Source organism: Chenopodium quinoa, unplaced genomic scaffold (genome assembly GCF_001683475.1).
Source record: "Chenopodium quinoa cultivar QQ74 unplaced genomic scaffold, ASM168347v1, whole genome shotgun sequence".
NCBI classification, from domain to species: domain Eukaryota; kingdom Viridiplantae; phylum Streptophyta; class Magnoliopsida; order Caryophyllales; family Amaranthaceae; genus Chenopodium; species Chenopodium quinoa.
The window spans coordinates 302,693-374,781 of record NW_018742607.1 but is presented as its reverse complement, the minus strand read 5'-3'; the positions used below and the strand labels follow the sequence as shown (position 1 = coordinate 374,781).

The 72,089-nt window shown below is 38.5% G+C and overlaps 1 protein-coding gene across 1 annotated transcript; it reads left to right on the top strand.

Moving 5' to 3' along the window:
• Positions 1–21,422: 21,422 nt before the first annotated feature.
• On the top strand, positions 21,423–22,889 carry LOC110721224. The gene is made up of 4 exons (XM_021900372.1): positions 21,423–21,531; positions 22,092–22,270; positions 22,354–22,626; positions 22,728–22,889. Exons 1-4 carry the CDS (start codon positions 21,423–21,425, stop codon positions 22,887–22,889), a joined length of 723 nt encoding a protein of 240 aa, XP_021756064.1.
• The last annotated feature ends 49,200 nt before the right edge of the window (positions 22,890–72,089 follow it).

Here is a 72,089-nt window from a genome sequence, read left to right as displayed (position 1 = left end):
TCATCCCCGAACTTCCAATTTCCAGACCTATTGGAGTTAACAATCTCCTGGATCATTAAGGGGTGTAACCTTCACCCTGTGAACGGTTTACAAGTTCCTAAAACTTGTTGGCGACTCTTTTGCTCTAGCTTCCTTCCCTTTGGACGCCACCATGCTTTAGTGTATGATCACAGTGGGGTTCAAGTTTGGGGTAATTCTTGAAATATTCCCTACAGATCCCGCACTAGTAGAAAAATAGCAATAGGCAGCCCCCAAATGGCACTGGTTCAGGCTAAACCGGTGGCCGAAACTGGTCTAGAAATGGGCGGGATTTTAGAACAAGAGAAATGGCACCGGTTTGGCCTGAACCGGTGCCATTTGGGGGCTGCCTATTCTCTTCTCCTTCCTCTCTTTCTCTTTCATTCCATTCTATCCCTTAGCTTCACTGTTTCATTAGAGCGAACTGAATAACCTCCCCCTTTTCCCTCCACCACAGCTGCCACCTTCACCGGCCACCAGAGGTGTTGAAAACCACCGCCCCTCTCTTTCAATCCTCCCTTGCCCTTATGTTTTCCATTTCTTTCTCTTTCAAAGCTGCTGCCTCCATCAGCATTGTTCGAAAACAACAGCCACTGCTGCTACCTCCACCACCGCTACAGATGGCAATGTATTGGATTTGGATCGGGTGGAGCTTCACCCGCATCCATCCATTATCCTAATTGCTCCATCCACATCCATCCGTCATCCGCTTCACCCATCATCCATATCCGTTCGTCCATCATCCGCGGATTAAACGGGTGGAGCGGATGATAAATGGATGAGTACTAAAATGAAAAAAAAAAACTCAGATAAACTTTAATTTTTGGTTATTTATATAATAATTTTTTTAATTTATTAATAAAAAAGAAACAATAACAACATATTGTTTGAAAAATTAATTTGCAACAAAAAAAAACCAAGTAATTTTCTTACACATTCTATATTTTATTAGTAAAATTCTTTGATTAAAAATTTAATATATGTTAAACGGATGAGTGGATGGTTAGCGGGTGAAAAAAATATCATCCACATCCGATCCGATCCATCATTCGCTTCATCCGTCACCCGCTTCTCATCCATTTAATTCGGGTTTTCGTCCATTTATTTTAAGCGGGTGGAGCGGGTTAGCGGATATCCACTTAATATTTCCATCTCTAACCACCGCGCACCGCCTCCACCACTCCACCGCAGCGCTGCCTCCACCATTGCGCACCACCGTTGCTTCCTCCACCAGCGAGGGTCGTCCTCAATCTCTCCTCCCCTTAGCTTCTTCCACCTCCAACTAGTTTAAGGTAAGTTTTTATTTTTTTTGTTAAAAAATTGAACAATTATTTTGAAATATGTAATTCTATTATTTTCAATAGCATTTTGAACAATTATTGTTAAGCAAATTAAAGTCAAGGAATGTATATAATTTTACCCTAATTTTTTTAATTTTTGAATTGGTTGTTTATTTAGAAATTTTGAATACATATTGTAGATTAGAGTAATTTTGCATTACATTGTTCCTTAGTTGAAAAATTTGTATGATTTAATGGGTTATTTTAAGGTTGATTTAATGAGTACTTTTGAATATAGTAGAGATTAGTAAAAATGTTACTTAATTAGTTGAATTTTGGTATGTTATTATGTGTAATTTTAGGTTGTTTTAATGGGTAATTGTGAATATATTAGAGAATTAGTGACCTTGTTAATAATTAGTTGTGAATAAATTAGAAAATTGTGAATAAGTTAGAGAATTGTGATTACATTAGAGAATTGTGAATAATTTAGAGAATTGTGATTAAATTAGAGAATTGTGCATAAATTAGAGAAATAGTGATATTGCCACTTAATTAGTTGTGAATAAATTAGAGAATTGTGAATACATTAGAGAATTGTGAATATATTAGAGAATTAGTGACGTTGCTAATTTTTGTTTTTTTTTAATATATAGATTCATATGTGAATTGAAGCACGAGTTTAGCTTGAGGACTACATATTGAGCTCAAGTGGGTAGTTGCTATATTGGTATGACTTATAAACTTTACTAAGCTATATTTATTTCAATTTATCAATTTAATAAAAGTTTATTCATGAAATTGCAACATGTGTATTGTTTAATTGCAAATAAATACAACGATATATAGAATACATGCATCATCATATGCCTAGATACCCGTTCAAGGCTTTCTCATTAGGAGAAAGTCTTGAATAGTCCCCGGTTGGGACTATTATTGAATGTGTACTCTCACTTAGGTGGTGAATGTATGTTTTCTTTTCGATTTTAAGGAACATCTTGGCTTACCATTTCCTCACTATGTTCTCTGGGTACATATGTGATTAATTAATTATCTACATCGTGTACTTGGAGAACTAGGGGGAAATGCTGCCGGATTTTCCTTAAAATTGGAAAGTTGACATACATTCACTAGTGAGAGTAGACATTCAAGGATGGGTTAGGTTGGAGTGATAAGGACCCTTTGAAAACATGCTTTTTTCACTATATGAATGGTACATTCACGTTTTGTACTTGAATTTGATTTACATAAAATATGTAGCAATTACACATCATTCATTATATGTTGCTATATATGTTTAGAGAAAATTTACTAAATGGAGAAGGATCGTGGTTGGATGTATGGTAGACGCGATACATTGGAATTTTGGAATGGGGTTCAAGATTTTTGCGAGAGGGCTTTAGTTTATCAACGTAAACAGGGTGGCAAAGGCCTTTATTGTCCTTGTGTTGATTGTAATAATGTGAATGTGGTCGATAGTGTTGAAATCATTAGAGATCATGTATTATGTCGTAGGTTTAGGAAATTATACCATGTGTGGATTTGGCACGGAGAAAGTGGAGAGTACAGTGGGGATCTTGATCGGAATGATGTGCGTGTTAGAAGCAATGAGATTCATGTGGACGAGGAATACGAGAATGATGAATATATTGTTGATAATGGTGAGGATGGAGCCGATGATGATTAGGCGGATGAGGTCGAGGATGAACAAGTGGATGAGATGTTGCATGGTGTTGAAGGTGGAGTATTTGAGTTATTATCGGAGGCTTCCAAAAAGCCTTTGTATCCCGGGTGCAAAAAATACTCAAAAATATCGGTCGTGCTAACACTTTTCAACATTAAGTCGAAGCATGGATGGACGGACATTAGTTTTACTTCTTTGTTGACCGCATTAAGTGATATGTTGCCTGATGGGAATGAAATTCCTAAGTCTTACTATTACGCAAAGAAGCTCATGTATCCCTTTGTTTTGGAGTATAAGAAGATACATTCATGTCCTAATGGTTGTATTCTGTATCGAAATGTGTATGAACAATTGCAGGAGTGTCCATGATGCAAGCGGTCGCGCTACAAGCGCATGAGTTGCAATCCTGGTACGGAGGGACCTCCTGCTAAGGTGTTGAGGTATCTTCCTATTATTCCAAGGTTTAAGCGTCTATTCTCAATACCAAAAGACGCTAAAAACTTGAGGTGGCATTGTAGGGAGTATTTCAAGCATTAATCCCCTAGCTTGAACCCCACTGTGATCATACACTAAAGTACGGTGGCCTCCAAAGGGAAAGAAGATAGAGCAAAAGAGTCGCCAACAAATTTTTAGGAACTTGTAAACCGTTCACGAGGTGAAGGTTACACCCCTTAACGATCCAAGAGATCGTCAACTCCATAAGGTCTTGAACCAAATAGGGTTCGGAGATGAAGGTACAAATCCAACCTAAAAGAGATTGAACCTGCCCTAATTATAGGCCTCTACTTTATTCAGATCATATTCATGTGCGCTTTCTGACTAACATGCAATCAATAGGTTTATCCTAAACCCTTTTATCTATGTTGGTTGAATATTAATGCACAAATAAACTATTATTGGCGATCACTTGAATTATAATCATATTAACCCTAACAAGATTATTAATTATCTTATTAAGCGTGATTACAAATACCAATTTCCTTTACGCATGCATTAAAGGCGTGATCAAGCAATAAAAATAAATTTATATATCAAGCAACATAATAATAATCATAAATTATAATCATAACAATTATAATAATCATAATCATAATAATAAACATGTTCATGTTAAAGTATAATAATAGCAAGATCCTAGGCATGATACTAACAAGATTAATAACAAACCCTAGCATGTCACTAAGCAATAAAAATCAAATCTTTAGCTCTAACATGATACTAATAGTCATAAATATTAGGAAGAACATAGAAAGCATCGTAGGAATCATAATAAGCATATTTGATATTAAAATTACCCTAAACATAATACTAGGAATATTATAATAACAATCTAAACATGATTTCTACATCATAACATCTACAAAACCATTAAAGTACTTACTTTGATGCCTCGTACCTCTTTCTAATAACAAAATACACACGTTAGTAACTTCAAGGAAAATAATAAAACAACAACAATTAAATTAAATAATTGAAAGAGAGATTTGGGACCAAACCCTCAGTAATTAAACCTTTCATGTCTAGGGCGAAGGAAACTTCCAATGTGGCTAGGTGTATCTAGTGCTAATGTATGCGGAATTTTGTATTTGAGAGAAGAAGCTAGTTTAGAAAAGAGAGAGAAAAAGTAAAATGGTAGATTGTAGATTAGAATTGGTAAAAATTGATTGTTAATGAATGAAAACGGAGTTTTTACGACGTTATTTATAAAGAAAATCAGCCAAAAAGATAAAGTATCAAAACAAAGTTCTGACGTAAATAAAATCTGATTAGCGCCAATGCTGGCTATTGGCGCCAGACGCCAACATTAGCGACAGGCGCCAAGCATAGCGCCAGGCGCTACAGCTGGCGTTTGGCGCTGATTCAGAAATTCACGCGTTTCCTTAAAATCAGATAGAAATTTCCATAGAGGAGAATAAAATCGTATCTTCCTCAAAAACGTTCTTTGATTTTAATTAAAGCTCTGAAAAGTCAATTTATCAATGCTAATTAAATTAGGAGTGAAAAGAACCTTCTAGAAGAATCTAGAAGACTAAAACCATTCCTAATTGCATTAGGAATGATAAATCCATATTAGGCCCTCCCCTAGATCATTGGGCCGCATATAAGGCTCAAACCGGGCCCAGTTCAGTAATTTGGCCATAATTTTCTCGTTATTCATCGGCATTGGGCTTATAATATATCGTTGGAAAGCTCTTTTCAACCCCTATCCAACTACACTACTATTGGACCCAAATCATGGACCAACAAAACTGGATTGGCTGTTTTCTTAAAATAAGTTTTCAAAAACAGAGAGAAGAGAAAAGAAATTAAAACTTTCCGCAACACTAAACTCTCACACTTTCACTTCATTTGATTATGATTCGACGTGAAAGGTACTCATCACTAGATTTGGTTTTGGGGAGACACAAATGGGTGTCTATAGACGCGTATCTTGCACCGTCGAGCACACGTCTCTGAAGGTAACCGATTTGTTGCCGCATTTTTTATGACCTCCTGCCAAGAGAATGCCATCCCGCTTGAAAACCGCTACGCTTGTAACTGCTTTCAATATTGAAGATTGCTTCGCTTGAAACGATCCTCCTCCACTTTGATAATATTCCACGTCCAAGGGAATACCATCGAAGATTGCTTCGCTTGAAACAATCCTCCTCCACTTTGATAATATTCCACGTCCAAGGGAATACTATCGAAGATTACTTCGCTTGAAACAATCCTCTTCTGTTTTGATAATATTCCGCGTCCAAGGGAATACTATTGAAGATTGTTTCACTTGAAACAATCTTTTTCCGCTTTATGACAACCTTCCACGTCTAAGGGAACATGATCGAAGACAACTTCGCTTGAAATCAACTTCAGCTGTTTGCGACAACTCTCCACAATCTATGGAATGCCATCCTGCTGTTTTGATGTTCACTCATCTCTGAACAAAGAGCTTCTTTTTGGATATGTTCACGCGCCTCTGAACAATAGAGCTTGATAATAGGATGCCCACGCGTCTCTGAACAAAAGAGCTTTTGAATGATATGCACACGCGTCTCTGGAGAAAAAGAGCTTGATGATATGTCCACGTGTCTCTGAACAAAGAGCTTTTGAATAATATGCCCACGCGTCTCTGAACAAAAGAGCTATTGAATGATATGTCCACGCGTCTTTGAACAAAGAGCTTTTGAATAATATGCCCACGCGTCTCTGAACAAAGAGCTTGATAGGATTGTCCACGCGTCTCTGAACAAATGAGCTTGAAAGAAGTGTCCACGCGTCTCTGAACAAAAGAGCTTCGAATGATATGTCCACGCGTCTCTGAACAAAAGAGCTTTGATATGATTGTCCACGCGTCTCTGAACAAAAGAGCTTTTGAATGATATGTCCACGCATCTCTGAACAAAGAGCTTTTGATGATATGTCCACGCGTCTCTAAACAAAAGAGCTTTGATATGATTGTCCACGCGTCTCTGAACAAAAGAGCTTTTGAATGATATGCCCACGCGTCTCTGGACAAAAGAGCTTGAATGTTTGTTGCGATAATATTCCGAAGAAAAATTTCCGAAGACCAACGCTTGCCGATCTCTAAAGCTCGCTTGAACTTCGCTTCCGCTAAAACCAGTATGTCGGTGTCTCCGTGATGATCCAATTCTTAGGCGCTTTAAGCTAAGTGAGACGATCTTTCATCAGGTCGATCATTTATTGTGATTGTAATCAAACTGACTACTTAATCATGTCAAATTTCTTATAGGGGCTAACTGGCGTACCAAGGAACCCAAAATTGTTGTATGTAGTCGAAATCACCTTTTTGAGAGGCTTCGAGCTCTGTTGCTGCTGAAATATCTCTGGCGCCAAGAATTGACTCTAGCGCTATTGCCAGATGCTAGATGTTTTCGTTTGGCGCTGGAGTAGGGTCTTCCCTATTCTGCTGCACCTGTATTTATTTTTTACTATAGGACTTTGCCAATTTCTTTAATTATCTTAGGGTTGACCTAAGGTTTAATGTTGCTTGACTCATTGACTTGACACGACTCAAGGTATAAACTTGACTCGATATGATTGATTGACTCGAGGTTGACTCGACTAAAAGTGTTTGACACATGCGTTAAACTCAAATCAAGGTGATATGACACGACATGAATCAATGTGTACATGACTCGTGTGTGTATTGTAATGTGATCGTGCGACTCGAAAAATGCAAAAAAGGAAAAATTTTCCGTCATTTTTGTGGAGGGTACCGACTTTCTCCCGAAAAAGAAAGATGCGAAAAAAGAATCAAAGTTTGAAGGTGTATGTTGAATGAGCTTAGTCAAATGTCATTTGATTCTATCTCTCAAGGTGCAAGGATTAACTCATCCTAGGCTATCTCAATTGTTGACTCAATGATGAAAGCATTTGGGTAACTTAGGCACGGAGGCTAAGCACTTCATACTTCATGATGCAATGACAATTATGATTGATGAGTGATGTTGATATGACAAGGCATGCTTCAACGTTGTGTTAAGATTCCATGACAAAGGGTTCCTAAGGGAAGGTATATTTGGTCATGTATCTGTGATGTGTGTGAAAGTGACACTAAAGTTAGGCCGCAAGGGCTAAGTGTGTGGAAAAATATTATTTTAAGAAGAGTTAAATGATGGTGACTCTTTTGGATAGGTAAGCTAATGATGTAGGGATCAAGCCCCCAATTCTAGTTCTAAATGAAAAGGGATGAGCACAGGAGATCCCTTGATATGATCAATTGTGAATGTAAATATGAATGCATTTTTATTACGGCCGCACCTCGATGTGAGGTTGCCTACGTACCCGTTAGGAATCAGGCCGAACGTAGCTCTAGTCGAACCTCGCACAAGTATGTGTATACCTCAAAAAGGTCTTTTTAAGGGTTGTAACGTGGTTAGGCTAAAGGTTGAAGAAGAAGGGGATAAAAGGCTCAAGACCCTGGATAAGCCCCCAAGGTGTGCAACCTTGCTTTTGAATCTTTATTTTTATGCTCGAGTTTCTACTCTTTTTTTTAGCTTTTTATTTTGCTTTATTTATTTTTTTTTAATAAGTGTGGGCAATCCCGATCATGCGGTCTATCACTCACTTGGTATTCATGTTTCTCAGGCACGGTACCGAGCACTCGATAAGAGACGCAATCTGAGACGTGTTCATATCAAAGACATGTTCATGTTAAAGACATTGGAACACTTGCCCTTCTGTACACTTTTATTATTATTTTTTTTTTGCTTACTTTTTTGCTATTTTAATCTTTTGAAGTCATTCAAGCTTTTTATGATATTGAAAACTGTATAAGTTGCACACTATCCCATCCCAAAGTTAGGTAAATGTAGGTTGAAAAATGAAGGGACTATCGTTAGACGAGGCTCAAAGTGGTTTATCAAAAAAAGGATTGTATATTTGAAGGGTGAAAGGTGATATGATGTGGCTACAAGGGGTGCCTCAAATCATTGGTATACCTTGTGCTTAGTTTGACATGGATTTGTTTTTTTTAAATGAAATGATCATATGCAAGAAAATAAATACTCATTTTATTAAAAAAAAAGGGGGAAAAGAAAGAATCTACAAAATTAATCTAAAAGAAAAGAAAGGTGCCTACGCTAGACTTATTGGGGAAAGGAAAAAATGAAAAAGAAATAGAAAAAGAGATTATGAGATCTTTTCGTTAAAGCTCGCCTCTGTCTTGTGTTGTTTGATTTATCATCACTCGCTCTTCTTGTTAACTGCAGGTATGGGAAGCTTGTTATTATCAATCAAATGTTGGATAGCCTCCTTTAGCTTCCAACAGCTCTTAGTAGCATGACCCCTACCTTGATGGTACTTGTAGCGCACATTTGGATTCCAACTAGGCAATCTCTTCTCAAGTGGGGGATCTTTAAGAGGTCCAATAGGAGTAATGACTCCCTTGGCATGGAGTCGATCGAAAGCGTCATCGTAGCTAATTCCAATAGGGGTAAAGTCCTTTTTTGTTGCTTTCTAAATCCTCAATTATCCATGGCTAAGATCTCATTAAGGTTGAAAGTACCAACACTGTTACTAGAGTAGGTGTTTTTGGAAGAAGAAGGATAGTCGTTCTTCTTCCTTTTACAGCCACTGTTACTATCGTTACTAATCTTGGCCTTCTTGTCGCGCGGAGGAACATGAAGGAGATTTGAATCAATGAATTCTTGAGCACGATCCTTGAGAGCGAGACACTTTTCAGTAGTGTGATCGCGACCTCTATGGTATCGACAATAGGAATTTGGATCCCAATTAGGAAAACGTTTTTCAGATGGAGGGTCTTGATTGGAACCAATGGAGTGAATATGACCTTGATCATGAAGACAGTCAAAAGCTTCATTGTAAGTCTTTCTTATTGGTGTGTATTCTTCAATGGTCCGTTTTGCCCGTGGCTTAGGAGCATTGATTTCTTCATTAAACCCTTGGCGAGAATTTTGTTCGATGACCATCACCCGATTTGCTAGTCCTTCTACCACATTCAAGAGCATGGCAACGACATCTTGCAGTTTTCGAATGTCCTCTTTTAGACTTGACGAGTCTTCCTTGGTATTATCTAAGAAAGACTTTCATCCTCCTCAATTATGGCCACTTCATCGAGAGAGGTTATATAAGTTGTCTCGATCATGGGCTCACCTACAGGTGTGATAAGGAGTGATGGATCAAAGGATGTTTGATCTTCTTCGATGGCTAGAATCTCGGAAGTTTTATTTTTATCGATCATATCTTGAATAGCTTCTTTGAGTTTCCAACACTCCTCAGTATCGTGACCATTTCCTTGGTGATATTTGCAGTGCTTATTAGGGTCCCACTTGGGTGGCCTGACTTCTGGAACTGGATCTTTGATGGGCCCCATGGGCATGACTAGTCCTTTGTGATGTAGCTTCTCGAAAGCTGTTTCATAACTCATACCAAGTGGAGTGAACACTCTTTTCGACCTTTGGATTCATGGTTTAGAGGCGTTTGTAGCATGTACCTCATTAATGGGAGAGGAAGAAGAAGGATGGTCGTTCTTCTTTCCTCTCGCACTATTGTCTTTCAGAAGGTCATCTTCAATGTCAATGCCTATGTTATACACAGCCTTGAAAGTATTCAAGTTGTGTTGGTACTTTAAGTGCCTTGAATACTTCCCTTGGAGATTCTTGATAAGCATCCTCACAGATTCTTTTTCGATAGGAGCCTTGACCATGTTAGCGGAAGTTTCCCTCCATTTGTTGAAGAAAGAAGTGAACCCTTCGTTTTCTTTTTGTTTTAACATCTCAAGTTGTCTATGGTTTGTTTCGTCTTGGATGTTGCACTTATATCTATCTATGAAAGCGTTTGCTATGGACTCCCAAGTAGAGGTCTTTTCTTTCTCGAGAGAAAAGAACCATTGTTGGCAAACGGTCTCGAGAGATCGTGAGAACAGAGAGGGGAAAACCTTCTTATCGATACCCGTAATGCTCATTATAGTTTCAAAAGCTCTTAGATGAAAGTAAGGGTTATCTGTTGCCTTGAATTTAGGGATGTCAGTGGCGTTGAACTTATGCGGAAGAAGTTCCTTGTCCAGCGAGACCCCTTATGAACTAATGTCCTGAAATTTATAGTCACTAGATAGCTTGCTCAAACTTTCTTGCATAAGGTTCATTTGTTGTTGCTTCACAGGGTCATCAATTTTGAGGGTTAAAGCCTTTAACACCTCAGTCACGTCATTCAATTGATTCCTAAGTTCATTGACCTCTTCTTTTCTTGCCATTATCTTTTTAGCCTTCCACTTTTGACGAATTGGTTTATCAAAGAGTGAGACTTGAATAAAGAGGTTGTCCTTGATTAATCGCCCTTCTCTCCTCGACCAAGTACTGTGGAAAAGGAATTTGGGGATATTCATTGTTAATTGTTTGACTCAAACTTTATTCAACATGCAATGGATGGAGGAAGTGAAGAAAGATTGGAATAGAATGTGGAGAAAAAATGATGTAGATGGAGGGATGTGAAGAATTAGGAATATAATGTACCCCCAACTCAAATGACGGAAAAAAACCAACTCATGCATGAACCTAAGACATAGTCATGGTGATATGTACTCAAAGTGCGTGCTAAGAATAGCGAGTGTAGGTGAAATGTTAAGACTCGTGTCATGACCATGTGGCTAGACTATGTGACTAGACTCAATTAATGACTTAACAAGGCATTATTGACAATAAAATTTAACCAAATTAATTAGCAAACTGGTTAATTAGACACACAGTGATGACTCGACCAATAATCCGAACCGTCGTCAAAACGAAAAGACTGGCGCCACACTGTGTAGTGTAGCGCCAGACGACAGAGCTGTCGCCAGGCGCCAAACTCCACAGAGTGGCGCTATAGTTCAGACTTTGGCGCCAATGCTGGAGCTTCAATCTGGAACTGTTTTCGGTGTTATTAATCAACAGGGGATGCCTAAAGTCGTACTAGGTCAATTCTGATTAAAAATTAGACTTTATTTACTCAAATTAATTAGTTAATTAATTAATTAATTAGGCAAAGTTCTTTTAGTCATTAATTTATTAAATCTCAACAAAAGTCAAACAAACGGTTAAGAACAAATATTTATGCACAACAAATAATGCACAATTAGTCAAGTAGGCACAATATGATGCAATGAGTTTGCAACCTAATCATGGCTCTAGTTCTCTAAAATTCGGGATAAGGGTTAGTCAACAGAGGGTCCATGGTTAATTGTCCGGATGCACCGCGCGGAAGCCTATCCGTGAAGGGTTGGCGCGAGTGGATGGGACACCGCGAGTTTTAGAAAAAACTCGCTTCCATGGTTTGGTGAATTGAACATTCTCTGATGTACCCTTTGTTGCTCAGAGCGTTCAATCAGGTAGATGGAGCATTAATTCCTAGAAGGTTATGTCCATATGTAGAACACATATGGGTTTCAAAAACGTGAGAAAAACTCAATCAGGAAGTAGGATCGAGCAAACAATACGAAAAACTGGTCGAAATTAGAACACATATATCTAGCTCGGTATTGGAAGAATTTGGCGCCAAAAAACAGAGGTTGGCGCCAGGATTAAGATGTAGCGCCTGGAGACAGAGCTATCGTCTGGCGCTACAGTTAAATGTCTGGCGCCAGCTTCTGTTCGCTGACGCTAATTCCTACATTCCTCAGCAGTTTTCTGTGCTCGATAAAATTTTCCAGTTTTGCGCAGTGTTATTTCGGTCCTAGTTGTGAAAGATATTTATCAAATTTCCTACGTGTAAAATCCTATGTTTTTAACTCATTACGGATGGTCTTTCCAATGAGATCTTTTTTATGCATATGACAATAATGTTAATCAAAATTACGCACATGAAATACTTAGAACGTTTCGAGTCTCATCCACTCATTCTAAATCATAGCAAAAACAAATTCAGGAATTAAAATAGAATTCCTCCCCAGTGGAGTCGCCAAAAACTGTAGGGAATATTTCAAGCATTAATCCCCTAGCTTGAATCCACTGTAATCATACACTAAAGTACGGTGGCGTCCAAAAGGAAAGAAGATAGAGCAAAAGAGTCGCCAACAAGTTTTTAGGAACTTGTAAACCGTTCACGAGGTGAAGGTTACACCCCTTAACGATCCAAGAGATCGTCAACTCAATAAGGTCTTGAACCAAATAGGGTTCGGAGATGAAGGTACAAATCCAACCTAAAAGAGATTGAACCTGCCCTGATAATAGGCCTCTACTTTATTCAGATCGTATTCATGTGCGCTTTCTGACTAACATGCGATCAATAGGTTTACCATAAACCTGTTTATCTATGTTGGTTGAATATTAATGCACAAATAAACTATTATTGGCGATCACTTGAATTATAATCATATTAACCCTAACAAGATTATTAATTATCTAATTAAGCGTGATTACAAATACCAATTCCCTTTAAGCCATTAAAGGCGTGATCAAGCAATAAAAATAAATTTATATATCAAGCAACATAATAATAATCATAAATTATAATCATAACAATTATAATAATCATAATCATAATAATAAACATGTTCATGTTAAAGTATAATAATAGCAAGATCCTAGGCATAATACTAACAAGATTAATAACAAACCCTAGCATGTCACTAAGCAATAAAAATCAAATCTTTAGCTCTAACATGATACTAATAATCATAAATATTAGGAAGAACATAGGAAGCATCACAGGAATCATAATAAGCATATTTGATATTAAAATTACCCTAAACATAATACTAGGAATATCATAATAACAATCTAAACATGATTTCTACATCATAACATCAACAAAACCATTAAAGTACTTACTTTGATGCCTCGTACCTCTTTCTAATAACAAAATACACACGTTAGTAACTTCAAGGAAAATAATAAAACAACAATAATTAAATTAAATAATTGAAAAAGAGATTTGGGACCAAACCCTCAGAAATTAAACCTTTCACGTCTAGGGCGAAGGCAACTTTGAATGTGGCTAGATGTATCTAGTGCTAATGTATGCGGAATTTTGTATTTGAGAGAAGAAGCTAGTTTAGAAAAAAGAGAGAAAGAGTAAAATGGTAGATTGTAGATTAGAATTGGTAAAAATTGATTGTTGATGAATGAAAACGGAGTTTTTACGACGTTATTTATAAAGAAAATCAGCCAAAAAGATAAAATATCAAAACAGAGTTTTGACGTAAATAAAATTTGATTAGCACCAACGCTGGCTATTGGCGCCAGACGCCAACATTAGCGCCAATGCTAGCGCCAGGCGCTAAGCGTAGCGCCAGGCGCTAAGCGTAGCGCCAGGCGCTACAACTAACGTTTGGCTCTGATTCAGAAATTCACGCGTTTTCTTAAAATCAGATAGAAATTGCCGTACAGGAGGATAAAATCGTATCTTCCTCAAAAACGTTCTTCGATTTTAATTAAAACTCTGAAAAGTCAACAAAAGTCAATTTATCAATGCTAATTAAATTAGGAGTGAAAAGAACCATCTAGAAGAATCTAGAAGACTAAAACCATTCCTAATTGCATTAGGAATGATAAATCCATATTAGGCCCTCCCCTAGATCATTGGGCCGCATATAAGGCTCAAACCGGGCCCAGTTCAGTAATTTGGCCCATAACTGCCTCGTTATTCATCGAAATTGGGCTTATAATATATCGTTGGAAAACTCTTTCAAGCCCTATCCAACTATACTACTATTGGACCTATATCATGGACCAACCAAACTGGATTGGCTGTTTTCTTAAAATAAGTTTTCAAAAACAAAGAGAAGAGAAAATAAATTAAAACTTTTCGCAACACTAAACTTTCCACACTTTCACTTCATTCGATTATGATTCGACGTGAAAGGTACTCATCACTGGATTTGGTTTTGGGGAGACACAAATGGGTGTCTACAGGCATGCAGAGGGAAGAAAGAAAAACAGAATGCTGAAGCATCCAGTTGACTCTCCACGGTGGAAGAACATTGATTTGAAGTTTGAGGAATTTGGTGATGAATTCAGAAATTTAAGGCTTGGGTTGTGCACGGACGGGTTGAATCCATTTGGCACTCTTAGTACCGAACACAGCACATGGCCGGTACTTTTAGTGATTTATAATTTGCCTCCTTGGCTGTGCATGAAACGTAAGTATGTAATGCTTTCATTGCTAATAACTGGTCCTAAGCAACCTGGAAACGACATAGATGTTTACCTTGCGCCGCTTATTAACGACTTGAGAAAGATGTGGGACGAAGGGGTTTCCATTTTCGATGCTCATCAGAATGAGATGTTCACATTGCGTGCAGCCCTTATGTGGACCATGAATGACTTCCCTACGCATATGGCAACTTGTGTGGGTACAAGGTCAAAGAGAAAAAATCATGCCCCATAAGTATTGATGACACATCAAGCATATACCTTACTCATTCTCACAAAGATGTCTACCTACGGACTTGAAGGTTCCTTAGGCGTGATCACTCGTACCGTAGGCAGTAAAAAGGCTTTCGATGGAACAGTGGAAGAGGATACTGCGCTTAGACCATTGACTAGTGCTGAGATTTGTACTCGGGTGAAAGGGATACGAACGGTGTTTGGAAAATCAGAAAAAACTATGGTCTCAGTTGCTTTGTTTAAGAATCAATCTTTTGGAATCTTTCGTCCTGGAGAGAACATGGCGTTGGCATTGTCTTGATGTGATGCATATGGAGAAGAATGTGTGTGATGCTCTTTTGCACTAGTAGAAAAATAGCATTAGGCACCCCCCACATGGCACCGGTTCAGGCCAAACCGGTGCCAAAAATCGGCCCAAAATTGGGCCGGTTTTTAAACAAAGGCAAAAGGCACCGGTTCAACTCAAACCGGTGCCAAAAATAAAATAGGCACCGGTTTGAACCGGTGGCAATCAAACCGGGTCTTTTTCAAAAAATAAAAAACGCGGCCTTAGCTTCCTACTTCTTTCTTCTCCTTCCTCTCTTTATTTTTCATTCCTTTCTAGCCCGACATTAGAGACGAATTGAAGAACAACAAACCTCCTCCTTTTCCCTCCACCACAGCCACCTTCACCGGCCACCGGCCTCCAGCCACCAGCATTGTTCGAATTGAAACACCGCCCTTTATTCTCCCCTTCCCTTGTACGAATTGTCGAATTGAAACACCGCCCTTGTACGAGTTGAAACTCCACCAGCATTGTACGAATTGTTGAAAACCACCGCCCTTAATTCTCCCCTGCCCTTGTCTTTTCCCTTCCTGCCCTTCTCTGTCTTTCACCGGCCTCCAGCCACCAGCATTGTTCGAATAGAGCAGCAACGCACCGCCTCCGCCTCCGTGCTATTCCCTCCACCAGCGCGCACCGCCTCCACCTCTGCGCCGCCTCCACTAGTGCGCACCACCGCTGCTACCTCCACCAGCGCGAGGGTCGTCCTCAATCTCTCATCCCCTTAGCTTCTTCCACCTCCAACTAATTTAGGGTAAGTTTTTATTTTTTTTGTTAAAAATTGAACAATTATTTTGAAATATGTAATTATATTATTTTCAATAGCATTTTGAACAATTACTGTTAAGAAAATTAAAGTCAAGGAATGTATATATATAATTTTACCCTAATTTTTTAAATTTTTGCATTGGTTGTTTATTTAGAAATTTTGAATACATATTATACATTAGAGTTATTTTGTATGTTTAGAGTAATTTTGAATACATATTATAAATTAGAGTAATTTTGCAATACCTTGTTCCTTAGTTGAAAATTTTGTATATTTTAATGGGTTATTTTGAGGTTGATTTAATGAATAATTATGAACATAATAGAGATTAGTAAGAATGTTACTTAATTAGTTGAGTTTTTGTATGTTTTAATGTGTAATTTTAGGTTGTTTTAATGGGTAATTGTGAATATATTAAAGAATTAGTGACCTTGCTACTAATTAGTTGTGAATAAATTAGAAAATTGTGAATAAATTAGAGAATTGTGATTACATTAGAGATTTGTGAATAATTTAGAGAATTGTGATTAAATTAAAAAATTATGCATAAATTAGAGAAATAAATAGTGATATTGCCACTTAATTAGTTGTGAATAAATTAGAGAATTGTGAATACATTAGAGAATTGTGAATATATTAATTATAGAATTAGTGACGTTGCTAATTTTTGTTTTTTTAATATATAGATTAATATGTAAATTGAAGCACGAGTTTAATTAGCTTGAGGACTACATATTAAGCTCAAGTGGGTAGTTGCTATATTGGTATGACTTATAAACTTTACTTAGCTATATTTATTTCTATTTATCCATTTAATAGAAGTTTATTCATGAAATTGCAACTTGTGTATTGTTTAATTGCAAATAAATACAGCAATATATAGAATACTTGCATCATCATATGCCTAGATACCCGTTCAAGGCTTTCTCATTAGGAGAAAGTCTTGAATAGTCTCCGGTTGGGACTGTTCTTGAATGTGTACTCTCACTTAGGTGGTGAAAGTATGTTTTTTTTCGATTTTAAGGAACATCTTGGCTTACCATTTCCTCACTATGTTCTCTGGGTACATATGTGATTAATTAATTATCTACATCGTGTACTTGGAGAACTAAGGGGGAAATGCTGTCGGATTTTCCTTAAAATTGGAAAGTTGACATACATTCACTAGTGAGAGTAGACATTCAAGGATGGGTTAGGTTGGAGTGATAAGGACCCTTTGAAAACATGCATTTTTTCACTATATGAATGGTATATTCACGTTTTGTACTTGAATTTGATTTACATAAAATATGTAGCAATTACACATCATTCATTATATGTTGCTATATATGTTTAGAGACAATTTACTAAATGGAGAAGGATCGTGGTTGGATGTATGGTAGACGCGATACATTGGAATTTTGGAATGGGGTTCAAGATTTTTGCGAGAGGGCATTAGTTTATCAACGTAAACAGGGTGACAAAGGCCTTTATTGTCCTTGTGTTGATTGTAATAATGTGAATGTGGTCGATAGTGTTGAAATAATTAGAGATCATGTATTATGTCGTCGGTTTAGGAAATTATACCATGTGTGGATTTGGCACGGAGAAAGTGGAGAGTACAGTGGGGATCTTGATCGGAATGATGTGCGTGTTAGAACCAATGATATTCATGTGGACGAGGAATACGAGAATGATGACTATATTGTTGATAATGGTGAGGATGGAGCCGATGATGATTAGGCGGATGAGGTCGAGGATGAACAAGTGGATGAGATGTTGCATGGTGTTGAAGGTGGAGTGTTTGAGTTATTATCGGAGGCTTCCAAAAAGCCTTTGTATCCCGGGTGCAAAAAATACTCCAAAATATCGGTCGTGCTAACACTTTTCAACATTAAGTCGAAGCATGGATGGACGGACATTAGTTTTACTTCTTTGTTGACCGCATTAAGTGATATGTTGCCTGATGGGAATGAAATTCCTAAGTCTTACTATTACGCAAAGAAGCTCATGTATCCCTTTGTTTTGGAGTATAAGAAGATACATTCATGTCCTAATGGTTGTATTTTGTATCGAAATGTGTATGAACAATTGCAGGAGTGTCCATGATGCAAGCGGTCGCGCTACAAGCGCATGAGTTGCAATCCTGGTACGGAAGGACCTCCTGCTAAGGTGTTGAGGTATCTTCCTATTATTCCAAGGTTTAAGCGTCTGTTCTCAATACCAACAGGCGCTAAAAACTTGAGGTGGCATGCAGAGGGAAGAAAGAAAAACAGAATGCTGAAGCTTCCAGCTGACTCTCCACAGTGGAAAAACATTGATTTGAAGTTTGAGGAATTTGGTAATGAAGTCAGAAATTTAAGGCTTGGGTTGTGCACGGACGGGATGAATCCATATGGCACTCTTAGTACCCAACACAGCACATGGCCGGTACTTTTAGTGATTTATAATTTGCCTCCTTGTCTGTGCATGAAACGTAAGTATGTAGTGCTTTCATTGCTAATAATTGGTCCTAAGCAACCTGGAAACGACATAGATGTTTACCTTGCACCGCTTATTGACGACTTGAGAAAGATGTGGGACGAAGGGGTTTCCGTTTTCGATGCTCATCAGAACGAGATGTTCACATTGTGTGCAGCCCTTATGTGGACTATGAATGACTTCCCTGCATATGGAAACTTGTGTGGGTATAAGGTCAAAGGGAAAAAAGCATGCCCCATATGTATTGATGACACATCAAGCGTATACCTGACTTATTCTCACAAATATGTCTACCTACGGACTCGAAGGTTCCTTAGGCATGATCACCCGTACCGTAGGCAGAAAAAGGCTTTCGATGGAACCGTGGAAGAGGATATTGCGCCTAGACCATTGACTGGTGCTAAGATTAGTGCTCGGGTGAAAGGGATACGAACGGTTTTTGGAAAATCAGAAAAAAAACTGTGGTCTCAGCTGCTCTGTTTAAGAAAGAATTAATCTTTTGGAAGCTTCCGTACTGGAGAGAACATGACGTTAGGCATTGTCTTGATGTGATGCATATAGAAAAGAATGTGTGTGATGCTCTTTTGGGGGACGCTTATGAATATCCCAGGCAAAACAAAGGACGGAAAGGGTGCACGGTTAGATTTGAAAGAGATGGGGATTCGTCTAGAATTGTGGCCTCAAGAAAAGGTTAGAAAGGGGAAGGAGCCGAGAATAGAAGATGAAAATGTTTCGAAAAAAGGGAAGGAGAAGAGCAAGGGAAAGGGAAAGGCCAAAGATGCGTCAAAGAAGAAAGTTAAGGGTAAAGGGAAGGATGAAAAGAATTATTTACCCCCGGCTTGCTATACATTGTCAAGGGTAGAGAAACGTATGTTTTGTGCATGTATGTACAGCATTAAGGTTCCATCAGGGTACTCATCTAACATGAAAAGATTTGTAACCTTAAATGGAGAATTGAAGCTGACAAGTATGAAATCCCATGATTGTCTCATTATGATGCATGTATTCTTACCGATTGCAATCCGTAGTATTCTACCGAAACACGTGAGGGAAGCGATTACAAGCCTTTGTTCGTTTTTCAATACAATTTGTAGCAAAGTTCTTGATCCTTGTACACTAGATGCTTTGCAAGCAGATGTGGTTGTGACTTTGTGCAAATTTGAGATGTATTTCCCAACCTCATTTTTTGACATAATGGTTCATCTGGTTCTTCATTTGGTGCATGAGATTAAGTTGTGCGGTCCAGTGTTCATGAGGTGGTGCTACCCTTTTGAAAGACATATGGGTACATTACAAGATAAAGTACGGAACCGGGCTCACCCTGAAGGAAGTATGATGCAAGGGACCGTGGGTAAGGAGATAGGTAACTTTGTGGCGGACTACGTAGCCCTTGCTCAACCTATTGGTCTTCCTACTTCTTGACTTGAAGGTAGACTTGATGGTCATGGCACAATTGGGTCGAAACGAATGTCACCAGATCGAGATCAGTTCTTACAAGAACACCTTTATGTGTTGCACCATGTTTCAGATGTGCACCCATATTTAGACGAGCACATGGCTAGTTTGCGTGACGAATTTCCATCCAAAGGTGAAAGGGCACTTATGCAGTTGCATAATAAGAGGTTTGTTAATTGGTTTCGTGATCGAGTAATGAGTGGATCGAGTGATACTAATGTGACCGATACAGTACGGTGGCTTGCGTACGGTCCTAGGGATGATTGCCCCTTCATTTGAGGGATATGACATCAATGGGTACACTTTTTGGACCGAGGGTCCTGATTTGAAATCTTCCTCCACCCAAAACAGTGGTGTAACTCTTGTGGCATTGTTAAGGGAGTTTGCAAGTTCTAAGGATAAATCACCTGTCGATGCAAAGTTGTCATACTATGGTCGAATTCAAGAAATATGGGAGCTTGATTATTGTGACTTCACGGTTGTTCTTTTCAAGTGTAAGTGGATTGATAATATCAGGCATAACGTCAAATATGAGGATTTACTCTTGTATATCTTGGCCACTTGAATGATAGTGCGGAACCATTTATCCTTGCATCTCAAGCTAAGCAAGTGTTCTACGTAACTGACCCAATGGATTCAAAATGGTCTATAGTGCTAGCTGGCAAAAGAAGAATCCTAGGCATTGGAGATGTTGAGGATGAGGAAGAATATGATGCGTTTGATGATTCAGCACCTTTCACTGTTCCTAGACCTGTTCTACTAAATGACATAGACAACGAATCAGGTTATATGCGATCAGACCACAACGAAGGAATTTCATAATGAGGTAGTTTGATTAAAAGTTAGTAATGGTTTCATTGCAAACATAGTTTAGTTATCATGTATATAGGAGCATAAGTAGGCGAAAATGACATATTTTTAGTTTGAAATTGCCTAAGTGTACTCATTATCATGCATATACAAGGTTATAGGACCATAAGTAGGTGAAAATGGCTTAAATAGCTTCTACTTAACCCAATTCTTTTGTTTTGTGTATGAACTAAATTTTATTCATTCTAAAAACCTATATTCAATATATTAAACATGTTTGTAGTTTGAAATTTCCTAAGTGTACTCATTATCATGCATATACAAGGTTATAGGACCATAAGTAGGTGAAAATGGCTTAAATAGCTTCTACTTAACCCAACTCCTTTGTTTTGTGTATGAACTAACATTTATTCATTCTAACAACCTATATTCAATAAATTTAACATGTTTTTAGTTTGAAATTGCCTAAGTGTACTCATTATCATGCATATACAAGGTTATAGGACCATAAGTAGGTGAAAATGGCTTAAATAGCTTCTACTTAACCCAACTCCGTTGTTTTGTGTATTAACTAACATTTATTCATTCTAACAACCTATATTCATTATATTTAACATGTTTGTAGATTGAAATTGCAATTTTGTACTCATTATCATGCATATACAAGGTTATAAGACCATAATAAGAAGGTGAAAATGGCTGAAATAGCTTCTACTTAACCATTATAACTATCATGCATATACTTTACTATACACTAATATTGTTTTATGATTGTTTTGACAGGTTTTTATATCTCATGGCGCACGATCATGATCCTCATTGTGTAGCGGACATTGACGATGATGAGTATGAGGACGAGGACCATGATGATGTGCCTTATGATGTGAATAAGGAGGATGACTTGGGTGAGCCAGAGGATCAGGCTCAAGATGAGTTCGAGCGTAGGCTTGACGATTTTGAAATTTCAGCTGAACGTGCACCGCCTATTGTAAATACAGCATGTGAGATTGTTGGTGAGAACCCGACTCCTAAAAGTCAAGGCCAAGGACAAGATGAAAACAACACAGGTGGTGGAGGGGGGGGGGGGGAAAGGCACCGGCTCTAAGAAAAATAAGGGGTCCAACGAGAAGCTTTAAGAAACCGCACGGTCCCATGGTCTCGGAGTATGAAAACAACGGCCAACCCGGGCCCAAATGGCATCGACAATATGCTAATCAAGTTGGAATTTGTTTGCGGAAAATCCCCATTACACTTGTAATACGGAAAGTACCTCCGGGTTTGATTCAAACATTTTGGGATGATACAAGGGTAAGTGTGTTTTTGGCACATTTAGACAATTTAAGAAACCTTAACCTTATAATTGTTACTAAATAGAAACTAATAATCGATTTTAATTTGTGCTTGCAGAGGCTGTTTTCTATTCCTAATGATCCCGAGAAGAGAAGGGTGTTTGAATCTTTATTAGCGGAAAGATTCAGAGGCTTTAAGACCAAGTTAACTAATCGGTGGATCTACAAGAATAAGAAGAAATCAAAGAAGAAGAATTCTGATGAGGATGACCGTCTCCCGTGGCAAATATGGTCGACTGTGTTAAAAGATGATTGGGAAGAGTTCGTTACAATGAAGACTCAAAAGAAAGCCATTGTAAGTTTGTGCAAATCTGATCTCAATTGAATAATAGCTTGACACTTTTTGTAGCAATGAGACTAACATTTTTAGTTTTGTAGGAACTTCGAGAGCAAAATAAAAAGAATGCAGAAAAGAAGGAATACGTCCATCGTATGGGTCCTAAGACTTTTGGTGAAAAGAGACCTGAGTGGGTCGATTCGGGTTTATACCCTAAAGCGCTTCTAGTGGCATCAAAGGAACCCTCTAGTTCCACGATCACTACATTGGTGAGTCGTGCCGGTGATTTCTTTTGTTCTCTCCATACGTTTGATAAGGAAACCGGAAAATGGGTCATCAAGGGTCCGGAAGCCAAAAAACTGGCGGATAAGCTTGTAAGTTACCTATGAATTGTTGAAATTAAGTCACTTTTGCATCTAAATCACTGTACAAACCATTAAATGTTTTACTGACCTCATTTTTCCTTATGCTATAGCTTGAGCACACTCAAGAGATGGTGGAGGGAAAATTTGAACCAAGTGTGGAGAATGACCCTTTCACCATGGCTTTGGGACGGCCATACCATCCAGGACGAGTAGTAGGTTCCGGAGGGTCATTGCTTGGATGGAATAAGGTCCGAATACACAAAATCGGGTAGATCTCGAGCTAGTGTTAACTCGCCAGGGGAGTTGGATGCCAAGGTGACATCAATTAAGGAACAAGTACGCAACGAGTTAGTTGGTGAATTGAATGCTTGGGCGAAGCTGATGAACTTACCGACTTTTCCGTTCCTCACGAGTACCCCGGTCGACTCATGTTCTGAACCAAAAGGGCAAGGAGAAGGTGATAGACATGGAGGAGATGAGATACGTGGTGAAGATGTGCCACTTGAGGTAAAATCAATTGGGTTATTAAAAGTTTTAAAATACTGAGTTAATTGAGATTTGAGGTGCAATGATTGATGTACTGTTGCAGGTTCCTACTCCTACACATGCGGACTCGAGGGAGCTTGAAAATCCAACACCGCATGAATTTCCAGAGTTATAGGTGATTTGTAACCCTCTACCTTAATGAATTTTGTTATATTATCTATGCTGTTGTAAAATTCCTATTTAACTATCTTCTTTTTATATATATACTTGTGTAGGAAGACACCCGGTGTGCACTTCTAGCCCCGGGGCATGCAAATAGTACGGCGTGAGTTGGGTGGTAGTGTCCAACCTACGACGGGTGCTACGGCGGGGCCACATCATTACTCGGTTGAGATCGATTCAGTGGTTGCGGGGTTCGAAGACATCCCACTACCCGTACCGATATAGAAGAGGTTGAGATAACAACGCTTTGGCAAGCTGTAGGTAGCTTCGTTGATTGGCCACGTGCATGGGTGAAGTTGATTAATAAGGAGGTAAATTATTTAGTTCTCAATTTTTGTAAGTGTTAAACCGTTAGGCACTCTTAAAATAAAATCGCCAAATATTTTTTTTTTTACAATATGCAAGGTCTGCCAAGTTGATTTAAAATTACTCAAATTTTTTTTTAAAAAATATGCAAGTTCCGCCGCCCCGGGACACCCGAGGGAGCCGCCCCCGCTGCCGGAACAGCGAAGCCAGCCCGCGCCGAGGCCACAGCAGCCCCGGAAGCTGCATGCCAAGGCTGTAGCAGCCACGGCAGGTGGCTGCCATGTTTGCTGCAGCCTCGACACCAGCCTACCTGGGCTGCTGCAGCCTCGACAGGCGGCTGTCATGGCTGCTGCAGCCATGGAAGCCACCTGTCGAGGCAGCAGCAGACATGGCAGCCACCTGCCGTGGCTGCTACAGCCTTGGCATGCGGCTTTCGGGGCTGCTGTGGCCTCGGCGCGGGCTGCCTTTGCTGTTTCGGCAGCTGGGGCGGCTCCCTCGGTGTCCCGGGGCGGCGAAACTTGCATATTTTTTAAAAAAAAAAAATTTGAGCAATTTTAAAAATATAAAGCCATTTTGAGCCGAAATGGCTTCTCACTTGCCTATTTTCTTCATTTCTCAACTTATAAACTCCTTGCATCTCAAAACAACTTGTTTGGGGTAAAAATACCCTAAACACGTGGCCCAATGGCCTAGTGACACGTGGCATCCAGCCGTTGGTCAGCAGTGTTCCAATCCTCTGCTGACACGTGTCCTCTAAACCCTAAAAGGGAAACCATCCCTTCCCCACTATAAATAGTGGGAGGACCCTCATTAATGGGGGGCTGGAACATTTGTTGTTCACATTGAATACTCCTCAAAAAGAAAAACACTTACCCCGAGCAATATTAATTGCAGAATTCTCCCATTACGCGAGAAGTAACTTCCACATTACATGCATTCTACCTCCCGTATCTTTACTAACTTGATCGTCGGAGGCGGAGCTCCTACCCCCAGGAGTCTTCGTGATTTTGCAGGCACAGGCGTCGAAGGGCATTCTTGGAATTGTAACTCTCCCGCAGGACACATCAAAAAACCCCGAAACATTTGGCGCCGTCTGTGGGGAGAGTACTTCTAAGATGACTTCTGATACTGTGTCACCGAATCAGGGCAAACGGCCTGTGGTCGAGCCTGAGGTCCAGACGGACCATGAAAGTGGCGACGAAATTGAAACATATGTGGCCCCGGATGGGTTTTTCAGAACGAAGCACCCTCGTGCTAAAGATAGAAGAGAACGGGAAATCAGCCAAGCTGCTCCCAACAACCCAGCCGGGCAACCGGCTGGAATTGCCCAAACGGTGGAGGGCTCAGCCCCCGTTACAAGAAACGAACTCATGTCTTTCATGAATAGTTTCAAGGGTGAGATCAAGAGCCTCATCCGGTCAGCTACTCCAAAGAAGGGTCAGCCGGCCAAGAAGCCTTCTGGAAAGAAGGCGGTCAAAGAACGAGTTCCTACCCCTCATCCTAAGCCAAAGGAGGGGGAGGGCTTAAGGTTTGATCCAAGCAGACTCCGTTTTCCTCAAGGGGAGCTGCGAAAGGCCATCCGGCACGTACAGCCGGATGGCTCCAAGAAAACATTCTCAGACGCCCGCACATTTCTCCAAGAGAAGCGAGGTCAGGCGTCTGCGTCGGCCTCAACGTCGACCTTCCCGGACAGTTTCCATGACGTCTCACACAGGCGTACGGGAACGAACCTTAGGAGCCAGACGGGCGAAGCTTCTGCCCGGTCTGGACCCAAAGTGATCCAGCCTGGCCTATTCGGCACACCGAATGGGTTGGGTGGATCCCCTTTCATGTCACCGGGTCTTTTCGGTGGGCAAGCGCAGCAGCCGTTCCAACCCACGGACTGGAAGCTGCGCTTGCTAAATTTGGGGGAACAGCCAACGGCGTTCTCACCAGAGATAACCCAGGCGGCACAGCCGCCTAAGATCAAGAATGTTTTGGTGGGGGCCTATGATGGCACCACCAACCCAGAAGACCATCTAATGGCCTACTCTAACCTCATGTACCTCCAGGGGTTAGATGATGCCGTCTGGTGTCGATGCTTCCCGGCTACCCTCAAGGGCATAGCCCAGCGGTGGTTTGGTAACCTACCAGCCGGTTGCATCAACAGCTTTCGAACTTTGGCGTACTTGTTTACGTCAAATTTCTCAATGAATATTCCTGCCAAAAAGACTAGCCTCGACCTAGGGGCAATACAGCAGGGCGACCGGGAGGGCCTCCGGTCGTACGTCAGACGGTTCAATCTGATGAGAATTCAGATTCCAGGACTATCAGACGAAGTGGCCTATACAGACTTCTTTCGAGGTCTGAAGGATGGGTCGACCTTTAAGTTTGACCTCGTCCGGAAGAGGGTTGCTACCCTCCAAGAGGCGTTAATTGAAGCTGAAGCCTATATACAGGCGACGGAGCTTTGTGCTGTCAAGCAGCCGTCAGATTATAAAAAGTCTGACAAAAAAGAGAGCCGGCAACAGCATCAGCCGGCAAGAAAGGAAGAAAAGAGAAAAGGGGTGTGGGCAGCTGACCGATCAGGACAGCCGGCCCAGAAGATCAGGCGGAAGTCAGAACCATATGTCCCTAAATACGAGTTCACAAAAGATTGCTCCACCATCCTCCTGGAAATCAAAGACCGGATGTCTCTCGACAAACCGGCTGAAATGAAAAGCCCCGTGAATAAACGGGACAAGAGCAAGTATTGCCAATACCACGAGGATGTTGGCCACGACACCAATGGCTGCTATAGCCTCAGGCGGCTATTGGACCGTCTGGCAGATGAGGGGGCCCTAAAATCCTATCTACCCAAGGCTAAGGGTAATACCCAGGCCAAGAAAGGGCAGGCGGCAAAAACCGGCCCAGTAAACTCCGAGATGGATGAAGAGACCATCTTCACCATAGCAGGCGGTTTTGCCGGAGGGGGTCCCACCATCCGGGGCACCAAAGACAACATCAGGAAGCTAGTCAACTCAGGGGATGAGGGCCAGGCGTCGAAAGACATCTTCCCTGAGGTCCTTATTTCTGAAAAGGACCGGGGCAAGGTCAGGCGGCCTCATGATGACCCCATCGTCATCGAATGCAAGGTTGCCAACCAGAAGGTTGGCCGGATCCTAATAGACACCGGGAGCTCGTCTGACCTAATCAGTTATCAGTGCTTGACCAAGCTCAAGTACACATCCGGTAACATGCACCAGGCTCCTCACCCACTAGTCGGTTTTGGGGGTGGAGTAGTGCATCCGGTCGGAAGCATAGATCTTCCGATCCGGCTGGGTGAAAAGGGGCAAGGAGGCCACATGATAGTCAAGTTTTTAGTTGTGGAGGAGCTGTCCGCCTACAACATGATATTTGGCCGTCCTACCCTCAACGCATCTAAGGCTGTCATCATCCCGTCCCTCATGTTGGTCAAATTTCAAAAGGATGATGGTACAGTCGGTGCCCTAAGCGGGGACTAGAAGACGGCAAGAGAGTGCTATCTCTCTGACGTCAAGACAACTATGGGTGCAGCCGGCCAGGGCGAGCCCATAGATGTTGATAACTGCGACCCAGCAGTCCCGGCTCCAAGGGCAGCCGGTATGAAAAGAAAGGCGGACCAACTGGCACCCGTCAAAAAGGAGAAATAGCAATCACTAGCCGGGAAAAGGTCAGATGACCAACGACCTCAGCCGGCTGGTGACTGCCTTGATGTCATCCTAGATGACAGCCGTCCTGAAAGAACAGTCAAGGTCGGGACGGTAGCCTTCGAACGGTTGGGAGAAGGTTTGCTCCAGCTGCTGAAGGAATTCAAAGAAATCTTTGCCTTTGAAGTGGAAGAGATGCCAGGCGTCAGCCCGGATCTTGCTGTCCACAAGCTAGCCGTAGATCCCAAAAAGCAGCCGGTTAGGCAGAAAAAGAGGGATCATGGTGGAGAAAGATCTCAAGCGGCAGCGGCTGAGGTCAAAAAGTTGTTGGATGCTGGATTCATTAGGCAATGCTACTACCCGGATTGGGTGGCAAATGTCGTTCTAGTAAAGAAGCCGAACGGTACTTGGCGGATGTGTGTGGATTACACAGATCTGAACAAAGCATGCCCAAAAGATAGCTACCCGCTTCCAAAGATTGACAGCCTAGTCGACTCAACAGCCGGCCATGCGTTAATGAGATTTATGGATGCTTATTCCGGCTTCCATCAAATACCTCTCTGGAAGAAATATCAGGAGAAGACGGCTTTTGTCACTGATCAGGGGTTATTCTGCTATACGGTGATTCCGTTTGGGTTGAAGAATGCACCGGCTACATTCCAGCGCATGATAAACACCGTTTTTTATCAACCAGATTGGCAGGAATGTAGAGGCGTATATCGATGACATGATAGTCAAATCCAAGCTACAGACGGATCACCTAGCAGACCTGCGAGAAACCTTCACCACACTCAGGCGGCACCGGGTCATGCTTAACCCAAAGAAATGCGTATTTGGTGTTGAGTCTGGGAAGTTTCTCGGATTCTTGATTGACCAAAGAGGCATCGAAGCTAACCCGGAAAAAATACAGGCGGTAATTGACATGAAGTCTCCCCGCACTGTAAAAGAAGTCCAGAAGTTGACCGGTTGTCTGGCGGCATTGGGGAGGTTCCTCAGCCGGTCAGGTGACAAGTGCCTCTATTTCTTTCAGGCAATCAGGAAGAGGTCAAGGTTTGAATGGGGTGAAGAAGCAGAGGCGGCATTCCAGAGGCTTAAGCAGCACTTGCATTCTTTGCCAAGGCTAGTGAGCCCCCTACCCCGGGAGGTTCTGTACATGTACCTAGCCGTCTCTGATCACGCCCTTAGTGTCGTTCTCCTCGCTGAGAGAGACGGCATTCAGCTGCCGGTGTACTTCATCAGCCATGTCTTAAAAAATGCTGAGCTCCGGTACCCCATGATCGAAAAATTTGGGTTGGCCTTATTCGTAGCAGTCAAGCGGTTGAAGCCTTATTTTTTGGCACATCCGGTTGTGGTATACACAGATCAGCCGCTCAAGCGTACGATGACTGCTATAGAGTCATCCGGTAGAATGATCAAGTGGGCTGTTGAAATACAAGGCCTTGAGATAACTTTTGAGCCCAGGCGGGCAGTGAAAGGTCAGGCGTTTGCCGACTTTATTGTCGAGATGACTAGGCCGGTGCACCCGGAAAACCCTGATCAGGTCTGGAAGTTATTTGTAGACGGCAGCTCTACGGTGAACGGCTGTGGTGCAGGTGTTATCTGTCATTCCCCGGAAGGGGATAAGTTTGAATATGCACTACGGTTTAAGTTCCAAGCCTCCAACAATGAGGCAGAGTATGAAGCCCTGCTAGCCGGATTGCGCATGTGTAAGGCAGCCGGTGCAAGAAAGGTCGACGCCTGCTCAGATTCACAGCTGATCGTTAGCCAATACCTTGGTGACTACGAAGCCACCCATCCGGCTATGATCAAATATTTGCAGGCGGTCAAAGAGGAGGCTGGGTCCTTCGATGAATTTCATCTGCGACAGGTGCCCCGGTCTGAAAACAATCAGGCGGATGCCCTCTCAAAGTTGGCATCATCAGCCTCCGGTGATGCTCCTAGGACGGTCTTTTGGGAAGTCATTGAAAAACGAAGTATTCAGAATGATCCCATTGGAGTCTTGGACAGAACTGCTACCTGGATGGATCCCATCCGGTCCTTTTTGACGGATGGTACCTTGCCGGATGACCCTTCAGAAGCATCAGCGCTCAAGAAGCGTGCTTCAAGTTTTGTTATGCATCAAGGGGAACTCCTCCGAAAGGGATACCTGCAGCCGTTTTTGAAATGTGTAACCCCGGATAGGGGGAGAGAAGTTTTGGAAGATCTGCACGCGGGGTTTTGTGCCTCGCATATTGGCGGCAGGTCCCTGGCCAGAAGAACCAGACGGCAAGGGTACTTCTGGCCCACTCTTGAAGCGGATGCCATGGATCTAGTAAAGAGATGCGACAAGTGCCAAAAATTCGCTAAGTTGATACATCAACCGGCAACAGAACTCACGGCAATCCATAGTCCGGTTCCGTTTGCTAAATGGGGCATGGACATTTTGGGACCTTATACGCCTGCGTCAGGCGGCCGCCTACATTCTTGTAGCAGTAGACTACTTCACCAAATGGGTTGAGGCAGAGGCGGTAAAAGGGATTAAAACGAAAGACGTGATTTCTTTCATCTGGAGAAACGTCATCACCCGGTTCGGGGTTCCAATGTCCATGGTTTTCGACAACAGACCGCAGTTCGAAACGCCTGTCCTGAAGACCTGGTTGGGAGACCAAGGAATTTCCCATTGTTTTGCATCCGTTGGCCGTCCTCAGGCAAACGGTCAAGTTGAGGCTTTTAACAAGTTGATCTCAGACGGGATAAAGAAGAAAGTAGAAAGAGCCGGTGGACTATGGGCAGAGGAATTACCTCATGTCCTTTGGGCTATCCGGACAACCGAAAAGGGGGCAACCGGTGAGACCCCATTTCTCATGACATACGGCACTGAAGCAGTTCTTCCCATTGAACATTATGAGCCTACTCTACGCATTATGTTATATGATGAGGAGGCTAACTGGGAAGCCATGCGGTTGGCATTAGACGCTCTTCCAGAGCGAAGGGGGAATGCTGCCTTGCGTCATGAGATCTACCGTCTGCGTATGACTAGAGCCTACAACAAGCGGGTTCGTAAAAGACCTTTGAAAGAAGGAGATTTTGTGCTTCGCAAAATGGAGGCAACCGGTAGGGCCAATGAACAAGGCAAATTAACCCCAAATTGGGAGGGACCCTACCGGATCTTTGAAGAAGTACGAGACGGCACTTACCGCCTGGAAACTCCAGACGGAAGAAAGTTGCCTAGAACTTGGAATGTAGATAACCTCAAAAAATACTACTTCTAAGTATTGTACATCTTTTGAAAATTTTCAAATGATTAATGAGAATTACATTCAATTTTGTATACAGCCGCCATGTCTTGTGCCTACCACAAGCGGCACCAGTAACTAATTTTTTCATCCGGTGACACCCATACGGGTGAATTCATCGAAGAGAACATCTCCCATTTGGGTGGTAAATTGTTCTAAGCGATCACACAGGCGGACAAATCCGCCTGACGATCCTTCGCACCAAAAAAAGGCCAGGCTAGCAACCCCAAACTTGCAGCCGGCTCACTTTTTGGAAGGACAGCCGGTACTCAATACCGCCGCCTGACTCTCTAAGAGCAGGCCTAAACATTTGGTCTAGGCCATAATTCATTCGGGGGTATGCTTGCAAAAGCCCAACCGGTGAATGGACATCCTAATCTGGCGTGATTCTTTTGCGAAGTCCCGACCGGTAATTCAGTATAAACCGACTGGCTCCCGAATCTAATGTTGGCACTTAGTGTATATTCGAGCTATATCATATGGATAGTCGCCTGGCTTGCAAAGACCCAGACCGCTATCCAGGGGCAATTACCCAGACGCCATCCGGTTTGGTTTTGGGTCGAAATTTCTTCGCCTAGTTTGCGAAGACCCAGACGGCAGTGTTCCCGGTGGGGTCTTCTTGGCAACCCTTGCAAATTTCTTCGCCTAGTTTGCGAAGACCCGGACGGCAGTGTTACCGGTGGGGTCTTCTTGGCAACCCTTGCAAATTTCTTCGCCTAGTTTGCGAAGACCCAGACGGCAGTGTTACCGGTGGGGTCTTCTTGGCAACCCTTGCAAATTTCTTCGCCTAGTTTGCGAAGACCCAGACGGCAGTGTTACCGGTGGGGTCTTCTTGGCAACCCTTGCAAATTTCTTCGCCTAGTTTGCGAAGACCCAGACGGCAGTGTTACCGGTGGGGTCTTCTTGGCAACCCTTGCAAATTTCTTCGCCTAGTTTGCGAAGACCCAGACGGCAGTGTTCCCGGTGGGGTCTTCTTGGCAACCCTAGTAAATTTCTTCGCCTAGTTCGCGAAGACCCAAGCGGTAGTGTTACCGGCGGGGTTCTTTTGGTTATCCTCGCAGAAATATGTACAAAAAAAAATAACAAGAATTCTAGTATTGAAGTGCAGAAACATAAAAAGCATTCAAAAGCCGGCTCAGCCGGTGAAAATGTTAATATTCAAAATAAAAATTATTACACCTTAGCCCATCTCATCCGGTGCTATTACAAGATAATACAAGGCGCGCAGGCCGGGAAGTAGTTGCTACTCCAGGCGAACAGTGAACCGGTCCTATTCCGGTTGGTTCTGGGTTGGATTAGGGTGAGCGGCTGCGTCGGCTTCAGGAACGACTTCCTCCTCTTCAGCAGCCTTCGCCTGCCGTTGCGCAATCTCTTCCCTAACCCAAGCGTCATAGGGTCCGGGCCCCGGCTCATTCGCCTCCTCGGCCAGAATGGCAAGATCAGAATATTTGAAGGCGAGTTCCCAGACGGTGAAGTCCGCCTCCGGGTGGATGAGGGAAAACGCCCGTTGCATCCGGTTTGCACAGTCATGCTCATTCTCTTCAATGAGCCTCTCCTGCTCCGACTCCAAGGTGGCCTTGAAGTTCTCATTGGCAGCAGCCGCCTCTTTGCGCAGGCGCTCATTCTCTTTGGCAAGGCGGCCATTTTCAGTCTCCGCCTTGCTCAGCCGTTGGAGGGGCTCTGTCTGTTCCTCCAACTTTTTATTGGCATCATCCAGGGACGCCTGCAGTTGGTCAACTTGGTTTTTCAGCTGATCAATCTGCTGTTGGAGGGCCTTGGTCTTCTCCGCCTGTTCCATGCGTATAGATTTAGATTCTAAGCCATGCATGTACAAAGAGTAGTCAGCAACATTATGGGCGTCATCAACAGCCCGTTTGCTTCTCCTTACCTCCTCAGACTTGCGGGTATAAGCTCGTTTGAGCCCCTCTACGCGCAGCATAGCCTGCAAAAATACAGCCGGTTAATACTGCATATTTAAAAATGCACGTCAAGAAAATTACCGCATGGTTGTTGGAGCATACGTCGGCCAGGTCGACCAGCACCCGGTCGGCATTAAAGGAGTTGATCCCAGGGATCGCCTCCTTCTCGTCCCTGGGGACGGCTTTCAGCATGGCCCGGGCATATTGTGCCCCGTCCGGCCAGCGGGGAGAATTATCTGCACCAGAAACAGACGGTGAGAAACTCGCATATGCTCTGCCTATAGATTGCCGGCTGATTGGAGAATCCCCCGGCTGCGATCGAGACTGTGAATAAGACTTGACCCGCATGGGCAGATCAAGCAGTGTAAGGTCGAAGTTACCTTGGCGGCCCGAACGGCCTTCAGAGGGACCGGTTGCGGTCCTCAATGGGATGGCAGAAAGCACATCCGCAGATCCAGGCCCGCCTGGGACCTTTATTGATTTGCCGCCGGTAGTTTGCCGGTCGGCTGTCTTCTGCACCTTGGATGCAGACTCTTGTTGGGTCGGCGGAGGCCTGACCTGTTTTTGAAGGGACCGGGGCATCTGCTTCCCGTCCTGTAAACGAGAAAAATATAAGTTATGGGATAAAAGGATTGAAATAACGAGAAGGATCAGACGGTTATACCTTCTTCGCCGCCTGGGCAGCAAGTTTTTTTCTCGAGATTGGCTTTCCGGATGTCGGCAGCCGACCTAGCCGGTGTCTTCTCGGTGGGCAGCATTTTCTTGGCTTCTTCTGCAGAGGAAGGCACACGGTTAGAATAATAAATAAGCAAGGAAATAAAAGCATCCGGTTCGAAAGAAACCGGCTGAGTTCCGAATACATACGTTTTTTAAACATGCTGCTTAGACCACAAGCGGACAAGAAGCATTCGTCCCTAAAAAATTCATGTTTGGGCACCCAGTTTCTAGGTACCCTTACTATCTCTCCGGATGAGAGGGTGTCAGGAACTAACTCAAAAAACCCGGAGTCAAGGATGGTCTCTCTATCATCCTCCGGGACAGGGGGCAGGCAGCACTTGGTCCCCAAGAGTTCTGGTTTCCGGTTGTAGATCCGGAATTCTCTGTTCTCTGCCGTAGTTGGGGCCTTAACCAAGTAGAACCGGTGCTTCCAGTCCGACCATTTGGATGGCTTGTCCAAGGTCATAAGGTATTTGGGCTGGGTGGTCAAGGTATACCAGGCTCTCCAGCCGCCTGGGCTCCTACTCAAGTAATGCATGTGGGCAAACGCCTCCCAGCCGGGGTTGAGGCCCTGCATCTCGCAGGCGGCGATATACCCTAAAATATTTACCCATGAGTTGGGGGTTAATTGCCAGAGACCTAGGCCATACCCCCTAAGTATGGCTTTTATTGTGTCGTGGAGAGGGAAGCGGACTCCGGCCACGAAGGCCGCCTCGTAGCACCCGAACCAAACGTTCGCGTTCGGTTGTCCATCCTCCCACCATATTGTTCCCAGAGCAGCCGGGATTTTTATTGAATAGTCACCCCCAGCGGCCGCCGTTTAATAAAATCTGGCAGCGCAGCCTGCATGAGCTCGCGGTCCTTAGAGGAGACGGCGATCATGAGAGGATCGTTCCTATTGTCCCAAGAAGGCCTCTCCGCCTCCTCGCTATCCTCAGATTCGGTTAAGTAGCTGCTACTGCTACTTTGAACGTGACCGGCATCAGAGCCGGCTGGGGAGTTGGAGACCTCCTCATCAGAGCCTACCTGCTCTCTGGTCTCCTGGAGGGGAGCACTCTCTTCGTTTAAAATGCTATCACCCGGGGTGCTAGGAGCGCCCCCGGGTGAGCCTCTCTGCTCTACCTCTCCTTGCTCTACTTCACCGCCTGAAGCTGGGACCTCAGGCGGCTGCTCATATGAGCTCCCACTTCTGTAGTTGGGATCTCTGGCAGTAGACCGGATTCTGGCCATTGTGTCCTGCACAGACACAGAGTCGGTCGATATGGGTGTTGAAAAAGGGTTGTCCCAAAGAACAGAGGCGGCAGACCCAGTTCTAGACTCAGCCGTACTAATAAACCGGCTGAGTTCACAGCTAGGTTCCGGGTATGGGTATAAGGGGTCCATCTACTTATGGGACCAATGAACAAAAATGCGAGTAAAAGACTCAAACGGAAATACATGAAAAAGCTAGAAAGAATAGAGACGGTACCTAGAAGAAAATCTGGAAATTCTTTGGGATGCTTGCGAAGACGCAGGCGGTTCAAAATCCGGCTGGGTTTCTCTGATTACCCTCTCGAAAACCTCTGGCTAGCTTGCAACGACCCAGACGGTCTGTACACCGGTTGCTCCCAACGAATCTCAACTCCGAATGCTCTCAACTCTCAAATTGCCGGCTGCTCTCAAATTTTCAGAAATTTGGCAAAGTTTGTAAATGAGAGCTCGGGGGACATCTTCTCCTATTTATAGAATTTGTCCCAGAAGGTGAAAAGCCGTGACTCTTCGCCTTCTGCTTTTCCATCCTTCAAAAAAAAAAAAAAAAAAAAAAAAAAAACCTTTCACCGGCGCCACGTGGCACCCTGCCACGTCAGCACCAGTGAGGGGCAAATGTTTGGGGTAAAAATACCCTAAACACGTGGCCCAATGGCCTAGTGACACGTGGCATCCAGCCGTTGGTCAGCAGTGCTCCAATCCTCTGCTGACATGTGTCCTCTAAACCCTAAAAGGGAAACCATCCCTTCCCCACTATAAATAGTGGGAGGACCCTCATTAATGGGGGGCTGGAACATTTGTTGTTCACATTGAATACTCCTCAAAAAGAAAAACACTTACCCCGAGCAATATTAATTGCAGAATTCTCCCATTACGCGAGAAGTAACTTCCACATTACGTGCATTCTACCTCCCGTATCTTTACTAACTTGATCGTCGGAGGCGGAGCTCCTATCCCCAGGAGTCTTCGTGATTTTGCAGGCACAGGCGTCGAAGGGCATTCTTGGAATTGTAACTCTCCCGCAGGACACATCAAAAAACCCCGAAACACAACTCATAATGAAATATTTATAAGTGTTTGTCATTTGAAATTACATAAAAATCGCCAAGTTCTAAGGTTTTGGGTCCAATTCATCAAAATCAAGGTCATTTGAGCCGAAATGGCTACTCACTTGCCTATTTTCTTCATTTCTCAACTAATAAACTTATACATTCTCAAACCATATCATAATTACATATGTATAATTGATTTTGAGTTGAAATTGCATAAAAGAAGCAAATTTCTAAGTTTTTTGGCGCATTTCATCAAAATAAAGCCATTTTGAGCCGAAATGGCTACTCACTTGCCTATTTTCTTCATTTCTCAACTTATAAACTCCTTGCATCTCCAAAAAACTCATAATGACATATTTATAAGTGGTTTTCATTTGAAATTACATAAAAATCGCCAAGTTCTAAGGTTTTGGGTCCAATTCATCAAAATCAAGGTCATTTAAGCCGAAATGGCTACTCACTTGCCTATTTTCTTCATTTCTCAACTAATAAACTTATACATTCTCAAACCATATCATAATTACATATGTATAAGTGATTGTGAGTTGAAATTGCATAAAAGAAGCAAAGTTTAAAAGTTTTTGGGCCAATTTCATCAAAATAAAGCCATTTTCTTCATTTCTCAACTTATAAACTTATTCTTTCTCAAACTATTTCAGATTTCGCATGGAAGAAAAACTTCAAAGAGAAAGAGGGTGGAGAAGCGTAAAAGAATTGATCAACCTAAGAAGAAGCTAAGTGAACAACGGTCTTAGAGTGAACTAGCGTCGAAGTTGCACTCTTCGAAAGGTTCACCCATGCCACCTACTCCACTTGTTGAAGACATTGTTCTTCAATCGCTCTCTACTGACATGCCTTTCTTCACAACCGTGCTTGTCATTTGGTCGATCCCATGGAAGTTGCACTTCCTAAGGCAATGTTCCACTATGATGAGGATGCAGTTGCATGGATCAGCAAAGAAGATGTAAAGGAATTTCTACATGGTGCAAAGCTTAACATTTCCCTCATTCAAACATTCATGAGGTACTTAAATGCCCACATAATCTATAATTTTTTCAAGTTATTCAAATTGATGGTGATTATCCTACATCTCATTAATTGTTCAATGTTCATGCACGCAGAGAACTACATGAGCACTTAACTGACACTGATTCTCCTTGTAAAGTTGGGTGGTTATGCCCCAAGCAGTTATCCACTACTAGAATAATAGGAAACCCTCATGATGTGTTGTACTATTTTGAACAGAGTATCAGGGAATCAGAGCGTGCGGGAGTCAAGTTCATATTCGCCCCATGTTATAGAGAGTAAGTCTAATCATGTCAAATTCAATCGATTTGGCCTCATTATATGTTCACTCCTAAATATTAATTTTCTTGTCTATTTTGAACTTATGTATGGAGCATTGGAGCCTCATGGTGATTTGTACATCCACTAACACAATTTATCACCTTGATTCAGCTCGATCATCGGAGAAGTGGCTCGTGAAGTCTATATTGCAAAAGTAAATATATATAGCAACCTAGTGATGATTATTGCTAATAATAACTAATTTATTAATCATACGACTAATCAAATTTGAATGTAATTTATTTACTACAGTGTTATGAAGAAGCTACATTGTCGTGCTCCAAAGGGTCCAACATGGAAGTCACCGTTGGTAATTTACATGATATTGTGATTATCTTGAAAATCTGTGTTAGTAAATATTTGCTCATTTCCTTTGCATGTTTCACTGATGTGATTTGTTTGTCATATGCTAGTGCGCACAACAAGAGAATGGAGTTGATCGTGCTTTGTATGTGATGAGATTCATGCTTGACATTGTGACTCATTGTACGGACACTCAACAGCTTGATGAGGTAAGTCCTAAAACTTATTGAAATGCTATATTGATGTGATTTCTAGCCTTAGACACCTAATATTACCCAACAATGGCATGTTATGACAAACAAAAAGGCCATTTCACAAGAAAGATAGAAAATGGGCTGAATAAAAGTCATATGGGCCATATTTGGGCCATTTTGTGTTAATATGCTCTTTTTATGTGATTTCTTTCCTTATACACCTATAACTAGATAATATTGACATGTTATGAGATAAATGAAGTTCATTTAATAAGAAATGTAGGAAATGGGCAAAGTAAAGTCATATAGGCCATATTCGGGCCATTTTGAGTAAAAAGCGTCATAAACCTTAATAAAATGCTCTCCTATACAATTTTAGGGCTTACACACATACAGCTACCCAACATTGACATTTATGAGAAAGAAATAGTTCATTTGATAAGTAATGTAGGAAATGGGCTACATAGAAGTCATATAGGCCCTATTTGGGCCATGTTGAGTAAAATGTGTTGTTAAACTTATTGAAATGTTATATTGATGTGATTTCTAGCCTTAGAAACCTAATATTACCCAAAAATGACATGTTACGAGAAACAAAAATGCCATTTCACAAGAAAGGTAGAAAATGGGCTGAATATAAGTCCTATGGGCCATATTAGGGCCATTTTGTGTTAATATGCTCTTTTGATGTGATTTCTTACCTTATACACCTATAACTAGATAATATTGACATGTTATGAGATAAATAAAGTTCATTTAATAAGAAATTTAGGAAATGGGCAAAGTAAAGTCATATAGGCCATATTCGGGCCATTTTGAGTAAAAAGCGTCATAAACCTTAATAAAATGCTCTCCTATACAATTTTAGGGCTTACACACATAAAACTACCCAACATTGACATTTTATGAGAAAGAAATAGTTCATTTGATAAGTAATGTAGGAAATAGGCTACATAGAAGTCATATAGGCCCTATTTGGGCCATGTTGAGTAAAATGTGTTGTTAAACTTATTGAAATGCTATATTGATGTGATATCTTGCCGTAGACACCTAATATTACCCAACAATGACATGTTATGAGAAATAAAAAGGCCATTTCACAAGAAAGGTAGAAAATGGGCTGAATAGAAGTCATATGGGCCATATTAGGGCCATTTTGTGTTAATATGCTCTTTTGATGTGATTTCTTTCCTTATAAACCTATAACTAGATAATATTGACATGTTATGAGATAAATAAAGTTCATTTAATAAGAAATGTATGAAATGGGCAAAGTAAAGTCATATAGGCTATATTCGGGCCATTTTGAGTAAAAAGCGTCATAAACCTTAATAAAATGCTCTCCTATACAATTTTAGGGCTTACACACTACAACTACCCAACATTGACATGTTATGAGAAGGAAATAGTTCATTTGATAAGTAATGTAGGAAATGGGCTACATAGAAGTCATATAGGTAATATTTGATAAAATACATGTTGTTTTGCCTAATTAATTAATTTTAACAAAATGTTTTTGTATTTCAAGTTTTTCAAGGTCCAAAAGGATGGTCCATTGACAATCAAGGAGCTTAATGAAGTTCGTGACATGTTGGCGTCTTTTATCACCTTCAACATGTAAATGACATTGTAATTGTAAATTATTTATGTTAACTTTTGAACTATATAACTTATTATTCATTATATATTTACTTACTATTATTTGTATATGTAAGCAACTTTTTTTTTGTATTGCGTTTGGGAATATTTATATCTATATATATAATTGAATTCTTGTTTTAATATTATATTTGTATCTTATTGTAATAATTAATATTATTATTATTAGTTATTATAATAATAATATTATTAATTATTATATTTAATATAATTTCTGGAATTATAGGTTATTATTATTGCGGGAAACATGATTTTTTTTTAGAATATTATTTCACGAAAATTGGAAAAAAAAAATATTTGTTGAATAGGCACCGGTTAGGCTCCAACCGGTGCCTAAAATAGCATTACCACCAAAAAAAAATGGCGGGAGAGTAGTTAAAGACACCGGTTAACCGATGCCTATTTGACCCTATGGCACCGGTTTTGAACCGGTGCTAAAACGAGGGTTTTTGGCACCCCCCACATAGGCAGCGGTTCAAACCGGTGCCTTAGACCGGGTTTGAACCGCTGCCAAAGCCCTTTTTTCACCTAGTGTTGGGAACTCTTATGAATATCCAAGGCAAAACAAAGGACGGAAAGGGTGCACGATTAGATTTGAAAGAGATGGGGATTCGTCCAGAATTGTGACCTCAAGAAAAGGGTAGAAAGGGGAAGGAACCGAGAAAAGAAGATGAAAATGTTTCGAAAAAAAGGGAAGGGGAAGAGCAAGGGAAAGGGAAAGGCCAAAGATGCGTCAAAGAAAAAAGTTGAGGGTAAAGGGAAGGATGAAAAGAATTATTTACCCCCGGATTCCTATACATTGTCAAGGGTAGAGAAACGTATGTTTTGTGCATGTCTGTACGGCATTAAGGTTCCATCAAGGTACTCATCTAACATGAAAAGATTTGTAACCTTAAATGGAGAATTGAAGCTGACAAGTATGAAATCCCATGATTGTCACATTATGATGCATGTATTCCTACCGATTGCAATATGTGGTATTCTACCAAAACACGTGAGGGAAGCGATTACAAGCCTTTGTTCGTTTTTCAATTCAATTTGTAGCAAAGTTCTTGATCCTTGTACACTAGATGCTTTGCAAGCATATGTGGTTGTGACTTTGTGCAAATTTGAGATGTATTTCCCACCCTCATTTTTTGACATAATGGTTCATCTGGTTCTTCATTTGGTGCGTGAGATTAAGTTGTGCGGTCCAGTGTTCATGAGGTGGTGCTACCCTTTTGAAAGACACATGGGTACATTACAAGATAAAGTACGGAACCGGGCTCACCCTGAAGGAAGTATGATGCAAGGGACCGTGGGTGAGGAGATATGTAACTTTGTGGCGGACTACATAGCCCTTTCTCAACCTATTGGTCTTCCTACTTCTCGTCTTGAAGGTAGACTTGATGGTCATGGCACAATTGGGTCGAAACGAATGTCACCAGACCGAGATCAGTTCTTACAAGCACACCTTTATGTGTTGCACCATGTTTCAGATGTGCACCCATATTTAGACGAGCACATGGCTAGTTTGCGTGACGAATTTCCATCCAAAGGTGAAAGGGAACTTATCAGTTGCATAATAAGAGGTTTGTTAATTGGTTTCGTGATCGAGTTATGAGTGGATTAGATGATACTAATGTGACCGATACAGTACGGTGGCTTGCATACGGTCCTAGGGATGTTGTTCGTTCATTTGAGGGATATGACATCAATGGGTACACTTTTTGGACCGAGGGTCATGAGTTGAAATCTTCCTCCACCCAAAACAGTGGTGTAACGCTTGTGGCATCGTCAAGGGAGTTTGCAAGTTCTAAGGATAAATCACTTGTCGATGCAGAGTTGTCATACTATGGTTTAAATTCAAGAAATATGGGAGCTTGATTATTGTGACTTCACGGTTGCTCTTTTCAAGTGTAAGTGGGTTGATAATATTAGGCGTAACCTCAAATATGAGGAATTTACTCTTGTAGATCTTGGCCACTTGAATGATAGTGCGGAACCATTTATCCTTGCATCTCAAGCTAAGCAAGTGTTCTGCGTAACTGAACCAGTGGATTCAAAATGGTCTATAGTGCTAGCTGGCAAAAAACGAATCCTAGGCATTGGAGATGTTGATGATGTGTTTGATGATTTAGCACCTTTCACTGTTCCTAGACCTGTTGTACTAAATGACATAGACAACGAAGCAGGTTATATGCGATCAGACCACAACGAAGGAATTTCAGATTGAGGTAGTTTGATTAAAAGTTAGTAATGGTTTCATTGTAAATATAGTTTAGTTATCATGTATATAGGAGCATAAGTAGGCAAAAATGACCATAAACTAACATGTTTGTAGTTTGAAATTGCCTAAGTGTACTCATTATCATGCATATATAAGGTTATAGAACCATAAGTAGGTGAAAATGGCTTAAATAGCTTATACTTAACCCAATTCCTTTGTTTTGTGTATGAACTAACATTTATTCATTCTAAAAACCTATATTCATTATATTTAACATGTTTGTAGTTTGAAATTGCCTAAGTGTACTCATTATCATGCATATACAAGGTTATAGGACCATAAGCAGGTGAAAATGGCTTAAATAGCTTCCACTTAACCCAACTCCTTTGTTTTGTGTATGAACTAACATTTATTCATTCTAACAGCCTATATTCATTATATTTAACATGTTTGTAGTTTGAAATTGCCTAAGTGTGCTCATTTTCACTCATAATTTACTATACACTAATATTGTTTTATGATTGCTTTGACAAGTGCGTATATCTCATGGCGCACGATCATGACCCTCATTGTGTAGAGGACATTGACGATGATGAATATGAGGACGAGTACGAGGATGAGGATGAGGACGATGATGAGCCTTATGATGTGAATAAGGAGGATGACTTGGGTGAGCCAGAGGATTAGGCTCAAGATGAGTTCGAGCGTAGGTTTGAAGAATTTGAAATTTCAGCTGAAAGTGCACCGCCTATTGAAAATACAGCACGTGAGATTGTTGGTGAGAACCTGACTCCTGAAACTCATGGCCAAGGACAAGATCAAAACAACACAAGTGGTGGGGGGGGGGGGGTAAAGGCACCGTCTCAAAGAAAGGGAGGCGACGAGAAGTTTTAAGAAAGCGGACGGTCCCATGGTCATGGAATATGACAACAACGGCCAACTTGGGCCTAAATGGCGTCGACAATATGCTAATTAGGTTGGCATGTGTGCGCGAAAAATCCCCATTACACTTGTAATGCGGCAAGTACCTCCGGGCTTAATTCAAACATTTTGGGATGATACAAGGGTAAATGTGTCTTTGGCTCATTTAGACAATTTAAGAAACCTTAACCTTATGGTTGTTACTAAATAGAAACTAATAATCGATTTTAATTTGTGCTTGCAGAGGCTGTTTTCTATTCCTAATGATCCCAAGAAGAGAAGGGTGTTTGAATCTTTATTAGCTGAAAGATTCAGAGGCTTTAAGACCAACTTAACTAATGGGTGGATCTACAAGAAGAAGAAGAAATCAAATAAGAAGAAAGCTGATGAGGATGACCTTCTCCCGTGACAAAAATGGTCGACCCTGTCAAAAGAAGACTGGGAAGAGTTCATTAGAATGAAAACTCAAAAGAAAGCCATTGTAAGTTTGTGTAAATCTGATCTTAATTGAATAATAGCTTGACTTTTTTTGTAGCAATGATACTCACATTTGTTTTTATGTAGGAACTTCGAGAGAAAAATAAAAAGAATGCAAAGATGAAGGAATACGTCCATCGTATGGGGCCTAAGACATTTGCTGAAAAGAGACTTGAGTGGGTCGATAAGGGTTTATACCCTAAATCGCTTCTAGTGGCATCAAAGGAACCCTCTAGTTCCACGATCACTACTTTGGTGAGTCGTGCTGGTGATTTCTTTTGTTCTCTCCATACGTTTGATAAAGAAACCGGAAAATAGGTCATCAAGGGTCTGGAAACCAAAAAAATGGCACATAAGCTTGTAAGTTACCTATGAATTGTTGTTGCACCCCAGGCAGCCGCTGCCGGGGCTGCTGCACCCCAGGCAGCCGCTGTCGGGGCTGCTACATCCAAGGAAGCCTACTGTCAGGGCTGCTTCAGCCACTGCAGCCGCTGCTTGGGCTGCTACAGCCTCGGCAACCTGCTGCCTAGGCTGCTACTGCCTCGGCAGGCGACTGTCATGGCTGCTGCAGCCTAGGCAGGCTTCTGTCAAGGCTGCTGCAGCCATGGTAGCCGCCTGCCAAGGCAGCAGCAGCCCAGGCAGGCTGGTGCCAAGGCTGCAGCAGCCTCGGCAGGCGGCTACCAGGGCTGCTGCAGCCTTGGAAGGCGTCTGTCGAGGCTGATGTGGCCTCGACGCGGGCTGCCTTTGTTGTTCCGGCATCGAGGGAGGCTCCCTCGGGTGTTCCGGTTTGGTGGAAGTTGCGTGTTTTTTTAAAAAAAAATTTGAGCAATTTTTTTTTAAAAAAAAAAAAAAAAAAAACTCAGCGGAATGGCTTTTCGCATGCCTATTTTCTTCATTTCTCAACTTATGAACTTATTCTTTCTCAAACCATATCATAATTACATATTTATAAGTGATTGTGAGTTGAAATTGCATAAAAGAAGCAAAGTTCTAAGTTTTTGGGCCTATTTCATCAAAATAAAGCCATTTTGAGCCAAAATGGCTACTCACTTGCCTATTTTCTTCATTTCTCAACTTATAAACTTATTCATTCTCAAACCGTCTCATAAATACATATTTATAAGTGATTTTCAGTTGAAATTACATAAAAAAAAAAAAGCTAAGTTCTAAGGTTTTGGGTCCAATTCATCAAAATAAAGCCATTTTGAGCCAAAATAGCTTCTCACTTGCCTATTTTCTTCATTTCTCAACTTATAAACTTATTCATTCTCAAAATATATCATAATTACATATGAATAAGTTATTGTGAGTTGAAATTGCATAAAAAAGCAAAGTTGTAAGCTTTTGGGCCCATTTCATCAAAATAAAGCCATTTTGAGCCAAAATGGGTTCTCACTTGCCTATTTTCTTCATTTCTTAAATTATAAACTTATTCATTCTCAAACCATATCATAATTACATATTTATAAGTGATTGTGATTTGAAATTTCATTAAAGAAGCAAAGTTCTACGTTTTTGGGCCCATTTCATCAAAATAAAGCCATTTTGAGCCGAAGTGGCTACTCACTTGCTTAATTTCTTCATTTCTCAACTTATAAACTTATTCATTCTCAAAAAATCTCTTAATTACATATTTATAAGTGATTTTCAGTTTAAATTACATAAAAGAAGCTAAGTTCTAAGGTTTTGGGTCCAATTCATCAAAATAAAGCCATGTTGAGCTAAAATGGCTTCTCATTTGCCTATTTTCTTCATTTCTCAACTTATAAACTTATTAATTCTCAAACCATATCATAATTACATATTTACAAGTGATTGTGAGTTGAAATTACATAAAAGAATCAAAGTTCTAAGTTTTTGGGCCCATTACATCAAAATAAAGCCATTTTGAGCCGAAATAACTTATAATATGCCTATTTTCTTCATTTCTCAACTTATAAACTTAGTCTTTCTCAAACTATTTCAGATTTTGCATGGAAGCAAAACTTCAAAGAGAAAGAAGGTGGACAAGCCTAAAATAATTGATCAACCTAAGAAGAAGCTAAGTGAACAAAGGTCCAAGAGTGAACAAGCGTCGAAGTTGCACTCTTTGAAAGTTCACCCATGCAACCTACACCACTAGTTAAAGACATTGTTCTTCAATTTCTCTCTGCTGACATGACCTTTCTTCACAACCGTGCTTGTCATTTGGTCGATCCCATGGAAGTTGCACTTCCTAAGGCAATGTTCCACTATGATGATGATGCAGTTGCATGGATCAGCAAAGAAGATGTGAAGGAATTTCTACGTGGTGCAAAGCTTAACATTTCCCTCATTCAAACATTCATGAGGTACTTCAATGCCCACATAATCTACACTTTTTTCAAGTTATTCAAATTTATGGTGATTATCCTACATGTGATTAATTATTCAATGTTCATGCACGCAGAGCAGTACAGGAGCACTTAACTGAAACTGGTTCTCCTTGTAAAGTTGGGTGGTCATGCCCCGAGCAGTTATCCACTACTAGAATCATAGGCAACCCCCATGACGTGTTTTAATATGTTGAGCAAAGTATCATGGAATCAGCGCGTGCGGGAGACAAGTTCATATTCGCCCCATGTTATAAAGAGTAAGTCTAACCATGTCAAATTCAATCGATTTGGCCTCATTATATGTTGACTCCTAAATATTAATTTGCTTGTCTATTTTGAACTTATGTAGGGAGAATTTGAGCCTCATGGTGATTTGTAATTCCAATAACACAATTTATCACCTTGATTCAGCTCGATCATCGGAGAAGTGGCTCGTGAAGTCTATATTGCAAAAGTAAATATATATAGCAACCTAGTGATGATTATTTCTAATAATAACTAATTTATATTAGTAGTCATATGACTAATCAAATTTGAATGTACTTTATTTACTACAGTGTTATGAAGAAGATAAATTGTCGTGCTCCAAAGGGTCCAACATGGAAGTCACCGTTGGTAACTTACATGATATTGTGATTATCTTCAAAATCTATATTAGTTAATATTTGCAAATTTCCTTTTCATGTTTCACTGATGTGATTTGTTTGTCATATGTAAGTGAGCACAACAAGAAAATAGACTTGATTGTGCTTTGTACGTGATGAGATTCATGCTTGACATTGTGACTCATTGTACGGATACTCAACAGCTTGATGAGGTAAGTCCTAAAACTTAATGAAATGCTATATTGATGTGATTTCTAGCCTTAGACACCTAATATTACCCAACAGTGATATGTTATGAGAAATAAAAAGATCATTTGACAAGAAAGGTAGAAAATGGGCTGAATAGAAGTCATTTGGGCCATATTTGGGCCATTTTGTGTTAATATGCTCTTTTGATGTGATTTCTTTCCTTATACACCTATAACTAGATAATATTCACATGCTATTAGATAAATAAAGTTCATTTAATAAGAAAGGTAAGAAATGGGCAAAGGAAAGTCATATAGGCTATATTCGGGCCATTTTGAGTAAAAAAAACGTCTTAAACCTTAATAAAATGATCTTTTGATTCAATTTTAGGGATTAGACACATAAAACTAGGTGTTATTAACATGTTATGAGAAGGAAATAGTTCATTTGATAAGTAATGTAGGAAATGGGCTACATAGAAGTCATATAGGCCATATTTGGGTCATTTTAAGTAAAATGCATTGTTAAACTTAATGAAATGATATATTGATGTGATTTTTAGCCTTAGACACCTAATATTACCCAACATTGACATGATATGAGAATTAAAAAGGTGATTTGACAAGAAAGGTAGAAAATGGGCTGAATAGAAGTTATATGGGCCATATTTGGGCCATTTTGTGTTAATATGCTCTTTTGATGTGATTTCTTTCCTTATAAACCTATAACTAGATAATATTGACATGTTATGAGATAAATAAAGTTCACTTAATACGAAATGTAGGAAATGGGCAAAGTAAAGTCATATAGGCCATATTTGGGCCATTTTGAGTAAAAAGCGTCTTAAACCTTAATAAAATGCTCTTTTGATTCAACTTTAGGGCTTAGACACATAAAAATAGGTGTCATTGACATTTTATGAGAAAGAAATAGTTCATTTGATAAGTAATGTAGGAAATGGGCTACATAAAAGTCATATAGGCCATATTTGGGCCATTTTGAGTAAAATGCGTTGTTAAACTTATTGAAATGATATATTGATGTTATTTTTAGCCTTAGACACCTAATATTACCCAAAATTGACATTTTATGAGAATTAAAAAGGTGATTTGACAAGAAAGGTAGAAAATGGGTTGAATAGAAGTCATATGGACTATATTTGGGCCATTTTGTGTTAATATGCTCTTTTGATGTGATTTCTTTCCTTATACACCTATAGCTAGATAATATTGACATGTTATGAGATAAATAAAGTTCATTTAATAGGAAATGGGAAAAGTAAAGTCATGTAGGCCATATTTGGGCCATTTTGAGTAAAAAGCGTCTTAAACCTTAATAAAATGCTCTTTTGATTCAATTTTAGGGCTTAGACACTTAAAACTAGGTGTCATTGACATGTTATGAGAAAGAAATAGTTCATTTGATATGTAATGTAGGAATGGGCTACATAGAAATCATATAGGTAATATTTGATAAAATACATATTGTTTTGCCTAATTAATTAATTCTAACATAATTTTTTTGTATTTCAAGTTTTTCAAGGTCCAAAAGGATGGTCCGTTGACAATCAAGGAGCTTAATGAAGTTCGTGACATGTTGGCGTCTTTTATCACCTTCAACATGTAAATGGCATTTAATTGTAAATTTATGTTAACTTTTGAACTATATTACTATTCATTATATATTTACTTACTATCATTTGTGTATATATATATATATAACAATTATGGTTATAATGATCGAAGTCACGGCCAAGGATATGGGGATCATAACCAAGGTTATGGTAACCATAATTGAAATCTCGGCCAAAATCATGGTAGGGGTAATTGGAGTAATCAAAGTAGGGAAAATTTTCAAAACAATGTTCAAAGGGGTCCCCCATTCGAGTTTACTCCAAAGATCCAAGGGTAAGGTGATAATTCCTATGATCTACTATCTCATTCTATGAGTAGGTTAGAGATCTTATGGTAGATCAAGCCAAGAAGTTGAATGATCACATATCGTCTAGTAAAAAAAATTTTCATGACATGTTAACGCATGGAAAGATGCTTGAGACCCAAATAATTCAACTAACCAACACCTCAAAAGAGCATGCTACCTTTTCTTTTTTACCTTCACAAGGAATTGATCCTAAGGAACCAGTTTGTTCTATCACCACTAGGAGTGGTAGGGTCCTTGAGAGTGAGGTGTCCTAAAAGAGTGATGAGAAAGAGAGTCAAATTGAGAATGAGGGAGATGAGAGCCCTTTGGTTGAGGAAGTTGCTAAGGAACAAGTTGAGAAGGTTAAAGAGAATGAAAAAGAAGTCTACAAACCCAAACTTCCTTACCTCAAAAATTTCAATAAGCACAAATTGGATGAACAATTTGGGAAATTCATCGAGATGTTTAAAAAAATTCATCTTTCTATACCTTTCACTGAAGTTTTGGATCAAATGCCAAACTATTCTAAGTCTCTTAAGGATATTTTGAGCGGGAAGAGAGATTGTAATATGGTGGAACCGGTGAGTTTGGGGGAATGTTTTAGTGCCCTTATCCATAATGACTTATCCCAAAAGTTGAAAGATTCGGGGAATTTATCCATCCCTTGCAATATTAATGGTAAGTTGTTCCAAAATGCCCTTTGTGATCTTGGTGCTAGTGTTAGCATCATGCCTTATTCCGTCTTCAAGAGACTTAAGATAGGTGAGCTCCTTCCTTCCAACATGACCCTTCAATTGGCCGACCGTTCTATTAAGTTTCCAAAAGGTAGAATTGAGAATTTCCCCCTCAAGATAGGAAAGTTCACTATCCCCGTTGATTTCATTGTATTAGAGATTGCAGAAGATGACCACATTCCCACCATTTTAGGGAGACCATTTTTTGCTACTTCGGGAGCTTTGATAGATTTTAAGGGAGGTCGAATTACTTTGAGAGTTGGTAACAATGAGGAAAGTTTTGAGTTAAAACCGATGCATGAGTCTTTCTCCCTTGTGAAAGGAATAATGTGTGTTAATTCCCCTCGCTCCATTGATAATGTTTGTGTGACTTGAGTTTTGATTGCAAGAAGGTTAGTGAAGAGAAAAAGAAGTTTCCCAAGCTTATGGACGAGGAGGGGATTGACATTCCTCATTGGTTTGAGCTCTACCCTCAAGAGGAGGAAAATGATCTTAAGAGTGTGGAAGGTGTGAGACTGTCTACAAAAAGGAACAAGGTAAAGAAGAAAGCGAGAGCTTCTAGGAAGAAGAGAATGAGAATGAAGTTGAAGTAAGAGAGGCTTGCTTTAGATTTCCAATCAAACGAAGTTTTATCAAGCAACAATGAAAATGAAGTTGCTAATTATTGAAGAGGAATTTGTGCCTTCCACCACTTTGAAGAAGGTGGTGTTCTTTGACCCTCCATGATTTGGAGGAAGGGTCGAGCTTAGGACCATAAGTAAGCACTTCCCGGGAGGCAACCCGGAGATTTCTAACCTTTTCTTTTGATTTCTTTTTGTTAATTTTCTTTCTTTTATTTTCTTTTCTTTCACTTGTTTTTCTTAGTTGGACTAATTCAATTGAGCATGAGCAATGGAAAGGTGTTTCGCGGTTTTTGATGTGATTATATTTGATTTTATCGAATTTTAAGGTAAAAGGGTAAGAAATGTTAGTGAGGTAAGATAGGGAAAATTGTGCTTATATTTGAATAAAGTTTGAACTTGGTGGGTTCATTGTGGTGCTAATGTGCTATCATTATTTTGGGATGTTGAACCCAGTGTCAACATGTTTTGAAACTGCCATATTTGGTGGGTTCAATAATCCCGAGAGATATTGGTCTATGAACCCACAATAGAACGCACCGAGCAATAATTTTAAGAAGAGAAGGCATGCCACGCAGGGGCACGGGCGCGCTATAGTCGAACGCGAGCGCACCAGGGGGCAGTGCGGGCGCGCACCCCTGTCGTGCTTCTTCTTCTTTCTTTCTCTTTTCTTTCCCTCATTCCCTATCATTCTTGCTCGCACCGTTTTTCCTCTTTCTCACTCTAAACCGCACGAAACCCTTACTCCTTTCTCATCAAATTCATTACAAATTCATCAAATTTCATCCAAAATCATCAAATTCCTCCTACAATTTCATCATTCTCTACAAAAATCACACTGCTTTTATCCATATCAATCTCCATTATCTCTCCTCCGTTGTTGAAGCAATTTGGGGTTTTCGTTCTTGAGGGAATTGGTGGCCAAAAATTGTTCAATCTTGTTCCTTATATAATATAATAATCTTTTTTTACTCTTAATTGCATTATTATATCATATAGTTGCAAGTATTAGATTGTTCATGGTTGTGAATAGTAGTAGTATGAATTTTGGTGATTTTGGTGATTGATATTGAATTTTTGAGGATTATTTGTGTTGTTTGATGATTGATAATAGCTTACATTGTGTTGTTTGATGTTTTTGTAGCATATTTAAGCACATTTGTTGTGATTTGGTGAAGTTGGTTTTTGGTAGTTTGGTTGTGATTGAAGTTGGTCGGTTGAACCAAGGTGTAATTAAGGTGTGATTGGTGGTTTGGAGTGTTTAAGAAGTTGAATTTGTGATTTGGTTTTGATTGTTTAATGAATCATCATGTCTAAATACTTGAAAGCCATCACCTCCAAAACCAAGAAAAGAAAAACAAACATTTCTATAGAAGAACCATCACCCTCAAACACATCTTCCCCTCAATCACAAAACCTTGAACCCCTTCCCATTCCTAAAACTCGTTTTGTTGACAAAGCCAACAAATCTACTTGGAAAAACTTCCAAAAGAGAACCTATAGGCCCTCACGACACTACCATCAATATAGCATGATAAAGTTGGGGATCAATGATGATTTATGGGTTCTATTTAATAATCTTGGCTTTGGAACGCATGCTACTAAGAGCTACTAGGCCTACCTTGAGCCTACTTGGGAGTTCTTGGGTTCTTTGAGTGTGACTCCTAATGGTGATAAAGAATATGAGGTCACCTTCCAGCTTTTCAATAATGTTCATTTCATGTCCTTGGTCGAGTTCAATGTGGCCTTGGATTTCAATCCGACTGGGATCTCTTCTTCTCCGATCGCGAGCACGAGTATTTATATGGTTTCTCTCCAGATGCCTTTTTTCATACCATCTCGGGTTTTAACAAGTTTGGTGCTCGTTTCTCTCTTGCAAGCGACATTTTTCAATCGTGTATGAGAGTGCTCCATAGGCTATTGGGGTACTCGGTGTTCCTTAAACAAGATTTGGGAAAGTTATCGCTCCCTTAGTTGCGAGCTTTGTGGATAGCAACTACGGAATAGTATAGGGGTCGGTTAAACCTTGGGCGGATTTTCTTGAGGAATTTTTTGGACATGAGGGGTAGCTAGTTGGGTGAAATTCCTTGTGGTAGCATGATCACAAGGTTGGCTACGAAGCTCAAGTATGAGATGTATTTTCTTTCTTGCACGCCGGTAGGGGATCTTGACACCCTTTACCTTGATATCAAGCAATTTAAGCAAGTGCAGTTTCTAGCCAAGAATGAAGATGATGAGGTGTTTGATTGGCTCTGTAGGGGTACCCATTGGTGCTATCTTCCAAACCCCTCTCTTACTCCTCTTCACCGGTGTAGGCGTCGTTCGAAGTGCGCCTACGTTAAAGCATGTTGTGAATATGCTTGGCACTCTTAGGAAGTGGGAATAGACATATACGATTAGGGACAAGGAAAGTAGGGAGTCGCCAACAAGTTTTTAAGGAACTTGTAAACCGTTCACGGATCATAAAAGGTAACCACGATAAGGGACAACAATAGGCAACAACGATTGACCCGTGAAGGTTACACCCCATTCAAATCCATGAGATTACTAACTCCATATGGTTCAGAACCACAAAAGGAGGATCGGGGATGATGGTACGAAGTGAGTCATGGAGTCATATTCGCCCGTATTGGCCTCTACTCGATTTTTATAGTGAAAAGTTATTCCTGCTATCTCAAAGGCATGCAAACAAAGATTCAGTTTTCTCCAAATTATTATTAGACTAAATTGGTTGAATATTAATACAACACATAATTCTAAAATATTTGTGATCACTTGAATTAATAACAAGATTAAAGTAACCTAAGCCGGTTGTCCAAATTATCTTATTAGGCGTGATTTTCAATTACATATTCCCTTTAACATGCAATATGGTGATCATAATAATAATAGAATAAACATTAATATTGGAAGTAATTTAACAATAATAGCGTTAGTCAAATCAAATATAAATAAACCTAATCATGATACTAGCAATATTAAAATAAAATAAGTAATAATTAATTATTCACATTCCGCGAGTTCCTTTGAATTGCTACATCATGAATAAATTTTTAGTAACTTCAATAAAAAAATATAAATCAAATAAAATTAAATTAAATAAATGTAGAGTTGATTTGGTCCAAACCCTCAGTTATTTGTACCTTTCACACCTTGGTTTAAGGATGGAACCTCGGGTGTTGTATTGGAGTGCTTATGGGAAGAATGGTGTAATTAGAAATATAGGTTTAAGGCTTAGAATATAAGAGAGAGAGAGAGAGAAGAGAATGATTTTTGGTGTAAAAAAGAGGAAGAGAGAATTATTTGATACCCCGAACTGTAGAAAAGATGGGGGTATTTATAGGGAAAAAGACTACCGCGACACGGCAAATAATACCGTGACACGGCACTAATCCCCGTCACACGGGAGAATTTTGTGTGACGCGTGAGGTAAAACGCGTGAAGAATTATGCGGAGAAGACACGGAGCTGCCCCGTGTCACGGGATGGGCGCCATGACACCGGAAATTATACCGTGACACGACATTAATTCCCGTGTCGCCCATGACGCGGGGAATTTTCACGTGGAAAGAATGCGAAAAAAAAGCATGAGCATTCCCATGTCACGGCACCAAGCACTGTGACACGTTGAGAATTCCCGTGTAACAGTACCAGGCCCCGTGCCACGTCACCATCTCCCGCGATGCGGCAATTTTACACTATGCGCGGTAATTCCAGTTTTTACGCGTTTTTAAAATTATGATAACTTTTGATCCGTAACACGAAATAAGGCATATAATATATCATTGGAAATCTCATCAAGTCTACTTTCCAACCCAATTAGAATCCGGTTAAAATCATTTGTATATTTTTAGATATGATTGTTTTAGTAGAAGGGTGTTGGTTTTAGGCTGAGTTTCGTGTTTGGCTCATATCTTCTTCGTTTTAAATCGGAATTTGGGCTTATGATATATTGTTGGAAATCTTATTTCAAGGCCTATACAGACAAATAATAATTGGATCAAAATTATTAGGCCACAAAATCAGTTTCTCCCGGTTTTGTGATGTGGACACGAAAAGAGGAAAATAATTTATGGTTTAGGGAAATGAGTTAGGAAATTGATTGGTTTATGAAATGTATTGAATGGAAACATGTATTTAAGCACTCCAAAGGTTAAATACTCAAACTGACCAATAATGACGGTGAAAGGTTGTTCATCATCGGGTTTGGTTTTGGGGAGACGTTTTTAGTTGTCTACAACCGGCATGCCCCGAATGTATGGTTTGTGCCCTCTAGTAACCGCATCCTAGGGGAGGATGAAGATATGGAAGATGTTCTCAATGAGGAAAGGCAAGCCTAATAGAGCATCAACATCATCAACAACAACAACAACAACTAACAACAACATCAACAACAGCAACATTAAGAACAACAACACCAATATGCAAGCTCCGACTTGGATGCCCTTAGTGCTCAAATGAATGGTATGCAAATCCGGTTGGAGGGTATGTATGATCAAGATTTTGAGGCCCTCTACACTCAAATGAGAGGTATTTCGGGGATGCAACAAGGTATGTTTCTCCAATAACAACAATTGTATAATGCGGGTGTTAACCGGGGAGATATCACTCCCTCGATTAACTACCCATACTTTCCATGGTCCTATACCATCTTATGGGGTGATGGGCACTACAAGAAAAACATTTATTTGCTGCTATTAATTTGCTGCATTTTTTATAAATTGCTGCAAATTAAAATGAATTTTACATGTACATATATAAAAAAAAAACATTGATTTGCAGGGGTTTTTCATCTTAACTGCTGCAAATTAATAATATCACCCTTACCTTACCCACCTAATTCATTTCACTCTCCCTCCTTCTTCCATCTTCATCAGTTTCAAAGATACTCTCACCCGCCCCAACCTTCACCATCACCGCCCTTTTTCGCCGTTAATGTTTTCGCTCGCCCAACTTCCTCTACTACTCGGATTTTCCGTCTCCCGTTGATGGAGTTGCTGCTGCCGGAGATTTAAACCGGAGAAAAGAGGAGAGAGAAATTTGCAAATTCAGTAACTCACTGAGATTTCCCAAACCTTCGAACGGTTAAAAGCTGCTTGATCTTTCGCAATGATTTCAACACTCCACTCGTCTCCTTTCTTAGCTAAAGGTTTATTTCCTCTCCAATTCAAACCCTAGATCCCTAATTTTCTTCGTTGTTTGTGAATTCATACAATTAACATGTTTAATTTAATTGACGAGATTTTGTGGAAATTATGTTCAAATTGCTACTTGTTTGCTCCATTTTATCGTGTTTTTAGAGTTTTATTATGTTTTATGCGACATTACTGGTAGATTTCGGGTTGATTTTTCTGTAAGTTATGGTTTCTAGATTGAAATTAGTTGTAATGTTGAATTCGAGAGGTGATTATCTCGATTTGTGATAATAGGAAGCTTTCATTTTGTAATTAGGACCGAATATTGGGGATTGAAATTTTTGTGTTTGTAGAATAATAATTGATGTCGAATTTTGATTGCAGATGAAGGCATTATAGGTTGATATAGATTTAAGCAAGGTATATTTAATTGATTTGACATCGTTTCACTTCTTATTTTACTATGGGAGGCTTGAGCACATCACGCAAAACAAGAAAAATAAGTTAGAAGCACAATAGTTTTTGGCCCATTGCCTTGCCTCTGGTGACGAGAGATGATACACATACAACATTGTACGTGGACCATACATACAATACCACTTATATTTTGACAACACATCAAAACAAAATAAAAGAGGAGGAAAGTTGGGAGGGAAACTTTTTGGGGTTTTGGAGCCAATTTCATCCTGGGCGGGAATACTAGGGCATAATAATTCCCTCCAAGTTTTCCCCCTTTTTTTATTAATATTATTCTGCATTAATTACTTAAATTATAATTATTAAAAGAAATTTTAAGATTCATGCATTCATCTGTCATTTTTCTCAGTAGTAGAAGTATATAATTTTCATTTTTTCTTCTTCCTCTGCTTTTCATCCGTAACTTTCTTCCTCTTTCTTCTTGATTGATTGTTTGACTACAGATTGTGTTTCATGATTGCATGTTGAACATTTGATTAATTTGGAGTGATTTTGCATTAATCTTCGATTTTGTTTGATCTTGAATAATCTTCACTTGAATTTTTGATGAAAATTTAAATGAGAAAGCATACTGTTATATGTGCGAAATAGTTTGTAACCAAATCAGCGGGATAATCACCATATCAATTGTTGTCACCAATATTGTTTTGTACTCTAGTCTGCTTTCTAATTAGTCAGTCAACTAGGTAATTAAAATGAGTTATCATTTAAAATTAGGCCAATTAACCAAATTGGTATAAAACTTAGCACCCTTGTGACATATTGGTATAAAAGTTATCGCCGGCGATAAATTGGTATAAAAGTTAGCAAGTTGTGACAGATTAGCATAAAAGTTACTCACCGGTGACATTTTGGTATAATAGTTACCATGTGATGACATATTGGTATAAAAGTTTATTAGTGATGACATTTAACCCACTTTCTTCTTAGAATAATAAGCGTACATTGTACAAAAGATACTTCTTATTTGTTGTAGCTTAAATCTATTATTTTCCTTTACCATTTTTTGTTTTAAATATTTATTTATGGAAACTATTAAAAGCCCCCCAAAAAGTTAAAGAGAAAAAAAGGAAAATATAGAGAAATATTCTAGACTAGATGAAACCCGAGCGATGCTCGGTTTATTTGAATTTCTTAAAATAATATTTTTACATATATATTTATGTGCTAAAAATTGTTAAATATTTAGATAAAATTCCTGATATTAAAAGATAATATTTTATATTTAATTAATTTAAACTGGATAATCTCATTCGCTAATTTTGCTTACGTGTCAGTTAAATTATTTAATTCTAAAAGAAATTAATAATCTCGTATTACCACTAAAATTTATTATCCTACGTGGCGCGCTGAAAAAATTAAATCCTACGTGGCTCTCTAATAATTGTACTTCGCAATATGTTTTTTAAAAAAATATTTTTCATATTTATGTGATTTTTATTATTATATTAGCTTTAAAATATTTGATAAAATTCCTAATCTCAAAAGATAATATTTTGTATTTAATTAATTTAAACTTTAGTATCTCATTCGTCAATTTTGCTTACGTGGCATTTGAATTATAATTGTAAAAATTAATAATCTCTTATTTAATTGGCTACAACTTAAATTTATAATCCTACATGGCGTGCTAAGAAAATTAAATCTTACGTGGCTCTCTAAAAACTCAGGAAAAAAACTCCCCTGATATATATATATATATATATTAGATTAGAAGATAAAATTCCTGATATTAAAAGATAATATTTTATATTTAATTAATTTAAACTGGATAATCTCATTCGCTAATTTTGCTTACGTGTCAGTTAAATTATTTAATTCTAAAAGAAATTAATAATCTCGTATTTAATTGGCCACCACTAAAATTTATTATCCTACGTGACGCGCTGAAAAAATTAAATCCTACGTGGCTCTCTAAAACTCGTGAAAAACTCCCCTTTATATATATATTAGATTATGCAGAAGAATTAATCAAGAAAAATTATAAGATCAAACTCTTTGATTAAATACTTTCAAGATTATATCGAGCTTTTTTGTTCCAAATATTCAATTTTATATAAATATATTTTCTCCCAACTTCATAAATATCACAACTTATTACATGGCAATTTTCAATTTTGTGACACTAAATTATAAAAAAATTCTCTTTCTATTCATTGTTTTAGATTTTTTTTTAACTCACGATTTTTTTTGTTATTATTTATCGATTATCTTAGGTGAATGAGCATGAAGGAGAGAATTATTTATCATATAATAAGAATTAACAACAAATTTATTTTAAAAAAACTCATTTGGTAAGAAAAGAAGGGTGAAATGTCACAGCTTGTTAATTTTTATACCAGTTTGTCGCAATTTGTTAACTTTTTTACTAATATGTAGGCGGTGACTAACTTTTATACCAATTTGTCACAAATTGCTAACTATTATACCAATATGTCACCGCCGATAACTTTTATACCAATATGTCACAAGGGTGCTAACTTTTATACCAATTTGGCTAATTGGCCTTTAAAGTTAATATGTTACTGGGTAAATATTAAACCAATGAATATTGCACTTATACATGGGCAACGTATGTAGAACCAAGTTAGCGGGATGATCACCATGTTAATTGTTCTCGTTTACATTCTTTTGTATTAATTACTAAGCCAAATAAGTAATACGGAGTACGAAGTATGAGTTACCATCTAAAATTAACCCGTTACTTGATAAATATTAAAAGTATTAAACCAATAGATATTGCACTTATGATGCAAGAATTTATTATTATTATTATTATTATTATTATTATTATTATTATTATTATTATCAAAAAACAAAACTTACAGAGTCAATCAATTTACAAGAAATTAGTAGGGAGCCGAGATACAATCTGGGTCCCCACCCCTCTAGCTATAGCGAACCCGATCCTGTTGAAGATGTGAGCAGCTGCACGAGCACCAATATCCTGAGTCTTAGCGAACGCCTGAACCCGCTTCAGCAACGCAATATCATCCTTCTCTAATTCCCCCAACGAAGAAAAGGAGAAAGGAAGAAAACCATAGCCAATAGCCCTGCAACGCGCCCCATACTTGTCCCGCTTCCGCTGAGCCGCCGCCGACACAACATGACCAGGAACGAAGTCAGACAACCCCGATTGTGTCAAAGGTGAAGACCCCGTCAAATCAACACATACATCAAGGCCTCTATCCCAGGAATAAAGCAGCACATCTGCAGGTCGTAGAGCCCCGTCGTTTCCTCCAATCAACCCAATGTTAACCTCCTTTCGAGCAGAGATTCCAGACCGAAAACAAATATCAACAAGGGTGTCACGAACAACATTGTGCCGATGTTTAATAGCCACCATCCCAGCACAAGACATTGCATGATCCCCATAAATATCCCCGTCAAAAACCCTAGAGCAAGTAGAACACGGTGTTGAAACGGAGAACAAAGGAACACCTAATCGGTAGCAAAGAACACTACGGTAAGTCTTACCATTCATAGTCTGACCCAAACCCGATATCGGGACCGTCCGCAACTAGGCCGAAAAGTGATCCCCCTGCTGGGACTTCCATAAGGCTACCTGACGCAGAGTTAAGGAGAAAGTGAAATCCGCAGATGCAGTGACCTTCGTGAATTATATATCTGCCAACTTTTTCATGAGTTTGGGGGCAGGGATCTCACTAGGGTTACTCATAAGGTCGGTCTCCGCAGCGCTGTTAAAAAGACTAAGAGCACCATCGAAGGCCGGTCCCGGACCAACAATACCAGAATGGCGAAGAAGCGTAGCCTGAAGACCAGAAGACTGCAGACGCGATGCAAGGAAAGCATAAAGCCGAACATCACCCGCCGAATAGACACCCAAACCACCATAAGAAAAAGGTAAGGTGGCAAGTCGCCATTGCCAATCACCAAAGCCAGGCCCTGAAGCTGTTACAATGCGCTCCAAAGAAGCCCGAAGGGCCAAGTCAAAAGAAACTTGTGCTGTTTCAAAAAGACGAGGAGGACAAGTGCGCATAGCAAAGTAGAGTTTTGAAACCCCAGTACACGCACGAAGAAGCAACAACTCGCATTGGGGATCATCGAGCTTAGCAACAGCATCCATTAGCACAACGGTCTTCGACACTAAACAAGCTCACCACAGAAAGAGGAATCAGCACTGAAAGGGCCACCCAGTAACTTAACACCATGCATAGGACGACCAATATCCGGAGGAAAGACACCGACGAGACGACTACGAGGGTCCTCCGAGGGCCAGAATATTTCTGTTTTCTCAACGTTGACATGGAGTCCGAGACGAGGTCCTTCCGTCAAAATCAACTCCAAAACCTTTCCTACCACTAAGGTGTCACCAATAATAGTGACGTCATCTAAATACCAAGCTTACAAACATAAGTCAAAAGAATCCCTGATTTGGCACACTAAAGGATGAAGAACCAAAGCAAAAAGCAAAGGGCCTAGACGATCACCCTGTTGCACTCCCTGACATGACCATAAGGTATGCTCCCCATAAAAAAGCCTGGCTGGAGTAGAGTAACAGAATTCAACCCAACGCGAGAGAGTTGGACAACAGAGACGAACCTCACGCAGCATAGTCGAACGGTCTACCAATTAATTATTATTATTATTAATATTATTATATCTCAAAAACAAAAGTCATACAATGTACAATAAATTAGTGGGAAGCTGAGATACAATCTGGGCCCCCACTCCTCTAGCAATAGTAAAGCCTACCCTAGTAAAAATTATGAGCTGCATCACGTGCTCCAATGTCTTGCGTCATAGAGAAGCTTTGAATTCGCTTAAGTAACGCAACAGCCTCCTTCTCTAATTCACCAAACGAAGAAAAAAGAGAAGGGAATGAACCCATATCCAGTAGCCTGACAACGAGTCTCATACTTAACCCGCTTCCGATGAGCTGCATCAGCCACAACCCGTCCATGAATAAAGTCAGATAGTCTTGACTGTGTCAAAGGAGAAGATCATGTCAAATCTACAGAGACATCGCGATCACGATACCAGGAATAAAGTAACACATCACCATGTTAATTGTTCTTGTATACATTATTATTATTATTATTATTATTATTATTATTATTATTATTATTATTATTATTATTATTATTATTATTATTATTATTATTATTATTATTATATCTCAAAAAACAGAGAAAGTCATACAACTTATAGCAAATTAGTGGGAAGCCCAGATACAATATGGGATCCCACTCCTTTAGATATAGCAAAGTATATCCCAGTGAAAATATGAGCAGCACGCGCCCCAATGTCTTTAGTCGTCGAGAACTTCTCAACCCTCTTCAACAATGCAACATCCTCTTTCTCTAATTCTCCAAGTGAATAAAAAGAGAAGGGGAGGAAACCATATTTAATTGTCCAACAGCTGGATTTGTACTTAACTCACTTTCGCTGAGCCACATCAACCTCGAACAAAAAAATTCCCTCAAACAAAAAATAGCTTAAGCTTAAGCTGGAGGGTTTTGGATGAGGTCGTTTTAGTCCTTTATATAAAAGTCAATTTTGTGGTCCGAATTATGGTTAACCATGTGTTAAGTTGATTAGGGTCACTATGTGTAATTAACTTAAGGGTCGTTTCTCTTCAACTTAATTTCAGTTCATTTCAGTTCAACTTCAATCAATTCAATTCAATTCAGTTTAGTTTCTATTTTTCTTCTCTCATAAACAATTCATTTTCAGTTATATTCAGCTCAATTCAGCCCAATTCGATGGTTTTTAGTAAATCAGAACAAACCCTAAGTTGGATGTCACTAGATAAAATTAGCTTAAGTTCGACACTTATTCTTCATTACTTTGTTATTGCTAATATATTTATTACAACTATTTTGATGTAATCATGGATTAATGCTTACATAGTGGTTGTTGCATCATAAATTGCAATATGATAAGTTTAATACTCGTATTTACTTAGTGACGACATGTTTTTAACTGGTAACCAAAGTCACTTATCTAGTTTGTGAAATAATAAGACAACTCAATATAAAACATTATCAGTACAAAAATTTGACATGGTGATTATCCCGCAATTATGGCTACAAACGCTGCGCACCTAAAAGCACATGACCTCTCATTTGGTCTCAGACTCTCAGGTTTGAAACTTGTTGCTATGTAGTTAGGAACATTTTCTTTTCTATCTTACGGTAGTATTTTATTTGCCTTATTTTTTATTCCAAACATCAACCCCATTCCACGTTCATTCTAAATTTTTATTTTATTTTGGAGAAAATTTACTTAACAAACTAAGAAAATGACATCTTATGATTATAATGATTTCCATAAAACCCAAAATATACCCGTATTAATAATGATTGAAAAAAAAATTAAATACTACGTATTACAAATTATTTCAAAAAAAAAAAAATTTAAACATTACAAATCAGAATTCAAGTTTTTTTGTAGCAACTTATTCCTTCTCTCAAACAACTCCACCTTTCTCTTTCTTCTTCATCTCCTACCACTTCCCTCAAATCAACTGATTAAAAAATAGATTTTTTGGATGGAATAAATTACAAATTTATTATTACGTTTCAAAAATACCCTTTTGAATAATATTATAAGGGTGCTTTTTTCTTTTTTTAAAAAAGGGTGAGAAATTAAAACTTTTTTGGGTTGTTGTTGGGTAATATGGGGTATGAAATATTAGTGGATGGTGTTCGAAGATGGTTTCAACGTCGTTTTAACAATAATAAGTGGTGGTCGAGTTGTGTTCGTAAGTAGGTGATGGTCGAAATGTGTGTGGAAGATTGCAGTGGGTATTGTGTCGGCTGTGGTGTATGTTTGGTGTTGGAGGTGGAGGTGCAGAAGAGAGAGAGAGGGAGATTGTGGAAAAAATAAAAATGGAGAAAAGGAAGATGATAAAATTAAATTGAAGTGAAAATGAAATTAAAATTAAAATTAATTAAATGGAAAAAAAATTTTGAAATTCAAAAACCAAATTTTTAAATTTTCATTTCAAATTCAAATTCAAATTAAAATTGAAAATTTATTAAAATAAAGCCTCTTTAATATATCCAATGAGAGCTTGCCAACTCAAATTGTATGTAGACTCCACATACAACAATTGTATGTGTAGCCTTTATGCTCTGGTGACATCCTAATCTCATGCCTCGGTGGAGGTGATGGGAAAGCTGATGGAAATGGGTTTCTCCTACTTGACAATGAATTTAATGTAAAAGGAATGTAAAAAGAAGGGTATGTTCTCATACGTTGAAATTCAATTCAGTTCAGCTCAGCTCAGTTCAGCTCCTAATATCCTTCTCTTATAAAATATTCAATTCAGTTCAACTCAGCTCAGTTCAGCTCAGTGCAGTATGCATGATGCACCTATGTAGCTTTCAATACCATATTCCATTATAGACGGTCATCATAATGACTTCTAATTATTGCGACCGTTTAAAATTGGTCGCAGATTGCAACTTTGCTACTGTTTTTATGGCGATCGTAGATAAACAGTCGCAATTTGGCCGAATTTTAGTAGTGGTACACTATTATATAAATAAGCGATACGATATTGTATGTCTAAATATTTCATATTATCAAAAAGAAATTATATGATCGTATTTAACATTCAAGCTAAAACGTTTGGTACAATCCGGTTATCGTGCAGGCACATAACGATATCATTTCATATCATATTAATAATAAATAAAGTCGGTCTCACAGCCAAGCTACGAGACAATGACACTTGACATTCTAGTTTTTCGCCAAGTATCGAGCCACGTAGGCGACAAATAGATATTGTTGTGATTAGATGTCACGTTAGATTAGATTGAATAGATTTGTGTAAGATAAAAAGTATACATAGAATAATTTATAATTCTTTTGAAAAAAATTATCTTTTTATTGACAATAAAATTTTACTGATATTAACATACCACATATTATAATTACTATGAATATCTAATTTACAATAAAATTTTACTCCTATACGAATAACCACTTAAGTATAATTATAATTATGGCCATGTGTATTATTAATTTTTTTATCTAACATTTTTTGATATATATATATATATATACACTAATAAAAATAACAATAATTACTTATATTGTTATTATTATAATTATTATAATAATAATACAAAACATGCCCACAAATTAGTACACTATTTATAATTAGTATTCGGGGAAACGCTCGGGGAGTTATTTATATATATATAAAGGGGAGTTTTTTTTCTCAAGATTTTAAAGAGCCACATAGGATTAAATTTCCAATTAAAAAACTATAAGAAAATAAGAGATTAAATAAGAGATTTGTAAATTATTTTCGAATTAAATAATTCAAATACTAAATAAGTGAAATTGGTGAATTAGATTTTAAAGTTTGAATTAATTAAATATAAAATATTATCTTTTGAGATTAGAAATTTTATCTAAATATATAATGAATTACTCGAGGGATTCGGTCATAAATTACTCGAGGGGTTACTCGGTCGTAGATTACTTGAATTGAGGGGTTTACTCGGTTAGTGTAACTCAAGTAACCCCTGACCGAGTAACTCGAGTGTAACACCCCGTAATTTGAACTAAGGTTTTACGCGCACTATTCACTAATACTTTGATTTCGGTTTAAATTTCAAATTTCTAATTAATTATTATTAGTATTTTGATATTATTGTTAAAAAAATATTAATAATAAGGTTATTTTATACACACACACATTACTAACTGCTTTATATATTGTCTTTTTTCCTGATTTCTATTAATATATAAACTTTATATTTTATTTTGCATCATGATTTAATTATTATTATTGTTCTTATTATAATAGTTTTTGATATTGTTGATAATAATATCAATTATTATTATTATTATTGTTATTGTTATTGTTATTGTTATTATCATTATTATTATTATTATATGTGTGGATTAGCTCGGTATAGATTTTGGGCAAGTATTAACTGTACCATTAGGCTTGAATAACCTTGTTAATTTGCTCTCCTTAAGCCCATGATAGTTCTTAGTTAATCCTTCTAAACTAGTAAAATTAGCAACCTTAATTTAGGGCTTTGCTTTGTAATCACAAGTATTGTTTAAGGCCCATCTTCTCCTCTTTCTCAGGGTTATATAAGGGCATGTTGCTGCTTAGTTTTCCACCCTAGCAAATGCACTATCGGAAATCAAGATCGCCTTTTCCAGCCAACCAATAATTGGGAGTTATCTAACTTTAAGCAACAGTCATCGAATTCGATTCAACCATTGAAGTTGTATTAGGGTTTAAGAATAAGGAAAAGGTAGACGGCAAAGTGAAAAAGAGAGTAGAGCGGTGACCAGATGTTAACGTGGCTTCTATTTCAAAACGGGAATACAAAAACGGAAATAACTTACAAAACGGCTTGTTTTATTTTCTTTATATTTTTGCCCCTAGCTAAACCATGTGAAATAACACCGGTATCTCGATATTAACAAAGGACGTTGATATCAGATATCAACTTGGATTTACTCCCAATTAATTGCTATCCAAAACACTTGATATTCCCTAACTAACTTTTATTTACCCAAAGCAAGGCTTATTGAACGTGATTTTGCTGGCTTATTGAACGTGATTTTTGGTGCACTTTCACAACACTTTTCCCCTCTTAGATTCCCTCAAAATTTCATGTATTCATCATGGGTTTTCGTGGGTATATTGCTGCTGTTTTCCCCTCAATTTTGAGCACCCAATTGTCCTTAAGAACACCAAGGAAAACGGGGTAAATAGATTTGTTTGGGCGTTTTGGTGGGCAATCCTTGCTGCACTTTAATCTGATTTTATGGCGTTCAATCAAGAGGTAACTAGCACTATTCCAAGCTTTAGAAATCATGCTAGGATAGGTTAAGGCTAGGTACAAATTAGAGTTGGTTAGACTAGAAATTTGTTGTAATTTAGGGTGCTAGAATTTCGTGTTAGTTTGCTGTTTTGTACGTGAGAAATGAAGGTATCTTATTCATGTTTTATTGCTGGTTTTTATGCTAGATAATCATGCGTAGAAGTGGTAAATATATTAAGGTTTGGTTCCATAAATTGATGTTGTGTTTTAGTGGTTTTTAAGCATGATATGTATACTATGGCTCACAAAATTGCTGCTGTAATTGCCGACTTTGTGCAGTACGTTTTCAGTCTTATTTCCACTTGATCTGGTTTGTTTGTGCCTAATATGGTATATCATCATGTTAGGTATATCCAAGGCCGTCCTAAACATTGCGGAGGCCCTGTTCTAATTCTGAAAATTGGGCCCTAGTTAGAACTACAATTTTTTTTTAATGAACATTGTCTGTCTTATTAAATATATACACCAATTTTTTTTTTTTCATTGTAACAATTAAAATCTCTTAAATGATTCAGCAAATAGTTTATTAAAAAAAAAACAAACAGTAAACTAAATAGATATTTTAACACTGCAGTAATTAAACAAATAGTCTATCAAAAAAAAAAAAAAGGAAACATATAATGCACCAAAACACAAAAATTAACAAATATTCGAAATGAGAGTAGGATCAAAACAACAACTTGATAATCCAATTAGCAATTCTTCAAATTCCAAATAAAAATACAATGTCATACTTTCAACCTTTAAAAAATGCAACACCACCTCATACCAAATCTAAAAAAAAAGTGAAATTAAATTATACTTTATGCATAGGAATAGCAACGGATCGGATGGAGCTCCACCCGCATCCACCCGAATTAACAATCCGCTCCACCCAATCCACCCGTCACCCGCAAAACCCATCACCCGCATCCGATCCATCCGTCATCCGCGGATGAAACGGGTGGATCGGATGCTTAGCGGGTGATAATTATAATCCTACTCTAATTATAAAATCTAATACGTTATTATAAAAAAAAAATATTAGCCAATTTTAAACTTAAAAATAAACCATTGATTAAACTTTTATTCCAAACTATAGCAATAATAATAATAATAATAATAATAATAATAATAATAATAATAATAAAAATAATAATAATCATGAACTTACCTTTTTTTTTTAACAGAATCATGAACTTATTTTGGTAATACATAATTGGGAATTGAGGGAGGTTTTATATTTTTTAAAATAAAATTAAAGAATTTTTAGAAAGATTTATTTTTTTAGAAATATACAGTACATACATAGTGTAATATACTAGTATATAAGACAATTGGGAATTTTTTTTATGTATATACGGATGGACTGTGGATCGGGTGATAAACGGATGACGGATCGGGTGACGGATGGAACGGAGCCCCACCCGAATCCGACCCGATTGGTCACCCGCTTCATCCGTCACCCGCCCTTCATCCATTTAATGCGGATTTTCGTCCATTTATTTATTTCGGGTGGATCGGATTTGCGGATATCCATTTAGAATTACCATCTCTATTTATGCATACCTCATAAGTCATAACAGATTCATTTAATTGGAAGAACTTTGATTTTTGAACGAGTAATCCAAATTCACAACAATGAGTAATCTAATTATCCAGTGTTCGTCGAAATTTGAGATTTAAAATAAATTAATTGTGGAAAATATGAAATAAATTTTCGATTGGAATCAGTTCAAGGATTGGAAAATATACCCCTCATAACCAATAACCATTGTGATTGACAAATGAATTGAAAGGGGTTGTTAAATTGGAAGCTTAATTTTTATTTTCTTTTGGTAAAGATGTGATATTTGCTGACAAATTAGAAAAGAAGTGAGAAAAACGGAAAGTTTTATAGTACAAGAATTGACTATTGTTATGGGAATTACAAATTAATGGGAGTAATTATGGAATAAATGAATTTGAAGAGTTAATTTAGGATGAAGAGATTCTTGAAAGTTGAAATAGAGTTGAGCAATAAAGAGTCAGACTAGAGTTAGACAAAAGTCACAAAACACAAAGCAACGATTTTTTTTTTCTTTCACATAACTGGGCTTCTAGTAGATTAGGCCCTTGAGATTCCGGGGCTCTGTGCAAATGGGGCTGTTTGCACAGGCCCTTAGCTGGCCCTGGGTTTATCTCTAATTTAAATTATCATATTTTTGGGTAAGTTTCAATGTGACTATGAGCCTAAACCTAAGCAAAAGTGCAGTTGTTAGGTTGGTAAGTGAACTGTGTGAATTGAGTCGTTTTAACCGATTTATTTCATAATTTTTATGCCTAATATTGTGCCTAACCTGACCTATTATGTATTTAGCGTGTGTATGATAATGGGCTAAGGTTAATTGTGAGTTTAAGGTTGGTTTTGGGTGAATTTCTTGTGCAATATGCTGCTGAATTCTGATTAGGGGCTGCAGCGTTGTCATGTTGTTTTTACCATGTTAAAGTCATGAATTTAAGCTTGTCTTGTACGTATATATTGCCTAATATGTGGATTAATATGCCATTGTTTTATTTTATCATTTTGGCATGATTTGGGTGTGTTTATGAAGCATGTTAGATGTCGTATAGCTGCTGCCATTTTTTGGTGTTAAGTGAATTGTCGACGTTGTACTTTAAAGAAGAATAACACTTTTTTAGCACCTCTTCATCAAGGGTTGTGTACGGGGTGTATTGTGATATTTTTGTCATAATTAGCTTCGTACCCAAATATAGACAATAAGAGTGACAGATTGTTATGATATATAGATGATTTTTGTACACATTGAAGAATTTTGAAATTAAGCTCTTTTGAAGGATTTTTGATGAATTTTGGTCTTAGAAGTAAATACCTGCAATACTTTAAATTGGGGTTGATGATCCCTAAATGTGTTTGAATAATTTTTAAGAATAATGTTTACAAACTTTATATATATTTTGTGAGTGTAAGACAACCATTGGTTGCGGAATTCAATAATTGGAACATGTCAACATATAGGGCTGCGGAATTCGAACGAGATGTAATTTTCTAGTTTAATTGTTGTCGTCCGAATCTACTCGGGCTGTGGAATACGAGTACGAAAACTGGATTTAAGTCATTCTCAGACGCAGACGGCTACGGAATCATCTGTAGGTTTGCCCTGACAAACCTTTGGTGGTGGGTTGCGGGATTCACCGGCGTTCATATTTTATATGCTTACCTCACTATCAATCTATTTTTGAAAAGTTAAAATTTGTTTTTTTTAAAAGTATTACTATTTTGGAAAGGTATTCTTAAGTCAAGTCAAGAATTTTTCTTAATCTCTTTAAATTTTTCTAATTTTATAAAGTAAAATTCGTTTTTTTAAAAGAATTTTTGAAGTTTATCGCTCTATTTTTGAAAAGTTAAAATTCGGTGTAAAATAATATTTATTTGAGTTTATCTCTCTATTTATTGGTGTTGTTATTCTTACTCTGAAATTTGTTGTAAAATATTTATGTTATTCAATATGTTTGTTTTGTATTAAAATCGTGTTGCATATGTCTCATCTTGTTTATCTTGTATATGTTATTAAGTTATTGTTTGACTTGTATGTTGTATTACTTATATGTTAGCTTCTATGCTTGACTCTATGTTTAGCTTTGTGTTTCTACAAGTTTTGGGAGAACTGCTAGTTGCTCCACATTGATTGTGAAACCTAAATGTTATTTGTAAGTGAAGAGTAACGTGTTGAGTCTGGGCTGAGAGCAGAGTGTTTAGTTTGTTCCCTTGTAGTTTTATCGACTTACTTTTGATAACTTTACATCTTTTTTTTTTTGTTGGAATAGTTGGATTTGAGGTTGTTTTGCCTCGTTGAAGGTTTTCTTTGATCATTTGAACTTTCTCTCAATTTATAATATTTATTTCAGTTTTTTTTATTTATTCCCTTTAGTTTTAAGTAACCTTTAGAGTAACATTACCGTCTCAACGTTATTTCCGCTAATTTCTCGTCTTATGTTTTAGACAGGGTGTTACACGAGTAACCCTGGCAACTCGAGTAACCCTTGATCGAAAAACTCGAGTAACCCCTGCCGCACGGCACATTAGTGTGCATACAAAAAATTGTAAAATTTATAATATAAATACAAAAGATATTTATCTTATTCCCTCTGGTTTTTTATAAGCTAGAGTCAAATTTGCAAATTTGTCGAGACACAACTTTGATAATTAATATTTTTAATGAGCGGTTAATTAAAATTATGAAAAAATTAATTTATAAAAGTAGACATTAAGACAAAGCCAACAACATATTATATGATTATATTTATATATAATATATTGGTAAAAAATGAAGTTAATGATGACATATGAATAGTGGAATATCTCAACTCTTACTTATAAAAATACGGAGGAAGTAAAAATACAATAAAACGTGCATCGCATGGGCTTCATGTAATAGATTAATATTGCTGCGTAGATAACATTATTTCATTGTTTATGAATTACTCCTAACTTTTTGTAGTTAATCAATGCTGCATGACTAGGATTAAATTTCCCTCCCTAAGATTAATATCCCTCATTTAATGATAAACTACTTATGTGGAATCATAAAAATAAAATAAAAAAATGCCTTTTGTTCTTCCTTCCTGACTGGACCCTTTCTTCTTCAATTCCTTTTCCCATTTCTCTGTTATTGATTAAAACTTTTAGTAATTAAAGGGACGGAGTTGTTGAAGACGGTGACACTGGAATTGCCCAATTATGGTATGTGACTAATAATTTAAATTTGTGGTTGATTAGCTATTAAGGTCAAAATATTCTTTGATGTTGCTTAATTAGGCATTTCATATGAAATTGTAGTGGATGTCAATATTTGAGTGAATTAAAGTTCATTTCATTTTTTCATTGTTGTTGATAATTGTAATTTGATGTAAACGAGGATAGTGATTTGTTGTGTATGTTGTTATAGCCCCTTCCACCTCCTGCCATTACGTCGGTGCTAACGAGGAAAAATGTTGGAAGGGAAGAACGTGAAAAAGGAGATAGCAGCAGTGGAAGTAAAAAGGGAAAGAAGAAAGAGTGGGTGGGTGTAGCTGATTATGTAGGGTTTTTTTTTTTTACTGCCAAATGTGCGTATATTGCCACGTAGGCAAGTAGAAGGTATGGAATAAAGGAGGAAGTAGAAATGCAGGGTTGTGAGACAAATGAAGGGTGTCTCACAATGGCATTTTCGCAAATATGAGGAAAATAAAGTAAAACGGGGTGATTTTTGGAGGGAAAAAAAAACTGTACAGTAAAAATGTAAATGGGGTGTTCCCAAAAAGAAGAAAGTGACATTTTTAACTGAGGGCAAAAGTGAAAAGTTGATTTCTTCCTCCAGCCTTATGAATATCGAAGGGAAGAAGAACAACCATGAAAACACCATGGAAGTGCTTGTATAACCGGGTAAAAGGCTCTAAAATATTCGTCATAGCTGTTTTAAATAAATGGTGGGTGCTGTTAACGAAGGATGTGTCGTTAGTGACACTGATAATGGCGCAGTACTTGATTTGGTGAAGCATGGAGGTGACGCCGGCGGCTCACGATGCGACATTGCAGACCTTGAATGGGGTAAGTATAATAATTTAGCCTTAAAATGGAAATTGGGTTAATTAGGGGTTAGTCATAAAATCAATTGAGAAATAAAATGTGGTAATTGACGAATATAGCATGAGAAATTGATTAAAAAATTGGAGCATGAAAAATAGGAATTATAATTTGTTTAATTGTTGTAAAATGATAAATTTTGGATCATGTAAAATAGGAAAAATAATTTGTTTAATTGCTGTATATGAATTTGTTAATGTAAAAGTTGAAAAGTAGGACATTTAATTTGCTTAACTGTTGGGCATTATCTTGATATACTAGGGAATTAGTTCTTGTATGTGTTTTGAACATTTGATTGATGAAATGTGGTTGTTGGTGCAGTCAATAAGTAAAAATTGTATGGTTGAATGTCCATGAAAAGTTGTTAGTTTTGGTTATGTTTGATACTTTGATTAATGGTTATTGTTCATTTTTGTTGATTATAGTTATTGTTTATGTATTTTACTCAAGGTTGTGATTGGTGAAGAGTCTTATAAGACTCCAAAGAAAGGCAAGAGTAGTGCGGCCATTTCAGTTGAGATAGAATAGTTTGTGGAAGTGGATTAAGTCTGTCATTAGTGGAACTTGATGAATATTTCAAGAATACGGGAAGCAAAAAGGATTTTGCTTAGTTCGTACTAGTGCTTGCAAAATAGGCAGAGGCCCGAATGCTAAACTGAGAAGGAACTGTTGTGGACATGTGAGAGCTATGGGATCAGAGGCAAAGGCCTAAAGGTCAATGACCGTGGTGAATGAGTTATTCAAAGGGACTCGGTTGAGGGTTATTTTTTGTAAAAGAAATGCTAAATTGTATCTTCTACATCATGTAATTATGTGGGTTATACTTGCAAAGAATTATGATTAATTTTTTAATTTTTTTTTGGTGCACAAAAGAACTACTTGTATGAGTCTATATATGATTAATAATTTAATACTTCATGTGATAGCCTATTCAGAATGGTATTTGAAGCCTTCTTTTAGTGGACATAAATCTGATGTCCAATGGAAGTATGAAACCTTTGTAGGTATGAGTTTGCACTTTTAGTTGAACCATTATATGCTTTAGTGCAACCAATAGCAATTACAGAGGTATCCTATAAACTGTTAGAGCCTTAGAGGTACTCGTTTAATGAATTAGGTATATATGAATTAGTTATTTCTAATCATTTATTCTTTATCATACATAATGTCGATCTAATCTAATCTATTTTAATATGTATATACCAAAGTAAGTAGGGACTATCAAATTCAATGTAAAAGTTTAATACGGTTTTTTACCGTACAATTTTTAGCAAAATCCCTTTTTTTTTTTTTTAAATTTTAGTAAAACCCTACCAATTTTTATTGGTACCCTACAAATTGTCCTAGGTAATTCATTACATCCACTATGATTAACTAGAGAACTGATTGATTCAATTATAGTACCACTAAATGTCATTTAACCAGTGTACCATTGTAACCAACTAGGGTTCAAATGTACCTATGTAGGGTTCAACTGAAATAACAGAGTTCCCCTATAATTAAAAAGGGTATCATTATAACCAACAAATGTTCCAATTCAAGAAACAAGGGTACCATTGAAATCAACAAGGAAAAGGGTACCTTTTGTAAGGAACTAGGGTACCAAGGAATAGAAAGTAATCGACATATATACGTCAAAGATCACTTAAATGGGAAAAGGATCTAATATGTATACTAATTGACAATCGACATATATACATTAAAGATTGCTGTCAAATTCAATTTTAACATTACTAGTACACAAGTAAATTTACTCTCATGTTTGGGTATATTTAACTTTTGTGAACGAAACATAAGTAAGAAAATGTATTACGAGTATATAAATTATGGGTTGTAAGTCTACACTTTACAATTCTAGCTTAGTGCAAGGGTTATTAAATTTTATCCAAGTGTTCGCATTCACCATGTTGGAATATCCGTATTTTTGTCTTAAATTAAACAAATTAGCTCAGTCAATTAAGTGAGGAGAAGAACAATCTTAAATTATTATACCTCCCCAAATCTTAAATTTTGTCGTAGACGAAT

Excerpts from the sequence above, each read along its gene's own strand:
- LOC110721224 (XM_021900372.1), top strand. The coding sequence starts at position 21,423 with ATGGCGCACGATCATGATCCTCATTGTGTAGCGGACATTGACGATGAT. Across the intron at positions 21,532-22,091 it reads GAATAAGGAGGATGACTTGG|CGGAAAGATTCAGAGGCTTT; the intron begins GTGAGCCAGAGG and ends AATCTTTATTAG. Across the intron at positions 22,627-22,727 it reads AAAAACTGGCGGATAAGCTT|CTTGAGCACACTCAAGAGAT; the intron begins GTAAGTTACCTA and ends CTTATGCTATAG.